General features: G+C 45.3%; 1 protein-coding gene and 1 long non-coding RNA gene across 2 annotated transcripts; both read right to left on the bottom strand.

The window, feature by feature from the left end:
• Nucleotides 1–55,120: 55,120 nt before the first annotated feature.
• On the bottom strand, nt 55,121–59,661 carry LOC125756239 (BEN domain-containing protein 5-like). The gene is made up of 4 exons (XM_049417377.1): nt 59,572–59,661; nt 57,385–57,480; nt 55,313–55,535; nt 55,121–55,230 (listed from the first exon to the last, which is right to left on the bottom strand). The coding sequence occupies exons 1-4, from the start codon at nt 59,659–59,661 to the stop codon at nt 55,121–55,123; spliced, it is 519 nt and encodes a 172-aa protein (XP_049273334.1).
• A 1,029-nt stretch (nt 59,662–60,690) lies between these two features.
• LOC119398648 (uncharacterized) lies at nt 60,691–68,998 on the bottom strand. Its single transcript, XR_007416853.1, has 5 exons — nt 68,715–68,998; nt 66,891–66,994; nt 63,799–64,047; nt 61,079–61,116; nt 60,691–60,798 (listed from the first exon to the last, which is right to left on the bottom strand). It is a non-coding gene; the product is annotated as an uncharacterized LOC119398648 (long non-coding RNA).
• Nucleotides 68,999–72,089: the final 3,091 nt, after the last annotated feature.

Genomic DNA, 72,089 nt, shown 5'->3' with positions numbered 1-72,089 from the left:
TCTTGAGATTAGCGCTGCTTCCAGTCACCGATGACGTTGCGGTAATGTCCCGAAGAGGATGTCGGCCACACGCGCGCGTGGCTTGTTAACTTTCGTGGTTGACTGTACGTCTCGCAAAGATTACTTCTTACATGATCAGAAACCATTGCTCTTAAGATCAGGGCGCATCTCGGTGGTGGCTCCGGGCCGTCTGTTTCAGTTCGCTGCTTTCGTCGACACGCTGACGCGCCGGCATCAGGATCGGACAAATAAAGAAGGTGAATGAGACGCGTAACTATGCAGCCCTTTGTCAACTTAAGAATGCCCTTGTATAACATAAGGAGCAAGACTCGCAAGTCGTGAACTACACGCCTGTCACTTAGGGACATTCGATCCTCTGGGAATCTATAATGTCAGCTTTGATGCCTTCCATGTGTCTCAAGTGGCAGCATCTGAGCATCTGGGTGACCTGGACACCTAACACTGGAATTCTCCAGAGGACAGCGCGAGGTTCTCATCAAATAAAGAACCCTCCAACAAAGAGGGGGCCTGTTGCCGACATCACGCATTTACGTATCCTGAGCCAGCATCAACTGCATCGCATGCTTTCGAACTTTGGCGGGCTCTCTTCTCAGTTTTGTAGTACTTACTGGCACCAGCACATAAGGAACGGTTGCGTGGCTTTTCAAGCAAGACTGCGTGCCCGATCGCATCCACGCCCCACTTGCGCCCTCTTATGCAACTAAAAAGTGTGGAATGACTTGGCTCAGTCCTCTTTATTAAGCATCTCTTCTATGCACATATACCCTCAGCATAGCTGTTAACTAAAAAAAAAAACATTTCGTTTCTTTCAAAAGGAAGTACACTCCATGACCACAAGTAATGGGAAAACGTTGTACTAATTTTCCTTGATCTAGCGTAAGTGTTCCTTATGTTGTTCGATGACCTAGCAGGTCAACTTATTTCCAGCGCTGCCACATGGCGTTGATCAGTCAGCACACAGAAAACCTTTCAAAATTGCCGAGAAAGTGACCAACGTGTTCACTGGCGCTTCTATGTTGCTAGATGTCTATTTTGTGATATTTACGCAGGGGCTAGCTAGGAAAGTTGCTCACTGTTGCGAAAAGCGTAGTCGTAGAAATGCTGATGAAGATGGGGTCCCCGCAAACAGCCTCTGTGTCGAACTTCAGTTCATCGCATGAGATGTCAATAAGGTGAGCGGACGCCTTTGGTAAGACGCTGCCCAACCTATTGCAGATTGCCACCAATGCAGGTAGTGCCACATCTGAAACAATGCATAGGGAATAAGAAAGCTCAGAATAAGCAACGTCCATGGCTAACAGCGAGCTTCTCATTTTCCCACGTTTTCTGATTCTGATACAGCACTAGAGAAAAGATTTTAACACGAAAGTGTTTTACGCCGGGGTCCACTAAGTACATTCGTCACGAATATGACGTTGATAAAATTGACGCCAACGGGTGAGAAAGAAAAAAACCAAGAAAGAGATCCCCCCTCTGGGAATCGAACCCACGACCTTGCGGCCGCGACAGCAAGCGCCCGACGCCCTACCGACTAAGCTAACTCGGCAAAAGCAGGACACGGCGCGAACGCGCATTATGTCTTTCACACATTCTCTTTCGCACGGTACTCTGTTGGCGATGTAGGTAGGCGGGGCGGTGCCGCCGTCTGTGAGAGGTGAAAAGAAGTAATGGTTCACGATCCACATTTACTAGCGCTTACTCCGAGGTTGCGCGCGATATCGGAGGTCATGTTTAAAACGTTTCGGTGTGCGTCGGCGCGCTGGCATCGCCGAGGCACCCTTGACGCAGTTCGTTCTTTGCCTTTTGCTTCGTGTTAGCGTGCGTCGGCTCATCGGAGTAGTACAACATCCACATGCACCAACCGGATTTCTTCGCCGCCGACTGCTTCCATTGCGAGAGCACCGACTAACAAAACTGCTGCAATACGCGTTGCAGAGAGGACGCGATTTCGACGGGCGAAAGACCAGCGCCTGCGAGACAGAGGCCAGCGGGACGCACGCGTTTGCGGCTCAGGCTACGAACCTCTACCTCCCGTATTGCTGAAGCGCAGTGTGTGGTAGTGTATGCATGAGCGCAGGCGTCAGTCACCCATTGCTAGAAAGCACACCCCGTGTCGTTTCTCTCCTTAATTGACGACGCTTCGAAGTGCATACCGGGTACCAGTGTTGATTATGAGATTGTTGATATCATCCTTACGCGGGATTCACGATTCGCTGTCCAAATATATGTTAACAACTTCAGCTACAACAGCCGTTTAATCATGATCATGGGCGTTAGTCGTCGCAATAGAGACATTCCGTCAACATGGGTGCATCCAAGTCAAACGGTAGCGGCCAAACACGAATAGACATTGTACAAGCTCTCATATATCACTACACAATAAGCACTACTTATGTGAAGACCCGTTTCACTTTTGTGTTATACCCATTCCTACGACGGATGGATCAACCATATTTTTTATGTGGTGTCTCACTTTCTCTTCTCTTATCCAAATTCAAAAACCATTGCCTGTACAGCCGAGTGTACTGTCGGCCGGAAAAGTTTGCGGGATCTGAAGCGCGTGGCGGAGCGACGGAAAACTGCTTTGCTGCGTCACCGGCCTTAACGATTAGCGACGGCGCGTTTAGACAACGTGCCGTTGCAGGATCTAATCGAGATGGCCGCGGCCGATAGCCTCAACACCTGCCGCATCACGGCAGGTGACGCAGCAAAGCAGTTTTCCGTCGCTCCGCCACGCGCTGCAGATCCCGCAAACTTTTGTGGCCGACAGCACTGTCCAGCGTTTGATTGTGAGCGGCGTCGCGCTGGGCACTGACAAAGCATACATGAACAAAGCGCAACACATATGGAGGCACTGGACGCTTGTGGCGCCAATCTCTAGACTTATAAAAACGGTGAGCATTTATATTCCAAAATAATATTGAACAGTCGAGATAATCCTTTAGTCTAATAGGAAATGAACAAAAATACTTTTGTAAAATAAAACTTCGCGTATTGACCTTCCCACCTCCTAATGCAAGTCCAGTAACATCCCACTAACCGACAACAGAATATGCTGCGTTGAGAATAACATGAAATGTCAATACACGCATAGCTTTAGATGTCATCGTTTGCTGCACACTGACAAAGCAGAAGCGTTTTGCTCCGCAAGGAATTCTTACGCCTCAATTGTACATAGCAAACGCTGCAGATATCGAGTGCGAAGATCCAGGCGCTGGCCATGCTGGTAATACATACTAATGAAAAAGTGCGCCATAAATCTAGGAACGCGAAAGCAACACGACAGAAGCGCGTGGTGCAATCCTCCAGCAACAATCGTGGTGCAATCGAATTTTGGATGACACTAACACCTTCTGCAATGAGTAGCCATGTATCACAACTGTAGCGCGATGTAAAATCTCAAAAGAAAGGAAAGTTATCCAAGCATTCACGATATCTCGCTCTGGCGTTGATACCTGTGTTACGCTCCTTCAGTATCATTAACAGACGAGGAGGTGTCATTCATTTAGAACGGGGAAGCTACTAGACCTCGAGTCATGCGGGCGTCAGATTGCGGATTGCGGATCTGTCGGTGTGTTTCTTGCGCAAGTGTGAATGTTTTTACCCGCCTTTTCCCTGTGTGTATCATTTCACCATGATTCTGTAAAATAAGCAGTTGTTAGTTCGCACTTTTGCTGTCCCCTGTGGTTACGTCTACGTCGTCTTTCGTGTCCTCGAAGTGCACTGATTATGAACCAAATGGCCCCTACCCGGGCTCTTGTAGTAAATACCAAATAAAATCTACAGACGTAGCAGATAATTCATAAAGGCATTAATGAATCATCGGGATTAACATATTAATAAACGCCGTTCCATACGTTTCAGCTTCGTTGGTCAGCCGTCTGTACAGAGTGCTTGGCGGTGATTTTGTTTATTGGGCCAGTGCTGAACAGCGGGGTCTGCCCTGTATGTGTGGCGAATACGTTTTTTGTCACCGGACGACAGAGATGGCCTAGCCGTAGACAGCTTTATTGTAAAAATTATGTATTTTAATGAAGAAGTGTCAGAATTAAGAGCACTGCCATTTTTTGCTATACAGTGATAATTTTGTTTAAAATCGTGGCAGAGACCAGCGCTTTGCGATAGGTGGCGAGACACTGGAAGTTGTAAAGGTGTACGTCTACTTAGGACAGGTAGTAAACGCGGAGCCGAACCATGAGAGTGGAATAACTAGAAGAATAAGGATGGGATGGGGCTCATTCGGCAAGCATTATCAAACCATGAATGGTAGCCTACCACTATCCTTCAAGAGAAAGGTATATAACAGCTGCATCTTACCGGTACTTACCTAAGGAGCAGAAACCTGGAGACTTACAAAGAGGGTTCAACTTAAATTGAGGACGGCGCAGCGAGCGATGGAAAGGAAAATGATAGGTGTAACCTTAAGAGACAGGAAGAGAGCAGAGTGGGTCAGGGAACAAACGGGGGCTAAGGATATCATAGTTGAAATCAAGAAGAAGAAATGGATATGGGCCGGCCACGTAGCACGTCGGCAGGATAACCGGTGGTCATTAAGGGTAACTGACTGGATTCTAAGAGATGGCAAACGCGTCAGGGTGGGTAGGCGAGATTAAGAAGTTTGTAGGTATAACGTGGCAGCAGAAAGCACAGGACCGGGTTGATTGGCGGAACATGGGAGAGGCCTGTGCCCTGCAGTGGGCGTAGACAGGCTTATGATGATGATGATGATGATAATTTTGTGTAGTCAAGACATAGGAACAGAAGCGAAGAACCTGTCGGGGCGACGAGACTGCGCGAGTGCCTCTGACACCGCTCATGTAAACGACCTAAGGCAACGCCTCCTCTAGAAACATGCCTGCGGCGTCGCTGCTCTCCCACTGTAGTCGTCGTACCTTCAGTTGTGGTCTGTTGTCAAGGCATGGCGCCAAGCGCCACTCGAATTAGTGTAATGCTTCCTCTAGGGAGCCGGTGTTGCGCCAACGCACACAATGTCATACTCAAGAGTTAGGCTGAAACGCCACACTCTGTCCACGTAAGAACCGCTCGCGAGGCACTTTTACAGAGGAGATGTAACGGGCACACCACCCTGATTTCGCGGTGTCCGTCCGCGTCCATGCTGTATCTGAAAGGCCCAGGTGAGCTTTTCCGAGCTAGCAATGACTTGAGATAATTACGCCGTGAATTGACACCATAGATATTTTGAAGCAACAAATCACTGGCGTCTTCTACGAAATGGCGGAAGGAACTAATGCATCACGAAAAGTGTACGGAGAATAAAGAAGCAATTCAATCACACGAATTTTATTTTTGGCGCCGCTGAATTGAACCAGGGTATTACGCTCCGATGGCGGGTGTCATAAACACTGGGATACACACCCATGCCTGAAGAAAGTGAATATATCTGAATTCGATAAATTCATATAATTCTCTTGTATGCTCGGTGCGAAACAAATTCAAATAAAGAAAAGTTTCTATGAAGCTTCATTTTGTAGAGACTATGCATATAGTGCCTCATTAAAGTTAGCTTTTGGTAAGACAACCCACAGGTCGAAAGGTAGTTGCGACGTTGTTGTTGTGCACGAGTACAGCGAACGCTAGCGCAGTTCAACGCGTTTGACAATTGAAACGCGGTGACTGCTCGTTTCGCTCTTTTCTTCGCTAAGCTTCATTTGTCAGCTCGTCTCTCCGCCTCTCCAAGTTCTAAGCAGGGAGCGCGTGCGCCTGCTAACCGAGAAACAAGCTCTTGTTCAACCACTCGGCAGTGTATTTTCCTCGTGACGTCAGCAATTTGGACAGGTCGCGCCACGATGGACGCTTGCCATAGCTGAAAAGCAGAAAGGGCAGGCGAGTGTTACCTTCGCTTAGTCACGCGGTACTGCCACGCCCAGGCTCCGAGTGAACGCAGCTGCGAAGCCTCTCCGCAACGGATCGCGTGGCGCAATGCCACGTCTGCCACACGCACTCCGGCGATCATTGTTGACACAGATGAATGACTTTGGGAGACATGGCATAGCAGACCCTACGCTCTAAAATGTAAGTGCAGCAGGTTTTTTAGGCGCAAGCGGAAGGCATATTTCCAAAGGTGGTTTTTCCCGAAGCCACCAACCGTGCGTTGCGGCTCGTACCAAGTTCAGTGATGGCCGCACGATTGTGAAACCCAGATATACCATAGTACAGTTCGCGCGCACGTAATGACGAAATGCAATGAATGTAGTTTTACTTACCGAAGTCATTCCTTGCCAATAGATACTTTAGAAACTCCTGAATCATGTAGATTTGCGTGCCCAAATCAAGTTTCCTTAATCCAAGGAATGTGCACTGTAAAGATGAATGCGCCTTGTAAATGACGTTCGTCTTAATATTTCTAACACAATGCAGACTACCGTGGAAAACGCATGACGTCGTAACCGATAAATGCGACGGCAGAAATACGCAGAAAACTCAATACGTCTCAATGTTTTTACACTCGTACATCGCGTGGCTTGGAAGCTCAGCGAGCGGAAGCGCCGTTTCAACGTTCGTTCATACTTCGTGCCTCATTACATTTATATACCCAGAATGAGCGCAAGATAGGTACCTGACAACATCAGTTTGACGGGCGGGTATATGGGCACAGGGAATATTGTATGGGCATGATATTCTGGCTAAGAAAAAGTCGCAGTTTCTTCTCATGGGCGAAGCAATGAATTCGATAGCAACAGATCTGAATGTGATGCGAAGTAAGGTCAGCAGCTGTATCGAATATATGAATTGTAGCAGGCATTAGATTGCTGAATAAGCTGCTTTGCTGCGACCGGGCTAAACCGACATGAAGTTAAAGAGAGTCGATTATCAAGACAAGCCGCGTGTTAATTGGTGGCTCTGATGACAAGCGGTCCCGTTCGTGAAACGAGTTTGGTCGTAAAGCATAGGATGGCTTGTAGATTATCCAAGACACGCACTTTGCTACCGTACTATAGCTCCAACATTATGGCTGTAGGATAATGTCAGTGTAGCATCTTCGGTACCAAGGATCGTTGTCGTCATGTGTACGACAACTTGCAGAAGAACCGTCGCTCCTGACAACAGACGCAAATTTCCGGGATTGCTGGTCCTCCAAGAAACGAGTACCAACATTCGCACTCGCTTGAACGCTTATTCGCGAGAGCGAGTCGTAGACGAATTTGTCAGCGCTCGTTGCTTCACAGATGGTTCTGAAGATAGGGCCCGCGAGGCTGCGCTCTGAAGCCGCTCCAGCGCGACCCCTGCCGCCTAGGTGGCTGGAAATGCACGGCGAGGCTTCACCGCGTCCTCGGCATTCGGTGGCATCTCGCGGGTGCTTAGTGAACAAGCCTGTGTGACGCCGAAGCACCTTAAGATGCTCAGGGGCGCGAGATCACGGACGTACATATCTATGAATATGTAAAGAAAAATGAAAGCACTTTCATTTCCTTCAAAAAAAAGATCTCAGAATCATACGTAAATACAGTCGCCGTATGCATATGAGCGCAATACATGCGCTTAAGAATGAATTGCCTAAGGCGTCTCGTCGCGGAGCGATATATAGATATCATGTGCCAAGGACGTACCCACACCTTTGATACAGTGTCAAATGCTTTGGCTAGTGGGCCAGCCTTTGTCAGTGTGACATGTAACAGAACTTACGTACCCATCATATACATTTCTAAAAGCTTTGTCAACATGCACAATAGCAATCGGCAATATGGGACGTCATTACACAATGACAATATATATACCCATTACGAAACTTGCACAATGCGCGTGCTAATAATGTGCTTAACATTCATGTTTTTTCGCCAACACAACATCAGCATGACTAAAGGGAAATTTAGATAAAAATGGCGCACGATATCGGAAAAAAAAACGCCTTGCAACAACCGTTCTCTCAAATGGCCAATAAAAAAAATAAATAAGTAAATAAATAAATAAATAACGTAGCCACGTGACTGCGTAGTATTCATGTTGGCTTCACCTCACACTTCTAACACCGAGCCAGCTTTCTTTCCCCCTTATTTCTTGGACAAATCGAGCGGCCTTCAGGGATGCTTGGCTTGCGGGCGTGTCGGAGAAATATCGGTAGCAGAAAGTTCCTGGAGCGGGATACCCTAACCGATACCGCAGCACCACGTCTTTTCATTCTCTCCCGTACTGAGGGGCTCGGATTCAAAAGGCGCGCTCTAAACGTCACCGAAGTTTGTACGCACGTGACCTTATGACGCTTCATTGCGGTAGGGCGCTGAAATCCCATAATATTTGGCGGTAATATTGAAAGACACAAAAAATTCGGCAGATCCCACGTACCGTGGAAGTCGATGTTATGCGAAGCATGCGGCGGGTAGGTGACTGTGGCGTAACTTTTTTTTACTGAGCGACACGTTACAAAATGACGCTAAAGATTTGTATAAATTTTATACGCACACATATATATGTTGAAGAGCTGCATATGTGTTAGATAACCAGCTGTTTACGGTTGGGTAACGCTGCCAATGGCAACGTGGCAGCGTTACCAACACCAGAAGCGGTAAGTTGATATGTAGTGGTTATACGTGTCCCGAGAACGCATGCACGTTTCACAAACCCGTCTGCATGTGTGCAAGAAGTTCTTGACAGTTCTTGAACAAGGGCACCATCACCGTGATCAGTGAGCACCAGCAGCTGGTCATGATCACCGTGATCAGTGAGCACCAGCAGCTGGTCATGACTTCTTATAGGATCCGGTCGTGATCGTGGTGACGAGGGGTCCATGTGTAGCGAAGTATATCGTATAGTAGAGCTGTTGGAATTCGTGGATACCTCGGTCATTTCGTCGACAAATTGTCTGTCGACAGAGCCGGCGAGATGTCGGAATCTGAAGTCACCCTTCGCGTTGGTGAAGTATAGGCCGTCGAGGCTGGTAGACCTGGATAGTGCTACATAGACCAATATCAGCGGATGGTGTTTGTCGTATTCGTAGACTACCTGGGCGTATGTAGCCTACGTAGCCTAGTCTACAAAGCGGCTGTCAATCAATCTGGCATCATTCTCGGTCAGCATGAGGCCATCGCTCAGGCTCGTAAGAAATGAAGAGGACACTGCGTCGTTCTGGTGGACGAAGTGCAGTTTACTGTGCGGTGATGTGGATATCATATGTAACTTAACTTTCGTTAATGTATTCCTCCGGGGTCGAGCAATGCTTCAATATAGCTTGCTGAATCATAGGAATACAAACGAATGTTTATTATACTGCTATAAAAGCGGAGTCAACACTGGAACTACAGACGTTAATCTCATATGACTCCTGTATCGTAGGAGTACACATCGTAGCAGTATCATGTAGTGTTTATTGCTTTCTTGTAAAATTACATAGCCAGCACCACAACCACAATTGACGTTGCACCGATATTACGCGTGCGTAGGCTGTTTTTCCAAACCAGTTTATAGACCTGGCGCGGCTCAGTGGTAGAATACCTGATTGCCATGCAGAATGCTTGGGTTCGATTCCTGCTGGGATCCTTATTTTCATTCTTTCCATTCGTTGAGTCAAAGCTGCCGATGTTGGTTTTCCTTAACGCTCTAGCATTTAAGTTACCAATGTCTGTCCTCACCGTTCCTGAGTAGATATAAACTGTCAATCACCTGTGGCGCATACCCGTACACGGCGCCCGTGGTAAACGGGTATGTGCCATACGTGTCTAGTGGAAAGGGTTTGACGACGTACGCGACAAGGTTTTAACGTTATTCATGTCATGACCCGGCAGTCATATTCGTCAAATCCTCTTACCCTCCCATGCAAATTTTGGTCTACACCAAGTTAAGGAGGCGATCATGAGAGCACCCAGACGTAGGCGGCTAGATAGATAGATAGATAGATAGATACGTAGATAGAAACGCTCAAAGTGCCAGAGGTTCGCTAAGAAATGCTTCGCATTTAAAATGACTAATTATCGGTGACGCTATAGCGATATTTATGCGATACGTTATAGTATTTACGACTCAACATCGGGATTATAAAACACAAAACATACATTCACAAAGGCTCTGAGCGGTAATATAAGGTCGATTCCACGAAAGATCGAAAAACGGTGTATATTTGATGTTTCCGATTTTACTCATAATTTTGTATGTTGTGCACATATGACTGCACAGCACGAAATCGCAGTTCGTTTTCAAATAAAAATTTTTTTCATCACAGGAAAATTCGACAAGTGTCGCCGGTTGACGACGACCAGTTTACGAAGAGTGCGTTTTCCTAAATTCGCGATCATGCTGGCAGCTACCAAAGCTATATATTACAAATATCTTTCTTTTATGGCGGAAGTAGAAGTAAAGAGGAAATAGCTGGTATGATTTCATGGAATTCTGAGCAAATTATGTATTTTTAAAAATTCACGAAAAACGCTGCGTTTTTGAAAATCAGTCAAATTTGGGACGCTATGACTACTTCTGTGAACATCTCAGCTTGTTCATATTTGCAGTATGAATAGGCCTTTATGTGAATAATGAACCTCTGCATTTGTATTTCTCTAATAAGTTTCAAAGTAGTAAATTTTTATGCTCGAAACACCAAAAAGAGAAAAGTGCTCCTCGATTAAAAAATCTATAATAAAAAAAACCCAATCTCAATTTTGTTCAAAGTCCCCCAAAATGTTCTCAAAGGACTGCAGAATGATATTATGAAAAAACATGTTGCATCATTTTTATTAGGACAAAAGCAGAAAATGTCAAACATTGTGTTTCCAGAGCGTTGTGGCTACTGCGTGAAGGACATCTCTAGTAACAAGAAAACACAGTAACACGTCTTTTTTTCTTCTCTGAGCTTCGCTAAACAACAGTAATGATCTATTGTCGAAAAGTGGGAACTGTTTGGTAAAGAAAAAAAGATTGTTCCAATTAAATGTATTTGCGTGGTTTGCGACTTCACGCCAGTGTTAGACATCCCTCAGTCCAGGCACTTTCAGTTGTAGCCTCCTTTTCTTTCATCTATTTCAGTTGAGTATAATTCATATCTTGAGTGCTAAAGAACGCATTCCCTCCATGCGTCTCTTATGATGATGTGCTGTGCCAGAATTGAGAGATTCGTATAAAAGCCAAGGTCTCTTCATGAATGGAAATGAATTTCTGGAGAGCGGTCGCCAAGACGTGTGGTTTTTGTTGGCCCAAATGTGTACGTTGTCAAACCTTATGTGATCAATGCAGAGTTTAAAAAGAATCGATTACGTGAAGATTGGTGACAGCAGTTTTGGCCACGGACAAAACACGTTTTGTTTGCATTGCATCTGCTTTGTTTTGCATCTCCTTGTATGTCTTGAAGCAGTGCTGGCAGATCTGGTCTCCCTCTTGGATTGAGCGCGCATCCTACTTCATGACCCTCCGCAAAAGAGACTCGATACGATATCTTCTACATAACGAAAATTCCGCTGCAGCGGAATTTTCTTTTTGTGCACCATGAGGCAGTCCGTACAAAATCTCGGTCATGGCTATAACGCCACCTTCAGAGCGTAGGACAGTGATCGCATCAAGGTGAAGCACAATTTGGATGCTTAACTTCTATCTCAGGTGGTGTTTGGCTGACTGGCACAGCCATGCTCGTTGCTGTCGTCTGCTCAGGCGGGCGTCTATCGCGCCGCCCTTTGCACCTGTCCGCCTAACGTATGCTACTCCGTTTACACGAGTGCTTGTAGCGCGGGCCACTCGATCCGCCACACGATCCGCACGGTGCGGATCCAGATACCGGGCGGGAGAGGGACGAGCGGCGAAAAATGTATCGTGTAACCAACGCAATCGACACCCCAGCATTTTCTCGTGCAGAGCGACAAAGCCTGGCAAACAATGTGTGGCTGCTGTGCTTAGGTTGCACCGCGGTACTCGCCGTTCACCACTGTCGCTATTTGCGATTTCTCACATTCTGACAATGCATGATCGACTCAGCTACACAAATTTCGCGTTTAGCTTCGTTGCTTTTATATAGGTAAGCGCATTTACTTAAAAAAAAATTATCCAGAGGAATGAAAATGTCCGTGCTGCCCGTCGACGAGGAATATAAGTGGTGTCGCAAATGCATTTAATTGGAACGATCTTTTTTTCTTTACAAAACAGTTCCCACTTTCCTACAATAGATCATTACTGTTGTTTAGCGAAGCACAGAGAAGAAAAAAGACGTGTTACTGTATTTTCTTGTTACTAGAGATGTCCTTCACGCAGTAGCCACAACGCTCTGGAAACACAATGTTTGACATTTTCTGCTTTTGTCCTAATAAAAATGATGCAACATGTTTTTTCATAATATCATTCTGCAGTCCTTTGAGAACATTTTGGGGGACTTTGAACAAAATTGAGATTGGGTTTTTTTTATTATAGATTTTTTAATCGAGGAGCACTTTTCTCTTTTTGGTGTTTCGAGCATGAAAATTTACTACTTCGAAAATTATTAGAGAAATACAAATGCAGAGGTTCATTATTCACATAGAGGCCTATTCATGCTGCAAATATGAACAAGCTAAGATGTTCACAGAAGTAGCCATAGCGTCCCAAATTTGACTAATTTTCAAAAACGCAGCGTTTTTCGTGAATTTTTAAAAATACATAATTTGCTCAGAATTCCATGAAATCATAAGAGCTATTTCCTCTTTACTTCTACTTCCGCCATAAAAAAAGATATTTGTAATATATAGCTTTGGTAGCTGCCAGCATGATCGCGAATTTAGGAAAACGCACTCTTCGTAAACTGGTCGTCGTCAACCGGCGACACTTGTCGAATTTTCCTGTTATGAAAAAAATTTTTATTTGAAAACGAACTGCGATTTCGTGCTGTGCAGTCATATGTGCACAACATACAAAATTATGAGGAAAATCGGAAACATCAAATATACACACTTTTTTGATCTTTCGTGGAATCGACCATAAATGAAGCAGCCCCTGTTCAGCTAGTTTTGAGGTGCAACGCAGAAAGAAACTTCATTTAAATTTTGGGATTTCTGCTTTATGAAACGTTTTATGAAACGTAAAATATAGCAACTGGCATCCAGAGCTGGCAGACAGATGACAAGGTCAGCATTTACCCGGTGACTGCTTCCAGTGCATTTCTTCTATACGCCGCTTGCCTATGCACTGCAGATAAGTCAGAGTTTACTGTTATGCTTAGTCCGAGTGGATAGCATTCTGCTTTGAAGGTTTACTTTTTTCGGTAGCTTTAATTGAGCAAGCGTATTCACGGTTTTTGTCCAAGCCTCGCTCAACGGCAATCAACACAAGCCTCACAGACACATATACCGTCATTCCCATTACGGCACAGCGCCTGTTGCGAAAATCGCATAGACGGTGGCGCCGGATTTCTTTTAGGTATTATTTTCACAAACCTCACGGCCAGCACATTCTACAGGGTGGAAGGGTCGCTGCCATCTGCGCATTCAGCTCGGTTCATTCACTGATGCCGTGTCACAACAGCAGGTGTCTTCTTGTGCTACGCTGTATAGCATATCATATATGTATTTTCCAGCACCTATGCAGCAGATAGTCAGCAGCGCACAGACGATAACTCAAGTTATGTAGGTGATGGTAATATTTACGTATTCTGCACGCTACATTGAGCAAGCCACTAAAAAGTATAAATGAATGTCGGAAGGACCTCACCTGTCCCAACTTGTACACGAACGTACCAATGTCGGTCTGGAATATGAAAAAAAAAAACGTGATGTGATACGTTTTTGTGCATCTTTTTTTTTGTGTGTGCATACGTACTGATTTTGTAGAGACCTAATATAACGTCCCAGTTTTCATTGCGCTTACATGCAAACATGTAAAACAAAACTGCCGTTTCGTGCGAACAATGACGACCCGATAACTCGGACCAAACGAAAACGTTTGTCTGTGTTCCATTTCCGGACAAATAGCGAGTTTTAGCACTTCGCCCGTTGAGTTCGAGTAGATGTTGCTTACGTAGGAACGCCACTTTTCTCACTGAGTACGTATGCAGAACTCTTGACAATGTGTGCTCTATGAAAAATGCGGCGTTTCAAAGTACTCAGAGCAGTTACACAAAGAACGCAGTCCTTAAACTCCCTAACGATGAGACGTAGAAAAAAAATGCTGCCTAGTTTGCTTCTTCAAGAACATCGCTATTCATGATAGGGGAGCAGAGTTATCTACAAGATAGACTTCTTAAATAATGCTAGTCACAGCCTTTGTACCTTATGAGTTGCAGTTGAAATCAATAAAGAACACTTTAACTTCACGTTTTTAGGGGCGAAGCTCCTTAAAGCGGCACCCGTTCGTCTCTCGTAGTTGTCGTAGTCGTAGTGCGTAACCAGTCGTAACGCTAGTACCAGATCTTGACCTCCGGGGTGGTGCCGGTGGGAGATTTTTCCTGTGCGTGGTTGAACAATAAAAAATTCGCAGCGTGCGCGTTAACTAAAAGCCGAATTCTTCTGTCTCTCATTCCCCATTAGCAGCCATTGGCATGTTCCAGTAGGAAACGTTAGTAGAAGTAGAAGTGTAAGTGTTAGCTAAAAGCCGACTTCTTCTGTCTCTCATTCCCATTAGCAGCCATTGTTTACCTCCAAGTTAGTGCCTGGTGAGATTTCTCCTGTGCGTGATTAAACAATAAAAATTTTGTTCAAAACGCCGTTGATTGATGAAATAAACCAACGAAAGACGCCAGATGTTATGTAAAAGCAAAACGAAAGAACGCCAGATGTTTCTAAAGCAAAACGAAAAGACGCCAGCTGCTTAACGAAAGACGCCAAATGTTTTCTAAAGCAATGGTTTTCTAAACAATGAAAATTCACAGCGCACATGTAAAATTAAAGTGAGCTGCAAGTCGTCATAACTCATCGAACCTTTAGTATAAACGCGCCCGATCTCACGTCGATGATGATGTACTGGGCAGAATTCACGGAAGATTCACGGTTTACCGATGAACCTCCGCAGCTTCGCCCACTCATCATCATTCACTCCGTGGATATGCTGTGATTTTTTATTCCTTGCGAGGAGTCTACTACTATCGGAAGTGATGCTTAACTGCGAGATTGGTGAACAAAATATGCACGCTGAAATATTGACCAGCGGGACGATTATTGTGTCACTGGTACCATCACTGCTTTGCTTTGTTACTTGCTATTGCCAAATGATATTTTCTTGAATGAAGGAAGGAAGATAATTTTGAGGGCTCGTTTCTTTGATTGACACGACCTTTTCATCCACTTTAGTTCCTTCCCATCTATATCACAATTACAACAACACGCTAAAATCAGTACCAATAACGTCCACTATAGCTTGCGTGGCTTCATTATCTCTTGGTTTTAATTATCGTTTCTTGAAAGAGCGTTCGGTATAAATTTCTTGACGCATGCTAGGGTTACAGCACCACCCAAATTTACGTTCTGCTGAATTGAGCACGAGAAAAAAGGAACCTCGCGGAAGAAAGCGAAATACTATACCTATGCTGAAAATCACGCGGTAGCGAAATTATCAGCCGGCTTGTAAACAGCACCAAAATGTCACGAATGCGTTACGTGCTTAGCGAACAAAACATCTCAGCATGACAGGGAAAGAAATAGTTATAGATGCGACGCCATGAAGCTTTACTGCAAGTGAACACGTTCTGGCACTTTATATTGTCCTAATTTTCCTAATGTGGTGCATGTATACACCCACGACATCACTTAAGGCCGCCGCGAATGGGACCTACAACCCCCCCCCCCCCCACAACGCAACTCTATAGCAAAGTGGTTTTCAAAAAAAGCACTCCTCACCCACACCTGGAGCGCGCGCACCAAAGATATAATAAAACAAAACAAAATAAATTTTCTCTCCGGGACGGGGGTTGGAACCGGTGTTCCCCGGCCCGAAGCAAAGCGACGCTCCTGCATGCGGAATGGGAACTTAACTGAAGCATACGAATGCACTCTACCGACGATGCGAAAAGCAGTTTGGAAGTAGTAGACTCGCTACGGGGGCTTCATTGAAATATTTTGTGTTCGCGGACTGAAAGCGATCTGCTGGCCAACGCGTAAGGTCAATGTCAGGAATCGCGCATTTAATGAATATTTCATCTGCGAGAAAATTGAATCCCTAACCCGTGTTTAATTATGACGTGGCGATCCTTTCGTGCAGCCGTTCTGTAGGCTCACGACCGCTGAAAAGAACATAATAGACGCCACGCCGATCCCTCCCGATATAGGCTTCCGGGGATGGCCGCTACATACAAAGAAAGAAAGAAAGAAAGAAAGAAGGAAAGAAAGAAAGAAAGAAAGAAGGAAAGGAAGAAGGAAAGAAAGAAAGAAAGAAAGAAAGAAAGAAGGAAAGCAAGAAAGAAAGGAAGGAAGAAAGAAAGAAAGAAAGAAAGAAAGAAAGAAAGAAAGAAAGAAAGAAAGAAAGAAAGAAAGAAAGAAAGAAAGAAAGAAAGAAAGAAAGAAAGAAAGAAAGAAATGTTGTACGTCAGGCACGCCCACGCCAAGCTTCGCTTGGACGCATTTCCACGATAGTGAAAGGGCTCCTGAATTTTTAGGAGCTGGCTCGCCAGGTTCTTAAAGGGGTACTGACACAAAAATTTTGGCCTCGCGTTTTTTTGGTGCAGTGTGTTGCTGGGGGCCTGTTAGTCATAACACGGCACGTCGTTTGCTGCAGCGCGCGACAGATATATAATTATAGGCTCTTCATTACCGACCAGTGTCAGTTTCGGTTTCAAAAACGACAAGCCTCCGGGTGCAGCTATCACCACCTAGCGGCTGCAGCGCTCGATCACGTCAGCACACAGAAGTGTGACGCACTTCCGCGCTGTTCGCATCGTCTTCTCGCATTCGCACGCTTGCCGCACGTGCTGCGCGATGTCGTCGCCATCATCGTCCTCGTTGTCGTCGTTCTCCTCATCGTCGTCTCTTGGCGACAATTTTCTTGAGACACCAACAGTGCAGCGGCGAGCGCGTCAAAACAGAAATGGCGTCTACGACGTCATCATAACTTGTTGTACCGGCTACAACGGTTACGTAGGGGAAGTAGAGGGGTCACCTCGGGTCACCTCCGAGGGTGTCAATGCAACAGGTGCGGCCTATAATGCTGGATCGCGCACGCGAACTTCAAAATTCACATAAAATACCTTCCAAGCTTTATTCGCTGTCGATATTTTGCAGATGGTACACGCACGTACACGGAAATCGATCCAGCAGGCTATCTCGGCCGCGAAATTTTGTGTCAGTACCCCTTTAAGCTAGGGCAGAGTCCCGCACCGTACGCGTAACCTTAGTTCCAGAGGCAACCGCTACAGGCGCAGCTCGCGCGAAAGAGAAGTCTTGTTCCTCTCGTTCTTCGAGAGGCTTGATGACGATAATAACGCAGGCAAAACCATATATAGCATAGCCAACTGTAGCATGCAGCGCTCTCTCCACTCGGGCAGTGCGCTTCGATACTAATAACATGAACGAAGAAGACACGGCGGTGGAGCGGAGGGCTCGCAAGGCAGCAGCATAGCGGCCTCACCGCCAAGACCCTGCGGTAAGAGCTCGCGAGGCGGCAGAGAGACGTCAGCGTCGTGCGGAACCCGAGATACAAGCCCGCGAAGGCGAAGCAGCGCGGAACCGGCGGCACGATAACCTCGAAGAGGTACGGGCGCAGGATGCAGCGGCCAAGCGCTGAAAGCAGTCGCTACCTGAAGTCGGTGGCGCCGACGCACGCTTCAAGCGCGATTTCCTCGGCCACAGCTGAAAGGTCTGCGACCGCTTGTGATTAGGCAACAACCTTACCACAATCGCTACTCTAACAATGTGTGACGTCTTTATATGAAAGGAGAGGGCCTGCACGGATCATTCATGGTTTACCCGATTATCTCCGAGCCAGCTCCTCAATCATCATTCACTTGGTGGATATGGCGTGGATTTCTTGAAGAGCAGGCTGCTGTCCTCAAATTTTTCATCGTTTGTCATTTTCTGCGAATTGAGCGAGGCTTCACCTTCTAAATTATATGTTTCCGCTGCTCCAAGCGAGTACGGGACATGAGCTACGTCACACAGAAGGCACCCATTAGGATAGTGCATTGCATCACTGCATCAAACGCATCAGACGTGCATGAAACGCACCAGGCCAGAAACTGAAAACGCAGGGAGATTGATAGAATAAACCGACTAACACTCGCACGTTAAAGTTCTTCCGAGTAAATGTTTACGCTTTATTTTCGTCCGTAGAACGCAATTGACAAAGGTCTGGTCCGCTAACAACTGTCGCACTCCTCTAATGTCCTCCATTCCTTTCAGGGACCGGCCATGCCATTACGAACAGTGCTGCCCGCTTGATTCAATCATACTCTAAACTTATCGTACCATTCCATGCAATACGCAGACTCTTAACATATATTTGTCATGTCGCTGTAAAGTGCAGCTCTCTTATCCTCTTCTATAAGAAGAACCACAGGAAAACTCGACCCGTGTACTTTTACTTCCCAGGCTGCCCAAATCATATATCTAAAGTTAACGTGCGCTCTTGTACAACTTCATAACTTCATTGTTTTTGTGCCTCGCCACTTCTGGAGGATTCTACGATGCCATTTCCGTCGCAGTCATTCTGGGCGCACTGTCATTCATGTGTTCCACTAACCACATGTTATCTTCAGCATCCTTGTTTAACATTTTCTTCTTGTGGGTCTTACGGCTATAACGGTACAGCATGCCAAATGGCATGCATCTGAGTAATAACAATCTACTTACGATTTCCGCACTGCACAAATCTCCAGATTTTTTCAGGCACTGGCGAGTGAAAAGCAGGCAGGCTTAAGTTTGTCAAAAAAATTAGAAATACCGTTTTAATATTTTTGAGAAATGGCATAGCAGTAAAAATATCGATACAAGGCTGTTTTGAATATCATGACTACAACCCGATATGGTATTCAATGCATTAAATAATTTAATATTTAATTAATTTATTTATTTGTTTAACCTGCAGCGACAGGGTGACATCAAACCGCACAATCTTAATACATAATGTTCAATTCACTGATGTCGCTAGGCATATCATTTTAATGTAAAAAAATGAGAACTAAGCATGTGTACATGAGTTGTGTGCTTCATTCGTATTTATTTCCATGAAATTAATTCTTGCTACACAACACACACGTTCTCCCCATACAGAGAATTGGCTCAGTGAGTTCCATATACCTGTAGAGAAACTACTGAAAATGCACATACACCTACAATGACGCACCAAGCGTTCTGCAAATTTTGCTCTTATCACACTCGTAATGTAATAGAAATAGCCATATAAGAAAGGAATTTAAATGATGTATTGTTCATTTTGGGCGTCATGATCACCCTTTGTAGTTTTGGGAGCTAACCACTCATATATAAGGATAGAAATTAATAGAAATCACCTAGTATCTACTTCAAAATTGTTCCTTTTTTCCCCTGCAGATGCTCACCTTTCCTAGGTTTAAAAAATCTGGAAGGCTGAAGTCTGCACATTGTGGTTCTGAAACAAAAAAAACACGAAATGCGTAGCTTGGCATAGAGTACCGAACGTCCTATGTAAAATAGGTCATGTTTGTTTTCTTCAATATAACCAAAAGCGCTATCATTTCGAATATAAACGAAGAAAAACGACAATATCAAAACTTGCAGCAATTTTCGCAGAACGTACTTGTTTGCTGCTAATCACTAAACGTCACCCAAATTGCTGTTGTTACACTGTCAGCACGTACGCAAAATCATCGACAGTTGAAATACGAACAACTTAAGTCAAGCTTGTCCTTTCGGTCTTTTACCCGACAGTGCGCGTAGTGTGAGCACGATTGTGGCTTTCACGCCTTCATTAGGGCGAAAATCGTCTTTGACAACCGCATACTTACAGCTTAAGATATTGCTCTTGAATTATTCTCGTAAGGCCTCTTGCATATTGTCATTTCTTGTTCGCATTTCATTTGCTCATGAGCCTACCTCAAAGAGCGCATGCGGGTCTTCATGCGAACAGACATGCGTATATCACACTGCGTTGACCGAGAACAAGTGAGACATTAGCAACAAAAGTACGCTTGATTTGCTCAATTCAATCAAATTTAGTGCGGTTAGTTTGTTCCATGATTCCAGTTCCTACAGCGAGAGCAGACCGACGCGCAGCCACGGGCGAGAAAGGACGGTGCACTAGCCTCTGATAACATTGTATTACACGCTGGACGATATTCTACGGCGGTCCATTACGGAACCCGGCAGTCAAGCAACAGACTATATTATGAGTGATGAGAAAGCCTTCAGCGGGAAAGCCGCTGTTGCCAGTGCTGTGACAAGAAGGCTTTTGTTCTCGAGAAATGCTCCCTCCGAAACGGTGGATTCAGCGAATTTCTACCCATTTCTGATTACTTCAGTACTTGATGTTCCGCAGAATTGCTGTCTTGTGATGAATCTATGCCCATATGTCATAAGGGCAACAATTATGTGTTTTCAAATTACTTTTTATTAAAGGGAAAGTATGCACACCTTCTTTCCCAATTTATCAGCCGGTGGGCTTCTTGATGAGTGTATATTATGGGCCGTTACCGTAGATAATATTGTATTTTGGGATCTTCAAGGGAGCATTTATCATTCTGCGTACTTGTGGTCGCTTGGAGTTGATTTAAACGTGATATGCTCAGTTGTACGTTGCTTTTTTATTGGTGCACTGTATCATGCCTTTATCGACAAAAATATTTGCAGTGGCTAAGCTCGGCTATGCCAGGATATGCGTAGCGTTAGCAAAGGGTCAGCTGATTATTCTTAGCTTTCCAGATTGTCTAGGATTATTAGCCTTCTTCTGTTCATTCTTCGTACGCTGAACCGCTAATTGCCAGGCAACTACTTCGGCATCCGATGAGATAAGCTTCTGGAATCTTCTGCACCGTCGAGCAGCATTTGCCCTCTCCTTCTCCATGGCGTTACCCACCGGCAAACGCCAGTCAGAGGCGCTATCAAGCGGCCCCGGCGCAGTGTCAGACGGCGACTGCACAGCGAAAGCGAATAGCTGCGCGCGCGCCGGCGCCACTGTGTCAACGACGTCACTCCTCTCGAATGCGGCGCAGACCAGCAGCGGCGAGCCGCGCGCAGCGGTGGCGGAGTCTGAGCGCGCGCCGGCGCCAGCGTGTCTGCCGCGCCTACAACGCCACTCCTCCCGAACGCGCAGACCAGCAGCGGCGAGCCGCGCGCGGCGGTGTCGGAGAGCACGTGAGATGCCAGCTCCGGTCACTAAGCTGTGTGACATCAATGATCCTCGCGCATGCGCAGCACGGATCATGACGCTCCACGCGAAATCGGCTCCTTCTAGGCAAGTGTAGCTAACGCTACAATAATAACTACACCGAACCGACGCGAAAGCCCTCAATGTCTACTGCGTTAAGGTGGCGTAGAAGGAGAATGGCAACACAGCGTAGCCGCCCACTTTCACCTTGTCGTTTATGGCTCAATAGAGCCGCTCGTATTGCCCAAGGTTTCAACGCGACCGCGTTAAAAATGCTCATTTCGAAAAAAATTCCAGTGTCGGCGTCGTCGGTTTTGAGCAAAAAATCAATTTGTCTGTGAGCGAAAAATTGAACAAGATGCAAATAAAAGAAATAATATAGAATCTTCGGTTAGATAGACAGTCGAAGCCAGGCATTCTGCGTGGTAAGCAGGTGTTCTACCTTAAAAAGATACCATCGCTTGCAACTGCTTTGGAAAAAAACACTATTTGAATATCACGTACTGGAAGCAGCTTCCTGAACTCATGTATAAATGTACTAACGAACTCAAGCGTACTAACGGCGAGCTATAGATATACACCATTTGCCGCGGGTGGCGCGCACCTCTCGGAGTTACTTCTGCGGCTTGACTATCAGCCGTGACACTTCGCAAAGAGGCCCACGGACGCGCTTTTAAATGGCATCGCCCCACTCTGTGGTCATGTTTCGTTGAACCGCATGCATGTAAATAGGAACCAGAGGGCGTCCACACTTTGACCTTCCCTGCGACACGATTTAGTTATCCTCCGAGAAGCGAAGCTAGGCTAGGACCGTGATAACACGGTCTGATAACGCAATCGCGTTCTACTCTTGAAGGTGAAGCTCAAGCGTCCTCCAAGTCTTTGTTCACAAGCACGAACAGGTTCTCCGTGCTGCGGCCACGGCGTCTAGGGTTGGGATGATCATTTTTTTACCAAAGAAGGGCAAGGTTTAACGACCTCATGGCGGAACCGATTTTCTGAGGAGTGGGGAGAATTTCCCTTTGAATCGCTTCAATCATGCACAGGTCGGACAATGGATACATGCCTCTTCGCAAGACGAAAAAAAAAAGAAGCAACGAACGGTCATTACTCGCTACTCGCTTCATTTGCGCTGTTTTTCTGCGCTTCTTGTCTTGAAAGTCGCGATATCCAAATGTGAGGCATGCGTACACACTATATTCAATGTCTACGACCATTAAACCCAAGGCATGCGTTCTTCATCATGCCAGGCTCGTGACAGCGTGTGTTCGTAGCTATCAGTGAAGCATGCTTTTGTTTTCCTGTGCACGCTTGACACTGCGCTTGGTAATTTATCAGGAATTGTATGCTTGCTGTGATTAGTAATGCTACCAACCTTGCCTAACTTTAGAAGAACTTGCTGGTGGGCTTCTTCGTATCTCGTTAAATAGCGCACTTTTCTCACACTCGCACACAAGCACATAACCACGCGCGCATACTTAGAGTACAATGATCAAATAAGTTGCTATATCTATGAATACATTGTCTTTTGTGCGACAATGTGAATTTCTCATGCTGAGATCTCAATAAAGACTATAAGAGGCAGAACAAGGTCCCAGGGACATAGACCGAACCGGCAATTCATCTGCATAGCAAACGCTAAAGTATTTAACACAACTCTTTGCAACAGCGACAGAACAATGAGCTAATAGATGTAAAATGCATAGAAATACACAAGTCGAATACACAATATAATAAAAGCTGAATGCAAGAAGAAGAGTGAAATAAAATAAATTAAAGTTTGTCTAAGTATTACGCAGAAACAGAATGGAAATACAATAATGCTAATTCACAGAAACGCAGAGTTTCAACGCATATTGACGTTGAAATTGTATTTGCCGTGAACGAAATGCAGCAAAGTAATGAGCAAATTATTTTGATGAACATATGCAAAAATACATTTCTTCATTGTTAAATTTGAGCAATAGCGGGTAGTGGCTTCGTCGTGTAGCAAAAGGGGTAATAAAAATATAACTGTGGGCTGGGGCGGAGCTCACACGGAGTTGCCGTTCCATCTGACTGCACCACTTATTGTCAGTGCGGTCCGGCGCGCAGTGGTGGTCCTGCGCGCGCTCCGTGCAGCACGGTTTCAAGCTTAGACATTTTATTTGCTGGTGCTTTTTCTTTTTACTTTTATGCAAACTGTCATCTTCGGAATTAAGCAGAGGATTGATAGGTTCCGGTGCGATCACGTGATCATAAAAATGGTGGCGATGCATTTTTGAACGGGCAGTGCATTTTTCTAATGCGAACGTAATTTGATATTCGAAGGTCATGGAGCGTTTTGTTACTATATTTGAAGCACTTGCAATTCCAGTTTGGAAACACGTTGTATTCTGCACAATACAGCTTCACCTCAGCGATGTACACCTTTCCTCCACTGTCTTGTTTCCATCTACTCCGATGTAGTAACACTATGACGCAAAAGCGTCAACATACCTAGCATAATTCAACGCAAATTGATATTTTACCTTTTCCAGCAAAAGCCACTCCCAAAAGTACTGCGATTTCAGCTAGAGTGATCGTGTGCACTCTCATCGCGGAATTAGTGGCCGTTGAGCAGGGGTGTGCTTACGTGTCTTGCAAAATAAGTTACCTGCTAGTCAGACCTTTTATGCTCGCGTATGGGCGTCGGTACAAACTGTGTCATGAACATGAAACGACGTGTTGGCCTGATAACCAAGGCCACGGACCGGCGGTATCTGCAGTTCCGTTCAACAAACATGTGCGCTACGCATGCTGAAAAGCGCCTGAAACCCACGCTTTGTGCATCACATTCTCTGTCAGCTGTTAGCCGCGCGCCATGAAATGAGGACGGCCGTGCACGACATGCTGCAGCCTTTTGGGCTAAGCTCCGGAAGCGTGCCTCTGTTTCATCCATAGGAAGAGCTTCTCCTCGTCGCAAAGCTCCACCGTTCGAGGTCGGGCACACAAACGTGTTCTCTGACACACATTTAAAATACCATGCGATGTTCTTTTGAACGATTTGGTGCCGTATGTGCACTGTTCGGCCTCCCAATATACTGTCGCCGATGTTTATTTAATCACCACTTATACATTCACACGCTTAAAGATTGGTTCGGAAGGTAAATGAGAAGCAAGATCTAAATCTAGAACAGTGACTTTAAAATATTTAGGCGCGGTTACTGTAGCTTAATAATGTATCTCCCACTGTCTCTGCAAACACATGCATTCAGTACCTTTGTGGTAATGATAAATATAAAAGGAACACAGAAAATAAACTTACAGCCTGGGACAAAAGTGTAAAGCGCTTCCGCCAAACAATAGCGTTAAGCTTGGTAGTGACTGCGGAATCACTGAGCTGAGAACTAACAAGTCGTGACACGGGTTTACATGCAACATGCATAATACGCTGTTAAAGACATCGTGGATACTACTGACCATGACTGAAATGGAGAAATAAAGGCGAAGCAACAAGAACGAGTATTGTAAAAGAATATCCTTGAAACTTCTTTAATATACTGGTGTTCCTAAACAGAAAACGTCCGGCTGGGCCCAGGCACAGGGTTAACGGATGTCATGCGATGCACACAGGGAAGAGCTCGCCATGGCGTATTAATCACATTTGGCAAAACTTTAGGTGGGGGATTACGGTGCGACATAACGACGGTATTCAAGTTGGGGTGCAGTCACCACTTTCGTCGATGAGAGATACAGGCTTCGGTGCGCTGACGTGCATAGAGGAGTCAAGAGCCGATAGACCACAAGTGGTCTGTATGTGGAAGTCATATTAGTGCATATTTTATGTATTTAATAATGTTTATTTATTTATTTATTCAAGAAATAATTATAATAATTAATCAACTAATTAATTATTAATTAATTACTTAATTAATTACAACATACTGCAGGCTCACATGGGCCCAGACAGAGCGGTCAAATTGGAAAACAATACACAGAATTCGAAAAGAGGAAAAATAAACACATAAACGCTTACATCTCAATCTCAATTTTAAGATATCAGAAATAAATCAGGTCAATCGACTCAGCTGAATCAATCAATGATAATGGCAGTGTGTTCCATCATGTAACATATCTTTCATAGATGGCCTGGCCGAAGTCAGACAGTACAAGCCAACAGTGTGCAAAACTAGCCGGAAATTACCTAGTGTTAAGTAGTGCTAACTATTATTAGCCAGTGTTAGAAAACACTGACAGTTCAGCAATGTTTTCAGAGCTGGGCAACAGTTAACCATAGCTAGCAAGCACCATCCAAAAGCAGTCCGGCGTGTGTCGACATTATCGAACAGTTAACCACCACCAACCAGCATTAGCAAGCATTATGCAGCAAGTAGTAATCACTAAACAACAAAACGGGAAACTGACATGTAAATTTTGATTTTCACTAGTTAATAGCACAAAGGTACACGGAAGTCCATGCGAATTTCTGAAAAGGGAATGACTTCTTACTTGACAAAAAAATCCACCAAATGCCACACACCGTGCGAATTGATTTCATGCGAAGGAGTTGGCGAGTGGCTGCTTATGCCGCGCTTTGAGCCGTGTCTTAAGACGTGGAGCGGCGCCTTTATATCATTGAAAAACTTGTGTGCGCATTGCGGGCGTACCAGGGACATCGACTGCATTGCCGTCCAAAGGCTATATCATCGTCTAGCGTAACGCAGGCACTCACATAGCAGCACAGACGTCAATTTTCTAAACTAAAAGTAGGCAGCGTTCGTTTACGTTTTCCTAGAGTATAGTTTGCTTAGTCGCAGAAGTACATAGGCAAGCGTTTGTGTGCTGCATTATTACCGACAACTGTAGTATACGCAATGTCTCTGTGTTGGTTATTCCTTGTGAAGTCTCGTTGCTTGTGCAGAGTTCTCCATATCTATTCTCTCTGTCATGTATTGATACAGGGCATGCTGGCCCGGTATGAGCTACACATAACTGTGGGAAAGGCTTTTATGAAGTACGCTACAGGCATGCCATGTTATTCATGTAATGACAAGTCAGTAATGTTTGTGCTATACTCATACCCTCCTATACCAACTTAGGTATATGCCATGTTTATGGGGGGACCACGACAACAACTGGACGTAGGCTGCCGTATACGCAGATATGCGGAGATGGTTAAAATGACTTTCGTTACCAAAGGAATCCTTCGCATTAATGATTTATTCCTAGTCCGGTGTGCGAAACTGCTACATACGCGTCGAGGTGGCTGACGTACCCACTACGCGTGCGTAACGCAGCACGTGCACCCGCGTAGCTGCGCACTTAGTCGATGCTGCGGTTGATAGTGGCGATTATTTATGCCCTTGCGAATTGAAATTGGTCGGCTTTTAAACCAGTCACTCGTTGCGCAATTCACATGTTTTGACGCCGAGGGCGATTCTACGTTTCTGCCACGCAACTTTACATGCCTTAAGGAAACTCCTCACACAGCATGACATTCGTATAGGGTTTCTTCCGTAACAGTTTCAAGCACTCGCGTGCTTCTGTGGTAAGACGTGTGCTTGCCACGCAGGAGTTCGTAGTTCCATTCCCGCTCGAGCCAAAGATTTTTATTGTTTATTTATTTCTTTGTATCTATTTCGAACTTTCACTCACGGAGAACACTTATTTTTCACTCAAAACCAACGGCGCCGACACTGACGCCGACAGAGGAATGTCTGTGAAACGGGCTCTTTAACCCTACCACGTTGAAAGTAAACTTAGGAATAAAGATTACCCTGCTGAAGACATGCATAATGGCCATTAGCCTGGCGAAAGCGAAAGTGCTCAAAATTGGAAACGAACAGTTAGAGTCTGTGCAAGAGTATGTATACCTAGGTCAAATACTGATATAGCACCCTACTAACAAAAAGGAAATGCACCGAAGAATAACGATGGGCTGAACCGTATACGGCAGGCACTCGCAACTAATGACCGGCAGTCTGCCGCTGGGCTCAAAGCGAAAAGTGTACAATCACCACGTACTGCTAGTTATAGCATACGGGGCTCAATCATGGAGGGTTATGAAGGAACTAAGAAAGTTAACGACCGCGCTGCGTGCGATGGAACGGGAAATGGTAGTGGTAATTGTTGTACCGGGAGACGGCCGCATAGATCAGGCAACGTACAGGCGTAGTGGATATTCTAGTTGATATCGATTGGAAGTAATGAATCTGGGAATGTCACGTAATGTACAGTACAGAAAACCGGTGGTCAGTTAGAACAGCAGAATGGCTACAAGGGGATGAGATACACACTCGTCGAAGGCAGCGAGTTGGATGCAGTGAAGAAATAAGAAAGTTCGCGGGGATAAAATGGAATCAGTTCGCTCGAAATAGGTTAAACTGGAGATCATTGCGAAAGGCCTTCGTCCAGCAGTGAACTCAAACAGGCTGAAAATAATGACGATGAACGGCGCATAGTGTTAGCTAACGCCTCCCAGTTGCCTCAATAGTTACGGTGCCCGTGTGTTCACCCGCAAGTCGCTGTTCCGATACCGGCCGTGGCGATCGTATTTCGATGTAGGTGAAAGGCTGGAGGCCCGTGTACGGTGGAATTTCAGCGCACGTTAAAGAGCCACTGGTGGACGAGATTTGTGGGGCCCTCTATTACGGCTTGGCTCATGATCATATCCTGGTTTTGTGATGAGGTAAAACACCTGATACTAACTATTAGGTGAAGCCTCATGAGTTACAGCTTTTTGTGGCGGTGGCGGAATAATGCGCCAAGTGCCAGGCGCTGTCCGGCATAAGGAAATGCGGTTGTACACAGATAGGCCCTCGAAGGTGCACCGTGCAGAACTCAGGAATGTGTTAACGGCCAGTACACAAGTACTTTTGACAGATCTAGAGCAGCACATACAAGAGAGCTTCGCGTCGTTTAATGCAGGAGCCCAAGACTGATTTCCGCTTTCCCCAAACACCAAGGGCCTGGCCAAACGACCACACCAGGGGTGTAGCCAGGGGGGGGGGTTGGGGGGGTTCAAACCCCCCCCCGAAATTTTTCAGTTTTGCTTGCGTATATATACACGCACACATACAAACGCACGCACGAACATACATAAAGCATGGTTGAACCCCCCCCGAAAAAAATTTCTGGCTACGCCCCTGGACCACACCCGTACATTCGCCCGCCACTCTTAACTCAGGACACGGTCCACAAGGAACAAGATGGACCCCCCTCAACGTCTTCGTCCAGCATTCACCATGTGGCAGATGAACTGCAGGAGATTCAGACGAAAGCAGAACTCCCTGCAACAGTACACTGCCACTTTCGCGCACACCCCGTGTATCGTGGCGTTTTCGGGAGACGCACAGCACAACTACCGTCTCGGGCTTCCATTGCTACACAGGTCACCAAACACCATCACTTGTCGCAATACTAGTATTCACGTGCTTGACAGCAATAGAAGACTCACTGTCGTCTTCCATTTCACATGTTTTTCTTGAAATCATTCCTCAGAAACGCAGCCAGCAGAGCTTATTTGTACTCAACACCTACAGTTCCCCTAAATCTAGGAGGGATGACTTCGGGTACCTTATAGTGGAAACATGCAAACTAGAAGAACAATTTGCAATGGTTTAAATTTAATGCCCCATACGCGTCATGGAGATTCCTATCAGCAACCCGTAAACCAAATTAGAACGCCTCATCTGCAATAACAGATTTACCCTACTCACAGATCTGCAAGAGCCAACCAGAATTGGAACCAGCGCAACAAAGAATAGGTGCCCTGACCTAACCTTTGTCAGGGCAGTTAGCAATTATGACTGGTCAAATCTACAAGAAACGTTAGGTAGTGATCATTCTACCCTTTCGACTGCACTGCAGGTCTCCAACCCCATGCTCCAAAGCGAAAGGTCAGTCCCACTAATTGAGACACACCGCTAAGTGAATAGCTACAATGTCTGCCCTCTGACCTTGATAAAAATCACAGCATATCCACGGAGTGAATGATGATGAGTGGGCGAAGCTGCGGAGGTTCATCGGTAAACCGTGAATCTTCCGTGAATTCTGCCCAGTACATCATCACCGACGTGAGATCGGGCGCGTTTATACTAAAGGTTCGATGAGTTATGACGACTTGCAGCTCACTTTAATTTTACATGTACGCTGTGAATTTTCATTGTTTAGAAAACCATTGCTTTAGAAAACACCTTGCGTCTTTCGTTAAGCAGCTGGCGTCTTTTTCGTTTTGCTTTAGAAACATCTGGCGTTCTTTCGTTTTGTTTTTACAAAACATCTGGCGTCTTTCGTTGGTTTATTTCACCAATCAACGGCGTTTTGAATAAAATTTTTATTGTTTAATCACGCACAGGAGAAATCTCACCAGGCACTACCTTGGAGGTAAACAATGGCTGCTAATGGGAATGAGAGACAGAAGAAGTCGGCTTTTAGCTAACACTTACACTTCTACAGAGACAGAAGAATTCGGCTTTTAGTTAACGCGCACGCTGCGAATTTTTTATTGTTCAACAACGCACAGAAGAAATCTCCCACCGGCACCACCTTGGAGGTCAAAGGGTAAGACTTGTTACTCACTACTACGAGCACGACGAGGGACGAACGGGTGCCGCCTTAAGGAGCTTCGCCCCTAAAAGCAACCAAGAAAATAACAACTACAACCGAAATTCCAGAGGTAGACACGCATCTTCTACGTCTGGGGCAAGCGCACCGAAGCCCCGTAAAATGCTGGCGAGGACAGAGACACAATCGCAAGCTTAGACTTCGCTTTTCTCAACTCAGGTTGCAAGCCGAACAATACGCCACAGAGCTTACTAGGAACAAGTGGCACAACTTCTGTAACTCACTTAATGGAACGCTAAGTACTGCGCGCACGTGAGCCATACTAAGGGCGCTTATTCATCCAAAAATACCAAGTCATACACGAGCAGTACCATCTAAATAATTGTTCGCAAGCAGGATGGGGATGACAGCAGCATCCCGCAGAAGCTTCAACGTAGGTACATCGCTGCAGGCCCTCAGTCAAACTATAAAAACTATCCGTACACAGAATCAACCCCGTTGGATGCGAATATAACCGTGCACGAAGTTCGAGCTGCTCTTCTGAATATCAAGCTCAACACAGCACCAGGAAAAGACAATATCGAATACTCGCTCATTCGAAACCTCATTGACGAAGACCTAAAACAGCTCACAGAATTCTATAACACTCGTTGGAAATCCTCAACCGTACAATACGAGTGGCGCCATGCAGAAATGACACTAATTCCTAAGCCCGAAAACAGCTAGAACTCGGGAAACTACGACCAATCTCGCCAACATCTTGCCTCGGTAATCAGTGGAGCTCGTTGTCCTGCAATGACTGCAATCATACCTTGAGACCCAGGGATTTATTGCAGACACACCGTATGGGTACCGGGCCCATCTATCCACGCAAGACATATTTTTCCAATTGAAAGAGGAAGTCATGGACAGGCCAAGTTCAGCGCAAACTAAATCGCTGCTTGCCCTGGGCATCCGCGGTGCGTTTGACAACGTCTCAGAAGACCTAATACTACAGAATCTCGCGTCGACGCGGTGCGAACGACGAGTGTGCGACTATCTGAATTCCTTTCTAAAAACACGACAGCAACCATAGGATTTGGCTCACTTCGTAGTGACATCATCACGCTAACGGGTAAAGGCACGCCACAACGTTCGGTGTTGTCCCCGACACTTTTTGACATTACCATGACTAAATTACCGTCTCTGCTGACCACCATTCCAAGCCTGCGACATGCTTTATACACGGATGACGTCACTATCTGGGTGACCAAAGGCTCCGACGGACATGTACAAGACGCGCTCCAAGAAGCAGTAAATACAGTTCAAAAATACGCAAGAGCAGGCGGTCTAACGTGCCCTGCAGAAAAGTCAGAACTCTTGCACATTCGTCGTCTCCAGCGAAATGCCGACAACAGCCCCGAAATCACAGTCATCTTACAGGACTATGTTTTTCCTTTGTACAGAAACTCCGCGTCCTTGGCCTCTATATTCAAGCTGACCTCAATGCAATGCACACCATGAAAATATTAGAACAAGTTTCTCAAATCACTCATATGATCCGCCTCATCACAAACAGAAGGCATGGACTTCAAGAGCAAGACATTCTAAGCACAGTGAACGCCTGCATAGTAAGCGCGTCACCTAACATGTCCCTAATCAAACCCTAACGCTTACACAAGAGAAAATACTAGGCATTCTTCTTCGCAGAGCCGTTGGCAGCGCTTGGACTGCCCACGTACGCATCCACCGAACGTCTCCTAGACATGGGAGTACACAACAACCTAAAGGAATTAACCGAAGCACAGCGTAATAGTCAGATACGAAGACTCCGCAACACCCAAGTAGGACAGTGGCTACTCAACAGGCTAGAGCATCCTACAAACCGATGCAGATAAAGCACACCAGAGAAACAGTGACCCAGTGACGTCCGAGCACGAATTACAATTGCGCCACTGCCGCGCAACATGGACCCTGAGCGCAACGCTGGGTGCAGGCGGGCAAGGGTGAAAAATCTCACACGTCTCATCAATCTGTCTCCTCCAAACACTCTTTTAAACTCCGACGCCGCTAGACACCACTCCCGCAGTTTCACAGTAGGCGCTGTGGTGAAGAATGATTACGACATAGTAGCCTGAATTACCGTACCTACAAGAAAATATATGTGGGCGCAGAGTTCGCCATGACACTGATTGCCCACGCTGCCGTAAACATTTCTCACACAGATGGTATTCTAATTTTTACAAATTCACAGGACGCCTGTCGAGCCTTCACACGTGGCATCGTCTCACAACACACACACCGCATTTTGAACACCGCATCCCACACCCCACGTTAGTTCCGACTTGTCTGGACCGCTGGATACGCCTCTCTCCCCGGTCATGACATCGTACATGCAGCTAACCGAGCACTCACTGACGGGAACCGGCACAAGAGCTCTCCAGCCCAGACGAGGAGAACATAAACACAGAACTCCTAGGATATCGAGCCACACTCGATTACTATAGACGAGAACGCCTTCGGTACGCTGACCCGCGGCTGTTAGATCTCTGAACCATGACCCACACGTAATTGCTCAATTCTAATAAAAAGTGTCTGTTCTCTCTCTCTTGGCAACGTGTAAATGTGCGAACGGAAGTAGAAATAATGCAGACAGTGAAACGAATAAAGCAGATATGTTATTTTGGTAACCCGTTACAAAAGATATACTGCAATGATCAGACCGTAAAAAAACAGTATAGAGACCTAGGTTATGTATTGGATGCAAAAGGCAGCTAAGAACGCACTTGTGCTAACATTCAAACTATGATTTCATAGATTCTTTGAATAAAGATAGCAGGAAGAAAAAAATGTGGGTAATCTGCACTAAGTCACGGAAAGCTTGGCACACCGAAGCACGGATTCGTCGCGGCTCATACTCCCCGTCTAGCTTCGGGATACGCTGCTTCCTCATCGGGACGATGCTGCCAGACTATGCACAATAGAGCGGAGATTCCGCGCGGTGTCTCCGTTGGCCGGCCTGGCTTAGCTACTGTGCATGCGCGGCTTGACCAGCTGGTAAGGTATCTGGTCGCTAAACGACGCGATACTTGCTTCTTCTTTCTTTCTATTTTCTCTCTCTACTTCTTTCGTTCTCTTTCGTTGATGTTCTCTCTATCTGCTTATTTTTATTTCTGCATTTCATTCCCTCTATTTCTGCTTTCTCATTATTTCTGTACTACGCAGCACTCGATCTCTCCCTTTTTCATTTCCCTTCTCCTCATCATCACATCTCTCCTCCTCACGCTCACTTTCCTTTCCCACCCCGTTGCTTCACTATATATACAAGGTTGTGCTGTGCTCTGCAAGCGTGCCTCGATACCCGAGTGGTAAGAGCGCTCGGCTTCGAATCGAGGGTACGCAGGTTTTAATCCCGCTTAGAGAACAATTTTTCTCTTTCTCTTTCGTTTCGTATCTCTGTTTCTCTCTTTCCTTCTTTCTCTCTGTACTCGTTTTCAGGCAGCCGCACAGTGGCACATACCCCTTAAAATGATCATAGTTTTCTGCGATCGGCTCAAGGAAAGATTTGCTAAACAGCTTCGCTGTAAAAATACGGTAGGCGAAGATATCTTCTGTTAGGTAAACGCTTTCTTTATTACATCTAGCACCAGTAGCCGTGGTGCTAAAATTGTTCGAATCTTATGCGCATATAAGTTAATTCACTGCATGTCGCTCGAGGTCTCACTCACCGAGCCGCGGCTGACTCCATCCCAGAGAGAGTAAGAACACAACAGCAACCGGAATGGTCGTGGGGCGATCGCCTGACCACATTCAGCGACATCACACAACATTACAGACTAAACAGACGCAAATACCCTCCACCACACGACAAATTAAACAAAAGACAGGCCGTAACTTGGAGATTACTACAAACAGACACTTACCCCAGCCCGGCGATCCTACGCATCTGTTATCCGAGCTTGTACCCGACGGACGCGTGTAAAGCGTGCGGGGAAAGAGCCACACTGCGGCACATGCTTTGGGAATGTGCCGGGAGAGTTAATGTCGCTGCCGCCGCTCACTTCGCGACGCATGTTAGACAGGGGCGAATTGCTACCACCGCGCGAGGGCAGGGGCCGACCGCCGCCGCGGCTGTGGTCACTGCTGAGGATCGGCTGCGTCGGCGTCGCTGCCGCTGGGAGGCGGCACTCACCAGCGACAAGCTGACCGACCAACTTTGGGCCGTCCGGCAAGCCGAGGATGCCGCCCGGGTGCAAGGGCTTCAAGCCGTCACCTGACGCCATCATCGACGGAGAGTGGGACGGGACAGGGGTTAATCCCCTCTTCCCCCCGCCTCGTCCGGACTTTTAATAAAGTTTATTCACTCACTCAATGAGTCGGCCTACATAGGTGCGCGAGGACTAGTAGACCGCTTAGCTACCGGAGGGCGCGGCGCTGAGGTTTATGAGAATCGGGACCCTCCCACCTCGTATAGCGAAATCACCGAACGTTATTACTGTACCGTCCACCACACAGAAAATTAAGCAGGCCACAGGCTCTGACACTGAGGCTACTTCAGGTCGGTGCGTACCCTAACCCCGCGCTATTGCACAAGATTTATCCAGAAATACAGCCAACTATTGTATGTTTATAACGCGCGGATATAGCGAATCTAGAACATAGGTTCTGGCGGTGCCCCGCGTTAACTGGTGGCGCAGTCATCACGCCGTCAAAATGGGAGGCTGCCAGTGCCAGTTCCGGGCTCGAAGAGGAGCTATGGACAGTCCAACGGGCCCGCGACACAGCGAGAAACTTGGGCTTTCTGTTCCGACGTGGGAGCGGCCCGCAACGTGCTAGGGCACGTTCCAAAGGACCAAAATAAAGTTTATTCATCCATCCATGCAAGTCAAACTAATTTCATTGACGAGGTCCTTCGAATCGCTTGTATGTAAAAGCCACGAGACGCAAAGAAATCCCATCCTTGTGTGCATCAAAGTTCAATACGAAGCAAGACCCAAGAGAATCTTCAATAACCACAATATAGCAGCATCAGAATTTGCGCGATAGACGCCACACGCATTGGAGTACGCGGCGTAGGGCACTGGTTCAGAGCAACTGTCATGGCACTTGCGCAAATAAAAAGAAAAAAAATCCAGAAAGGAAAAGGTACGTGACCTGGGCGTAGACGGCCGCACGCTTGTTCCTGTCGACACTGCGCGAGCGCTGCCACGTGACTCTACTCCACCAATAGGGACGCGCGCACCTAATCTTCCGCCTTTACTGGAGGGCCCTGGCGCAAAGATAAAATTTCATCACTGCCCTTAGTTTTATTCAGATGTCTTAGGGGCGCCTGTACCGGACTGAGGAGCGAAGTATGACCAGCGATTATTGTTTCGCACGGTTGTTTTGCGATAACAACATCTGGCATCTTACGATAGACGATACAATATCCGATGTATCGGATATACAGATAAAGATACTCGTCTTGCGAGACGTATCGGGATAGATACAAGATACCCAAAGAGTATCGAAGATAGTAGCTAAGATACATGTATCTTCGATACGGCCCAGAACTGGCTGTAGTACACTACAGAAGGCTACGTTTATGAGGGTGTTGAGGCGAGCTCGTTGGTACGGATCCATTAGAATGCAGCGCTTAAAGAACACAAACACTTAGAACGAAAACGAGGACGGGCGCTGTTTATGCTCTGCTAGTGTGCCTGTATAGGAGAGTGGTTAGGACGCTCACCAATTTGGATCGTGGGTACACGGGTTCGAATCCCGCCTCACCAAGAATTGCTTTCGCTAAGTATTTTTCTTTGTCTTTTTTTCTACCTCTTTCAATGTTTCTGTCTCTATCTCTTTTTTTTCTTTCTCTCTCTCTGTGCTTTTTCTATTGCCCTACATGGTTATTGCATTATGCCCCGGACAAAATGCCACACGTGTTCTGGGAGCGACGCAAAAGGTGAAGAATAGGACCAAGAGGAAAAAAAGGACAAAGATAGCACGTGCTGGTTCATAATGAGGATCATCAGCGTCCCTGAAAAAACGCTTCCACCGCTGCAAGTCATAGGCCTGCACAGAAAAACGAAGACATGTGGACTACAGGGAGAATTCGGCGCATTCATCGACACAGACTGCGTATGACAGCATGGAGCGCGCTTTAACTTGTAAGTGGTCGTCGATTCAAACGCGATGCACGGAGCAGGTGGCTGCTTGCTCAGAGGGTGTTTTGAGGTCGAAAGCGTTCGTGGCGCATGTTGACTGCATCGGTAAACAGTAAACAATCCTTCATGGCGCACGCTCGCCAGCTCCAGCCGAAACGCGCAGCCCGACATCTGACCGTAGTGGCTTGAAGCCCTAACAAACAGCGCGTCACCGGTGCCTCCAAGAACCACAGACTGAACAACTGTTTACCGCATACACTCACCATGCGCAGTGAACGGTGTCGCCCTCACTGTCACACTCGCTGCCAGCAGCTGTGAAACTCGCACTCCGAGTATTACGTTTCTGTCTCCAAGCACTGTAGAGCTTGCGACCATCGTACACTGCAGGCGTCAGTCTGAGTGGCGTGCTAATAATATTTTCGTACCAGGAGATTCTCACGTCTATGCCTTTAAACATAAATTGCGTCATTTCATGCTGCAGCCAATGCATTATCTGAAGGGAACTCATCGTTACTTTTTCGCTGCTCCAAGACCTGAAGCTTTGCAAAGAGGGTATGGAGTCGAACGGTCACCGACAAAAACAAAAAAAAATGCCCCCACCTCCCCTAAGGGAATCGGGAGGAAATGCGAATGCATTTCTTGCGCTGAGTTGTACACGGCGTAGTAATTTTAATCGCGTAAAGCTGGACACATCGACGTGCTCAAGTGTCTCTCTTTCGGGCGCCTCTTTCAACGAACGCTTCCTACGTGCATTCGTAATCACCTCAGGGATGTTGCCACCGCCTTCAATGCAGCACAAACGCGTTTAGAACGCGCTGTTTTCAGGCTGTGCCAAGGCAGCACAAACGCTACAAACGCGTTTCAAACGCACTGCATTGAGGCGGTGGCGCAGGAAGGAGGGAGAGCGAACGGCGAGAGAAAGAGCGGCGAAGCACTGCACCTACCCTCTCCACATACGCGGGAGCTCCGCCGAGCCAATGCCACCTAGAAAAAAATTTGCGCTGGCCGAGCTCCTGCGATGCGAGCGCCCTCACACGCCAGAGCGCGCTCCTCCTCTCCACTCACTCCGCTACTCCGTCCTCACCACCTGCTCCGGTTGCTAGGGGCGAGGATAAGCGCGCGCGCCCGCCGCTGTTGCTGTTGGAGAGGGAGTGATAGCGGAGAGGCGCGCGGACAACGCCGGATGCCTTACATAACCCGACTAAGAAATGCATTCGCATTTAAAAAAACGGGTCGCAGTTTCACCGGAAGGGCGACAGCAACAAATTGTAATGTTATCAGGAGTGAGGCTGGCAGCTAACTCTTTTGGATCCGATCTCGCGTAACTCTGCGAAACGCTGGTGTAAGAGAATATGGCCGCTACAGGGAGAGGTGCTCTTTCGTCGCACTTTAGAGGGGTATACGAGCCACCCGCGCATGGCTGACAAGATAGCGCGCGCCAGCAATCGCGACCGCACCCTTAGAATCAAAGTAGTAGTAGTAATAGTAGTAGTAGTAGTAGTAGTAGTAGTGGTAGTAGTAGTAGTAGTAGTAGTAGTAGTAGTAGTAGTAGTAGTGTTTATTGTTGAAAATGATGCTGGATTCTGCAGCCCAATAGGGAGCACGGACCAGCGTCAGGGGAAGGGGAAGTGGCAAATAAAGATCATAGCAGAAGAGAGAAAGAGAGAAGGAAGAACAGCCGGGGTCTCATCCATTTATGGGGGAGGCCGATGGGGAAGGGATTGTCCAGCAAGTTGCGGGCACTTAACGGTTGGCGGTGATTCCGGTCGCTCCCACAACTCCAAGAGTTTGGAGTTTGTGAAGGCGACCGGAACCACCGCCTCGGCTAAGTTGCTGCTCGAGCGACACCCCCAGTTCCCCACGCGTCTTTTCATGCATGTTCTAGACGGGCGAGGCGCTTCCTGTCTGCTTCGACGGCAGGCCTCCCGAGGGGAATTACGTTATCGCATGCGCCCTCCGAGCGACGGATATGGGCTGGCTTGCTTTATCTCTGCCCCGCCACGGTGGTGTAGTGGTTATGGCGTTCGACTGCAGACACAGAGGTCGCGGGATCTAATCCCGGTCGCGGCGGCTCCATTTTCAATGGAGGCGAAGAAGTTTGAGGTCTGTGTACTTAGATAGAGGTTCACGTTAAAGAACCCAGGTGGTCGAAATTTCCGGAGGCCTCCACGATGGCGTCCGTCATAATCACATCGTGGTTTTAAGACACTAAACCCCAGGTAATAATATTATCGTTTGATCTCTGCTTCAGCTGCGCTCGTCGCCCCCACTCGCGCGCTTTTACCCGCGTTGGGCATACGATGCGCGGGGGGGATGTTATCAATTTGGACGTTTACAGGGCATGACGGACAAAACTCGTCGAGAGTGTCCATATATGCTATCCCAATGAAACAAGTAACGATGTACAAAAGAGCTTCGTGCTCCTGCTCCTACAGCTGAAGTTCAGCCGTAGACGGAAACTTGAACAGATGGAAAATTATTGAACGTGCGGTGTCACTGAAGCCGACATTTCGACAAGTGACCTTGTCTTCTTCAATGCAGCAACTGTGCGGTGAAACTTGAGTGCGTGCACTGCAACCAAACATTGCATAACAAGTGTCCATTCATAAATGCCCTCCTAGTAGGTGCGTAATTGAACGAACTAGCAAAGCACAATCTCAAAAAGCGACATTGGCTGCTGCAAGGGAAATGTCACAAGTTTCTCAAGAATAAAACTGACACTGTTTGATAAATGGCCTTTATTAATGAAAAAAAATTACGCGATTATTCTGCATTCAGTGCAGAGTTCTTCTGTAGTTAGTCGTCATTCTCCTCCTTTGGTTGCCTACTTAAGAAGCACTCAATATATACGACCCGCTTCACTATGATTACAAATTTTGGCACGCTCCACCGCTTGCAGTCATTGCCGAAATTCCCGAATTGCATTTAAATTTCCTGCAAAGACGTCGTTTTGCAAGATCGCACAAAACAAATACGCGCTATTACCAAGGTTATAATCTTGCCACAGAAGAATAAATCTACTGCATGTTTCTCTTTTACCAGCTTATTTACCAGTGCTTACCCGCAATCAGAAACTTTAAAATAATCGTAACACTGACAGCATGTAACGTATCAACGTTGTGCAAATTGATGGTCTAGCAACTGATGCACTTGATATCTATCGCAGATTGAACTGCGCAGAGCAGCGGCTTCAGTCTTGAAGATCCAGCGCCACCAAGAAGACTGGTGAGGATTGCGATCAGGCCGCAACCGAGAGTTTTTTCACCGTAGTCGTAGCATTCTCGACAGTGTTAACCAACAGACACTGAAAGAAAACGAATCAGAATGTCATTCTCGTCATAATAAAGAAACCTAGAGAAGATGATTTTGCTAATTCTCTTTGAAATTCCTTTTTGCGCATTCGTCTTTGGTTTTCTTTTCGTCCACACAAAAATTTTATTTGCGAAATTCTTGAGAAATATCTGACTTGCATAGCAGCCACAAACATGAGCGGAATAAAGCTATTTCTACTAGATATAGTAAACATCCAATACGTGCCATCGATATGTTTAACTCCGAAGTAACACCCCGCGCAAACTGTTAACGTGGGCTGTCAGAGCCGATTTTAATATTAATGGTATCCATCCGATTTTAACGCGCCTACGGCCTATACGAGAGGATCGACGTTTTATTCTGCTCACGAGAAGAATATAATAAAATTGCGAATTTTAAGCGAGTCCTTACAGCATAAAGAAACATTATTTTCGTTAATGCAACACCAATACCCCCATAACTTTGGCTATAGTGGAAGATCGCATCACACGTCTTCACAAGAAGTCGAATGCCCACGGTGTCTAGCACCAATCGATTGTGGATTCGTTCATACAAGCTATTCCTTTCTGTTTCACAAAATGTGGGCTTTTTTCAAGCTTCCAACGGTTCGGGGGAAAAGTAGTGAGAAGATCGTCAGTTTCGTCAAAGTAAAGCATCTATACCTGTAGACGCATCATCATGTCTCTCCCGGAAATTTCGATGTCACACCTCCCCACCTTTACACCGTGGACATTGATCCTACTGAGTACCGTTTACCTCTCAAGGCTGAATGACCAGAACAGCAAATATTACAACAAGAATGCCAATAATCGTCATCCTCTTTTCTATCTACATTTCTTAAAACTATAGTTACCCGGAGCAGTTCTGCTTCCGCTTTGAAATACTTTTTTTTTCAAATTCCTTGCGTTCTCTTCAGTCAAGCGTATGCTGGCTGTATTCTTGAAAAAGACGCGTATAACTGAAGTCGAGGGAATGCTCCAGCAAGTGAAATACTTACCGCCAGAACGCGCAAGAATCCAACCGCTGCAGGCTCCTACAAAAATTAAAGAAAAAGACACAAACTGATAAGAACACTATTTAAAAAAAAACATAGTTGATCCGTCCGTCACAGGAATCGGTATAACAGGAAAGTAAAACGTGTCCTTGCAGAAGTAGTTAATGTTTACTGTACATTGTTATAAGAGAGCTTGCCAAAGTATATTGGTGTTTGGCAGCTTTAGCACTGTTTAACGCGGATGCACCCACGTTGACGCTTGATAGCAGATCTCCATCCCGATAACTACCGTCCATGATCAGTGATTAAACAAACCCTTGTCGTAGCTGTAGTAGTTAGTGGTTAGAGCGTAATAAGAGAAAGCGGTGGGAGAGCCAGAAGAGCATCGCTGATTGGACGCAGAACTTAAGCTACGGTCGCCATTCCGCGGCACGTTACAGAATTACTGAACACCACGGCTGAACTAGAGGGTACTGTAACGCGCGTCCTGTAGCCTGGCCGCGATTTTTCTAAGGCCAAGCGTAAGCGGAGAGCGCGGTGTTACCAAATCCTCCTTGGGTGTTACAGGCAGGCGCGCATCGCACAGCTATTTTTTATATGGATGGACGCTACGAGGGAGGTTGGTACTTGGGCTAAGAGCGGCACCTTGCGGTGTGTTAAGGCATTGACAAAATTCACACTAGCACACTTGCACTGTCATGCTACTCTGAAAAGTTGCAGTTTTACTTACACAGCCGCAGAGATTATGGCAAGAGATTCATAAAATGTCCACTGCCAGCCTAAAACGACCGTGTACTAAATGATGATGTCTATTATTAACCATTCTTTTGAGGACTCCTGGTTTTATCCGCGCAGTGTTCTGCGTAATGGCTCTCTGTACACCCTTTGAGGGCAAGGATAGTGTTCGTATATTTTGCATAAAACGCACGTCTGCTGGACTTATTGCAAAACGTCCTGGTCTTGCACTGTGATATCACGGGTTGAACTTTCATCTGGTTCCAAATTATGAAAACTTATTTAGCTTAGGGTGTTACTTAGGTAGTTTATGCGCACACAATATTTTACAAACGCCCCCCTCTCAGGTCAGTAGACTGAGAGGGGTTGCATTTTTGAAGTAAAGTGTATGCGTGGTGTGCACCATTGTGATATTCGCTAAATGAGATCGCCGCGGGCTTCTGTACGAACTAGCGAGTTTATGAAACCGGTAAGCGCACGAAGACAGGAAGAAGAAGACGACACACAGGGCTTTTGTTTGTGAGGCGTGAGTCCCCATATATTGTTATTATTATTGTGAGGCGTCAAAATTCAACCAGCACCGCTTCGCGTACACCGATTAAACGGCGAAGCTGATGGCGTTCCCTTTGCCAGGCCAGCACATTTATATGTTTGCAAGTCTTTCAGATATGTTGGAACTCTGATCTTCATTAAACACTCTTTGTGTAGCTTTAATGTGGTTGTGTAGTTTTACTGCATCTTCACCATACCATTCTTATATATAGGTTTACAAAGAAGCCATCGATTAAGATGCTCAGATATGTTGTATCACTGTTCTTTATCAAGGACTCTTTGTGAAGCTTTGAGTTGATAGTATAGCTACCACCTTTTGTGACCACACAGTACCACTTCACAGTGTTTTGACTGCGGTAAAGCGCACGGTATTTGATGGGTTAACTGTCGCCTTCTGCCTTTTTAGCAGTAGTTGTGTATAGTGAGATTTATCCAAGTTCTCTATCATACACGCGTTTATGACGATGGCGGTTTTTGGATAGGCCTCTTAGATTTCTGTGGCACATACCCACTTGTTGGGCTAACTGTTGCCTTCAGTTTTAGTGGACCAATGGTGAGTAGTGGCATTTACGCAATATCGGTGGCGCATTCTCACAAGCGTTACCATGGATGCCGGGCATGAAAGGCTAGACGAAGAACAGCTTTGGTGTTAAAACGTCCGGGCCTGTTTACTGGCCTCTTAGGTTTACTACGGCACTAAGCAGTCATGTCATCACACTCCATCAACGAGGTTCTATAGAAAATTCTTACCGTTGTATATTAATGAGATATTTGATATAGGAATATGAAGAGTTCGATAATTCGCTGGAGTGGTGCAGGGTAATATCTTAGAAGGCACAAGGCCCCGATTTGCTTTATAAGAAAATTCGCATTGTAGGCTCCTTATGCAGAAAGTCTTCAAGCGCTATATCTGCTGCCATATTTTCTTCAAGGTTAGCTTAGAGTTTGATTTCCGCTTCAGTTCACGTATACTGAAACAAAAATCTTGCAGACGCAGCTATTTTTCAGGGTCCCATATCGAAAGTAGCTCATAAATTATACAAAATCTTGAGCAAGGTTGGCAGCTGTAGCACAAAATAGGAGCAGTTTTCACTGCGATACATTCAGTGAGCAATTCATATTTCAATCAATTGTTTATTGTTACCAAAACACGAACATAACGCTAGCTTGGTGCTTCCCATTTTTGGCAAAATTAGTTGTACTGATATAGGTGCATTTCTAGATTGCGAGAAAGATAATATTTTTTTAATTATCAGAAGTTCAACAGAGAGCACGAAACAAACAAAACAGTGGAACAACGTGAGATGCGTGGTGATTAGAATTTGTCAACGCGTGTTGGTGTGCATTGAAAATGAGGAAGATAAGTGACTATTGTTGGAGCTAAAGAGTTGTCGATGCTTTAGCTTAGCCCTTCAAGAGCTGATGGGCAACATTCCCTCTGAATATTTTAGCATATTGTGCTGAACAGAATGGTGAGAGATGCGTTATTGATATCATTAGAAATCCCCAGCACACCGTGAAACGTTTTTGTTGTTCTTGTTGTAAATGTCACAAACAACTGTTTGCTGGAATGAACTTCACGTACCAGAAACTGGGGTTTGCTCTGAGTTTCGTTGGAAAATATTTACCATTTATCCCACAGTCTGTTATCTGCGCTTACACTGCAACTAGACTGTTTTGATGGTTAACTGAGAAAAGTACTCACATCCACGGGAGTATCACCAACACAGGTAAGGCCGGTATCATTTAGGCACTGTGAAAAAATTGAGTCGTTAGACGAAGTAACCATTTAAAGTAACAGCACAAATGGGCATATTGTTCCGATTGTCATACTGTTAATTTTGAGGCCGCACACATCTTAATATATTCTCCAAGCATGAATACCGGTTTATTACCACTTATCATTACGCATAGCGCCCGTCCACAGCGCACTCTAGAAAATCAGCAGATGAGACGTCTAGCAGGCTTTGGCCCCTCAGGACAACCGGGTAATTCGAACTATTGAAATAGTTTTGATGAAGCTGATAAGCACTGCTGATTTTTCGTGGCACTTTGTTCAAGACGACCAATAGGGACAACAAATTTGCATGAAAGCTTGCCTTTGTGGTTAACACTCATATTAACAGAGCCGTGATGCAACTTTAAGGCTCACGTAGCCCATATAAAAGAGCACATTTGCCGAAAATGGCAACTGCTCATTGAACGCCAAAGAGAAGCAAAGGCTCGAGTAGGTGCATCTGTGATGCAAACGTCGGTGCTCTGAGTGAATCTTTGAACTATAACTAGCGGAATAAGAGCACGTAACCTCGGCCAGGCTGGCTGTACCACAGCAAGACTGGAGGGTGCCTCACGCAGACGTTACTTCAATCACATTTATATGTTCCTGTTCGCATGGTCGGTGTGGTTCTTGGTATAGGCACCGCGCCTTCTCTTCTCTTTGCTGTTTTCATCAGCATTCTCAGATGTCAGTGTGCTTTGCTTCAGAATTGAACAAATAAAGGAAGCAGATGAGAGGCATAATAATGCCGTCGTCGGGCATGTTAACACTGCCCACGCATGACCTAAGGCGCAAGTCGGGCAAGTCGCGGTCTCCGGACCGGTCTTGCAGGTAGATCTGATTATGGGGCAATGTAGAGCCAGCATCGGTTGCTGCCACCTATCTCAAGCGGCCGAATCGGGTTCTTGGACGCGGCTTGGACCAAGGTACACTCTAGCCCCATTGTCAACATCTTTGCACGCACTGATGTGCCCAGCCTAAACAACAGCCACATATCACGTCTTGAAACTTTTACAAGCTCTTATCTCAGTTCACCGAGACCTACCTGTAATACCAGTAAGCGACCGATTTCGTGGTGTCTCCAATCTAGATGGCACCACATAAGGTGCACGCCGCCTCCAAGACCAATAAAAAACATGGATATAGTTGACCCTGTTCCATACTCATGGTCTATACAATTTCCTTTCATGTCATATAATATTGCACCCTCACAAAAAAAAAGAAAGATTAGCTTTTTTCAAGACTCCATGCATAACACATAGTTTGGCACGTGCAGCTTTTCACAAAAATTGTTACGCTACCAACAGTTTAGATGTTCTTTCTGGTTGTTATCACTACATATGTTGTGTGCCCATAGTAAAATTTCAGTTCAAGTCGGCGATCATGTGTACATATTTATTCTTACCTGTCTTCTTTTCTCTGATAAAATGTGTTTAAGTCAGAACAAACAAGCCCGACATCCAGCTTTACATGTAATAATTTCATTGGTTTATAAGAGAACTGTTCATCATGGCCTTAAATAACAAAGAACAACCTGTCAAATTTTCAATGATGTCGAATATCTCTGGCACGTAACGTTCAATGACGTAGCTGTTGACGTCCCTCTCCTCGTGATGTCAAACTCCGTTGATCAGACAGCACTGGAGAACACTGATACAAGCAGCCCAGGTTATCATTTACAATATTTAGGCAGAATAAGGTGTGCGCAGGCGCTTCTACAACAATTCACGTTTTTTTCTGCATTACAAAATTTGCGGGGTGGTTAGGTTGGAAAGTTGCTTACTGTTGCAAAAGGTGTGGTCGTAGAAATACTGATGATGATGGGGTCTCCGCAGACAGCCTCGGTGTCGAACGTAAGTTCTTCGCAATTAATATCAATAAGACTGGCTGTCGCCGCTGACAAGACGCTGCTCAATCTATCACAGATCTCCATAAATGCAGGTAGGGCCACCTCTGCAACAATATACAGTGAAATTGAATGCTTAGGAGAAGTTGCATTTTCTCTTGACGTCTACCAGTGATCGCCTCATTTTACGAAATTTTCTGATCACATATTCAAAACTGGAGCGAACGTTTTGATAAGGTGCATTTGTGTCTCTTTCCCTTTTTAATGGCAAAAACCAGCACCAGTAAGACAGAGTACCCAGTCTCGTGGCTTATTATTCGTCTGTCGTGCCGCTTGGAGAAATAAGCGCAACGCGGCATAGTAGAAGCGGCGGGAACACTGGCGAACTAGGTCTAGAGTTATTAAAATGTGCATGGTAATAATAAAGCTTTTATAAGAAGGTCTAGATAAAAATAAAGAAAGGTCTGTCAGAAAATCACCGACCAAGAGTTTTGTACTTCTCAACCTCACATGCGTAGCATACCACTCATCCACACCGGAATATGCTGGGTTGAGCATAACGTCAAATGTCATTACAACGAGAGCTAGTTCCACTTTTCTTTGACATGCATCGAACTGACTAGGAAGACGCGTTTTCTGTCCAGAGTTAAATTTTGCGCCAATTTTAGACAGAATAAAAGGCTCTTGATTCGAATGAGCAAAACCGAGTGCTGGGCGGGTTGGTAATTCATGCTGACAATAAAAAGAAGTTGGACAGAAACGACGTTACGAGAAAGGGACACAGACAAGCGTCGTGTGGTCCAGAGCCGACAAGAGCGACCTCAGGTAGACTGCTGTACCGTCGCACTCTATAGGCTGTCCTTAAAGATGTTTCTGGCGCTTTGACCGCCTTCAGATTGATCCGCAATAAATAAAAGCTTGGACCATGCTTGAGCTTCGGCTTCACGGGTGGAATGCGATTGCGTAGTGGGGCTCCCTTCGCATCGCCTTCCCAATCGCTAGCCTGGCGTCACTTCTCGGTGGACAACCAAGCCGTGCCGCGCAGAAAGTAAAGTCTGTGGGCCTCCAGATCGCCCTTTCAATCTATCCCAGAATGCGTACAAGTACAGTTGGTAAGTGCCCACCACGCGATAATTCATCATTTTGCGAATTTTTGAAGTACCCACTGAGCGTCCTTAGAGCAATAAGCGCACCCACGCAGACGCGCACTTCTCTTGTGCTCTGGGTCCTGATAACGATGAGTCCTGCCTGAGTGCTTGCAATCGATCGGCCTTTAAAATCCTACTCGTTGCGCAATTCGCATTCACATGTGTTAACGCGACTCCTTGTACTACATCACATCTGTAAAGGGTGTTTTTACGAAGCAATCTCAAGTACAGGCGTGGCTCTGTGGTAAAACACCTGAGTGCGAGCAGAATTCCTCTGTTTGATTTCGCTTGGAACCATTGATTTTCATTATTGGCATATATCAAGATGTACTTTTGGGCTAGTTGGTTCATAATCGTAGTAGAACAGCGCCGGCGAAAACAACAGACCAGACGAGGAGAAGGACACGATGAGACGAGGAGAAAAATGGTGTTTACCGCACCCGACAAGCTGGCAAAAATGTGCCGGGCGGTTAACGCAGAAAGTAAGACACCTGTGTGCACTATGAAGCATCGTGACAGGTTTGTACAGTGCACCGATAATGTGGTTTACACAATCCCTTTGTCTTGCGGTGCGTCATACATAGGCCAAACAGGAAGATGCCTAAATGATAGAATAAAGGAGCACAAGTACAACACAACGAAAGTGGTATCCGGGCATCTAGGTATCCATTGCAGAGACTGCGGTTGCGCACCTCGATTTGAAAGCACTGGCGTCATGTATAAGTCATCTGACAGGTTAACAAGGGAGGTTGTTGAAGCCCTAGAGATTAAAAAGCTCGGAGAATCTTGTGTCAGCATGCCTTCTGTTTTGCTTTCAGAGAAGGATGTCAGATTTCTTTCAGGAACCGTTTTGCACACACAGTAGGAGTGACCACGTGATACAGTGTCATAGCTTTTGTAACCTTCTTTCTTCTGTTTATTCATGTGAAGGCAGTATTTATTCTGTGCTGATACCGAATAAACTTCCAGTTGTTAGCGCGCCTTGTGTTACGTGTCCTTCTCCTCGTCTGGTCTGTTGTTTTCGCCGGCGCTGTTCTACTACCATAAATCAAGATTTTTGACAGTGAAGCTGTTTAAACCGGCCCTCAAAATGTTTTGTACATTGTCCTAAAAAATTATCATCATCATGAATGGGCACGCGCTATCTTCATTCTCTTTACAGCGGAGCTTTTTAAGCTATCGGTAAGTTGCGCACATGACCATATACTGTACGTAATGTAGCATGGCGACGCCGCCAGCGGTTATTATGCGTGATTCCTCTCTCGAGCAGTGGGAGGCCCTGTTGACCAGCTCAGACCCAGTCGTCCAGACAAGGGTCGCGGAGTGGGCCACGCAAGTCGACGTCAGTCTTTGGTTGATGGCCATCTAACACGGAATCGTCCGCAGCTGCTTTCTGACTAAAATGAAGTTTTTACATTGATGCATCCATGGCAAGCCCCACTACCGAGTACAGCAGGTGCGAGCTTTAAAGAAAACTCTGCTGGTCGAAGCGGAGCTCCTGAAACACGTGAAAGTGAGAGAAAGAAAGAGAACGAGTAGCTAGAGGAACGAGGAAGAAAGCGACAGAATAAAAGAGAGAGAAAAAAAATGGCGAAGCTTGCACTAAGTCGTGCAGGGCTTGAGACAGCGAAGCAAAACGATTCTGAAGTCTAATAAAATAGCCAATAACCTAACAAGAACTACTATCTAAAGACCAGCAATGACCTACAGGCAATCTAAAAAACAACATAGCTAAGAGCCTAGCAGCTACCTAGAAGCAACCTAGCATCACCTAGCTAAAAGCCTAGGGGCCACAACCTAGCCGTAACCTAGAAACAACTTAGCGTCACCTTGCTAACGCCTGTAAACAACCTAAAATCAACCTAGAAACAACCTAGCATCACCTAACTAAAACCTAACAACAACCTAGAAGCAACCTAGAAACAACGTAGCATCACCTAACCAAAGCCTAGGAAAAACCCACGAGCAATCAGGTTAGACTTCATAATCCTCCAGCCTAGCTGTTTCAAGCCTTGCGCGACCTAATGCAAGCTTCGCCATTTTTTTTTCTCACGGACAACGCACATTATTTGTTCACAACCAACACCGCCGACTCCAACGCCGACACCGGAATTTCTGCCACACGCGCTCTTTAACGCTCTCATTTGCACAGGTGAGCACGAGGCGCCTGCTTCGTGCTCGCGTGTGCAGTTTGCAGGTGACAGCACCGATGTCAATGCAACTGCTGTGCTTGTATACTGACGTGCAGCTTTGTCGGAGCGAACATCTCCGCTTGCCAAAAGACCAGTGTCATGCTCTAAAATGATTCAGCGCCATCCGAGTCTGATAAGGTGCGTTAATTATCACGTCTGTTAAGTCATCTGTAAGTTGATAAAGTACATGCGGGTGCGACAGGCAGTCCGCGCAGCCGCCCGTGCACTACAGGTGTACAGTCATCATTCTTTCAGAAGCCACGGATGTGGCTATTTCGCGCAGAGAAAACACAAGGGGAGGGTTAAGGGAAGCGCAAACTTTCGACTGTTTATTCAAATTTACTGCAGTAGTATATATATATGCAAACGCATGCGCAGAAAGCGAGACAAACATCGAACAGATAACGTTTTGTGCAATGCAATACATAGGTACAGACATGCGCAAAAGGGGAGGCTCACAACAATCGGATACCATCTTAATCACAACCTGCGATGCAAGAACGTGCTCTCTGCCTGCGAAAGGAACAATGAAGTGTCACTAATGCATAATAAACATCGTGCTTTTATATGAAAAGCTTCCAACAGCTCCCGAGCAGTGGTGTCCCTGCTTCTCCCAAGAATCTGAATTTCATGCAGATTCGGCTCACACTTGTGGGAATTGCAGTGGGCCGGCAAATGTGCCCCATCTTTACCTTTTAGTGACAGCTCGTGTTCCCGCGCACGCTCATTCACGCACCTTCCCGTCTGGCCCACATATGTCTTGCCGCAGGAGAGCGGAAATTCGTAAACAACACCGGTGGCACATTTTGTGTATGAGTTTGCGTGCTTCTTGCCACAGCCACTTTTCTTGTTCCCGCCATTTAGAATACGCGGGCAAAGCTGAGATAGCTTCCGTGGCGCGGAAAAAACAATTGGCACGCCGTGCCTGTTTGCAACCTTCTTAAGGTTGTGTGAAATCCGGTGCATATACGGGACGACCTCAGGTCTCACCGTTCCTCGCTCTTGCTCATTTGGCTATGTCCCTTGAAAAGGGTCATAGCCAAACACTGTCTGGAGTCTGCACTAACCAGGTCGTGTCCACACATCATGCAGAAGGGCTTTCAAAACCAATTGGAACGCTTGACCTCGGCTGGTTTCCCTCGCACGCTCATTAACGCCGTCGCCGAGTCGCTCCTCCTGAAGTTCAAATGTGAACGCCGCCGTGCTGGGGTTGAGCAAGAGCGAGGAACGCTGAGACCTGAGGTCGTCCCGTATATGCACCGGATTTCACACAACCTCAAGAAGGTTGCAAACATGCACGGCGTGCCAATTGTTTTTTCCGCGCCACGGAAGCTATCTCAGCTTTGCCCGCGCATTCTAAATGGCGGGAACAAGAAAATTGGCTGTGGCAAGAAGCACGCAAACTCATACACAAAATGTGCCACCGGTGTTGTTTACGAATTTCCGCTCTCCTGCGGCAAGACATATGTGGGCCAGACGGGAAGGTGCGTGAATGAGCGTGCGCGGGAACACGAGCTGTCACTAAAAGGTAAAGATGGGGCACATTTGCCGGCCCACTGCAATTCCCACAAGTGTGAGCCGAATCTGCATGAAATGCAGATTCTTGGGAGAAGCAGGGACACCACTGCTCGGGAGCTGTTCGAAGCTTTTCATATAAAAGCACGATGTTTATTATGCATTAGTGACACTTCATTGTTCCTTTCGCAGGCAAAGAGCACGTTCTTGCATCGCAGGTTGTGATTAAGATGGTATCCGATTGTTGTGAGCCTCCCCTTTTGCGCATGTCTGTACCTATGTATTGTATTGCACAAAACGTTATCTGTTCGATGTTCGTCTCGCTTTCTGCGCATGCGTTTGTATATATATATATATATATATATATATATATATATATATATATATATATATATATATATATATATATATATATATATATATATATATATATACTACTGCAGTAAATTGGAATAAACAGTCGAAATATTGTGCTCCCTTTAACCCTCCCCTTGTGTTTTCTTTGCGCGAAATAGCCAGTCGGTTCATCTTCTGAAAGAACATGAACCGACTAGCCCAACAACGTGTGCTTGTGTGCAGTCATCAGCACGCTTAAGACGAATGCTCCGCAGCGTCGCCTGAAACAGTTTTATTGACGCCAGCGCCGCGTTGCATAGGGTTCTGTTGCCGAGGTGTTCCCAATATATGTCGACGTACTATCCAAGCATAGCGATGTATCTCGTACAGCGCCCAGCACTTCGTTGATGGTATCAGTCAAGCCAGTCCATGCTACGTTGCGGAACGTCGGCGCCTCAGATTCACGTTTCTTGAATGCTCAATTCATGAAAATTCACCGCTCATTGTGCGGACAATGTACACGAGTAAAAGAATGCTTGTCTTAGGTAACCGGCGCCAAACCTAAACTGTGCCGTCATTTTTGTTAGAATTCTCTGTCGTCAAGGTCAAGAAGTGCTGATTACCTCTGGACTGTGTCGTCCTGCACACTAGGCCCAAACTGCTGTAGAAGCAACCGATATTGGCGCCGATGGCTAGCGAACGTTAATGGTTGTGCATTTTAATTTCGGCAGCTTTTTGCTATGCAGTTTTAATGCATTTCAGGCACGTGAGCATGTATGTTGCCCGACATCCATTTTTGGTATGGTGATATTGATCTATACGCCGAGCTCCCCATTAGGGTTCGTTCTATTGCGAACAGCTAATTTCGTATGCGTGACCTGCGCACCATAGTGACAACTCACAGTCGCTGCATAGACTTTCAATTTTCTAACACTAAGGGCAGTAATGCAGGAACAAAATAGGTATGCGGCATTCCCAGTGAGCATGAAAAGCACCTGGAGTTTCTACGAAGGCAAGCGTTGCAAGTGTGTAACAACATCCGTAGTGAAATAAAATAGTTGGTCTGCGGGACACATTCTGTGAGTGGTGATAGCAGTCCGTCGATGGGTTATGCATAGTAATCAGTCTCTAATTAACCGTTATATGTCAACCACATTTTTAGCTGGTAAGTTCGTCTCGCTCGTCATAAACTGAAAATTGAAGGTGACTTTGTAGAAACAATATTGCCACGCCCAGCTCTTGTTTTACTTTGATGTATTTGCTTTTGACCAGCAAGGACGGTTATCTACGCTCGACGCTGTCCACGCCGCAGTGTTGGAGAAGCTTCGCGATTGTAGTAGATTGTTTTGTTAAGATTGCGCGCAGGACGCGAATAGTCTAGATTATTCTAGAGCTTGCGCGACCACCGATGCGTGATATATAAAAGACGACGCGTCCCAGCCATAAGTTTTATCGACGGCCGACGCTCTGTTCGCCGCTACCAGTGTACAGCGTGTATTGCTGTAGTTTGAGTTTTCATATCCCGGCCACAAGTTCGGCCAAATAAACAGTTTCATCTTGAACACGCCGGCCGATGTCATCGTGGACGTCACGACCACGTGACAATATCGGTTTTTGTATAGAGAATGCAACGGCGGTTTTGCAGTAGGGTATGTTGTTACGAAAAGAACGTGATTCTTGGCACCCTCCTAAATAAGTGTGTATGTAGGTCTAATGAGCACCAGGCTCATATGATGTATTGGAAGACCATAGTTATCGAAGTGCAAGTCGTGACAATAATAATTCTTCGTAGAGGCTCAAAGTGAAGTGGCACAAAAGCTCACTTCAGTAGTCCCGAGGGCTTGAAAAGGAGATACATTCTACCCATGCATAACAGAACTTGAAGTTACAAGCAAAGCGCAGAGGCGAAACGCCATATTTCCAAATCGAGCAGCTCTTTGACGTCATTGAGTAGAGTATTTGCGACAGCTATATTTGGCCACGGCAGATTTAGTTTGCAGCGAAACTTTTGGAACCACTGCGCTCCTTTCAACTGTTGTGTGCTACTCATGTTGTGACATAGTTAACTGGCTGAATCAGTAGTCTAGAGCTTGTTGCCCCTGAACTATTGGGTAAGGAGGGTTTAGGGCACTGCCGCGAAAATGCGCAGAGCAATCGAAGCGCCACTGTCGCATTTATACACTCGCGAGTTCATGGCTATGCACTATGCAGCACCACACTGTTGAATCAACGCCCCAACGATGATTCAGGTTGCCAGCAGTCAGTGTTAGTCGAGGAACGTGAATGGTGGAACCCAATCACTGAAGATAGAGGTTTTGCACGTAAATCACTCGTTAGTAGACGTCCCAGTCGCTCGCACTATGGCTTCCACGGCAAAGGTAGAGAGTGATGGCCGCGTTGTTGCATCCCTCGACGCAACACGTTCACCGAAGGTGGATGCGGCGCCTTAGTTGACGGTACTTTAGCAGCACAATGACTGTTAAAGTAACGGTGATGATAGTATGCTGCGCGCTACGAAACGCGATGAGCCTTCTGCTCGGGAAGCTGAATTCAAGCGACAGGCCCTAAAGAACCCACAGTTTCCCGCCCGAAAAGCAAAGTGTACGTGAAGAGACGTTCGGGGCGACTAGAGTACGCGGGTTCATGTACTAGTGGTTGTAGGAGCGGCTCACAGAACGCAACCACGCGGTGGTGGGGATAGCGCTTGCATGCGTCCTTACAGCAAACTTGTCGAGGTGCTCTGGTCGCTCAACGAGTCGCAATGTATCACATAGACCACTAGGTTATCATGAATACAATTATTCGAAAACTTCCATCAATAAATATACTGAATCAGCAATATTGCGGTGTTCCTTATGTAACGGCAGCTGTGGCAGTGGTGGTCGTCTAACACGAATGGCTGGCGGTGGTGCTTGTATGACAACTTCTTGTACATCCACTTTAACAGGGTGTACGTGGGTTAAGTTTCGTTCCTCTCATAAAAGTCATATATAACTACATTATACATTCAGTCGATGCAATGACAAACGAGATTAGAATAATATCACTTACCGAAATCATTCCTTTCCAAGAGATACTTTAGGAACTCCTGGACCATGTATAATTGTGTTCCCGCATCAAGTTTTCTTAATCCAAGGAATGTGCACTGAAACGATGAAAATTCCTCGCAAAATGCATTACTTTTAAATATGTAACACGATGAGAACTACGGTTGAAAACACATTGCGTCGTGACTGAGGAATGCGGCTCCAGAAATGCGCAGAAAGCTCAATACTAGACGTGTGCAAATAGTGAATCCTAAAACCGACTAGAATACGAATCGAATACGAACAAGAATCGTATCATTCCGATAATTTTCTATTGTCAAATGGGTGCTGCAGCACTTTTCTAAGTAATTATCGAATGGCTTCAATAAAGGAGTTTATAGCTTCACGAATCGACTGCCGCAAAAACTTTTAAAATCCATGAAGCACGAACGGAGTTACAGGAATATGTCGCACGCTTTAAGCGCTTTCTCTCTCACATCGCGCCAGCGAGCGCACTGAAAGCTACGCAGGGGGGTTGGAGGTGTGTGAGATGATCAAGGGACAAGAAGCAACGTCCGTTCGTCAGCACGTGTCATGACCTTGACCGCTTCCTTTTATTTTTTATGTGAACGCGCGGCTAACATGCAGCGTGATCGCGAGCGCTCGCGGGAGCTCGTGGCAGCCTCTCGCGGCGGTCGCGACAACTATGCAGCTCACGATGCCGAAATCTGCCAATGGCAGTGGACTTTGGGTTTCTGGCGCGGTCACTGGGGTTTACGACATCATTTGTCGAGGGAACAGCGAATGATTCCTAGTGGACTCTGACAATTAATTGTGATTTCCCGGCTCCGTGCTGCGCTTTAATGTTTGGCTCGCGTCATCTCAGGAGCCTCCACCATCGATCGGCAGCGTTTTGAAAAAGCATCGCAAGGCCCGATTTAGGGAACCATTTCCAAAACAGCTCTAAATTTCCACAGCAATTTATTTAAAAGAAATATTCACCAGTTATAACAAAGGAATATTACGATTGCTTTTACCCGACAAAACCCTATCGAAAAATCTCGTACATACGAGTAATACGTGGTGCGTATATACGAGATTATTGGATACGCAGCTCGTATACCTCGTATTCAGATACGAGCTCGTATACCGCATACGCAGATGCGGGGCTGTAAACCTCGTATGAAGGTACGAGCCTCGTGCACCCTCGTATGCAGATACGAGCCTCGTGCGCCCTCGTATGCAGATACGAGCCTCGTGCGCCCTCGTATGCAGATACGAGCCTCGTGCCCCTCCCCACCCCCCTTCTTATGCAGATACGTAGGCTGCACTGCTACACAGTAGGCCAGTGCATACAATGCCCCTAAGCTAGGGCTTCATATGCCCTCTAGAACCTACAGATCAGGTCCTGTTCCAAGGTGTGCCCTGTAGTAATTTTGACAATGAAATAATTTCTGTGGTTTTATGAGCCCAAACCACTGTTCGATTACAAGGTATGCTCAGTGTGGGGCTCCAGATTAATTTTGACTGCTTGGGGATGTTTATTTTTCACCTAAATCCCCCTACGCAGCTGTTCGTGCATTCGCCACCATCTAAATGTGGCCGCCATGGCCTTAATTGCGACTTTGTTAAGCTCTTTATTGTGCAGATATACAAGCACATTTGTAAAAATCATTTGCTGCATTCAACTGTCATACAATGGGCAGCACGTACCTGCCATGGCCTCTAAAGCTAGTCATATATTAGATGCAAAACAGGAGAATGGGTGCTTGAATTGAAAAGAATGCGCAGAGATGGTGTGTATGGTGTTGAAAACATGCACTTTATTTACATAAAATGTGCAGCTTCTGAATTTATTTAATATCTCTGAGCATATCAGCAAGATATCTGTTTAGTTTTCCACGTCTTGGCTTCAGCTCTTCTTTTGAGGCCCCATTTTTTGATAGGTAAGCATCAAATGCATCTGGAAGATTATTTGTCAGTGTGATACATCAATTGCTAGAAACATCAAAAAGCAAACATGAATGAATGTGAAAGATACTTACTACCTACAGCTTCCAATTTATGAGGGCTCAATGCCGGCTTCTCGATGGCGTTGCCCTCCTTGAGGTACCGCCGACAAGGAGCCCCTGTGACGCTCCGACCTCTAAGTGCCGGGACTCCCCACACCAGCTTTGCAAGCTCCTTGCAGAAGAGGGAGTCCCGGTCACGCCCCAGCAGCAGCTCCCACCTCTCTTTTTCTACCCAGACGCCATTGCCCAGGTGTACCTGCAATAAAACAAGTATGTCTTAAGTATCAAACTGTACAGGAACTGTACATACAGCAGAAGCAGTTGCACAACTACTGAGCCATTCACCAAGGTTCGTGCTTGTTTCGTAAATTTAAGGCCATATATATTTTGAGCTGTGTGTGCCTAATGAACAGTGTAGACAACAATGTTTTAGCTAAGGCTGGCAAGCAAAAAAAAAACGGAGGTTATTGCTGCACAAATAATAGAAGTGGTTTTGCCTGAGGCGCATGTGCTCTAATTGACTTAACTATAATCAAATAAATGAAAGCAAGTACAGTAGAACCCAGTTGTTACGTTCCCGGGGACTGCGTCTGCCTGGTTGTTACGTCATCTTCAGCCAGTCCCAGCATTACTCCCATAGGATCCCTTGCATTGGGAACCCCGCGTCGCAACTGTGTGACCACTCCCAGATTGCACGTTGCGCATCGGCCCTCAAGACAGCCTAGGATACCATGCTGACTTTTCACGTGGCTTGGTTCGGTCCGCTTGGTGGCTTGATGATCGAATTCTCCGCTAGAAATGGTGAGGGCAACATCTATGATGCATTGTTAAGTTCCGCCACCAGAAAAGCGACCTCCGAGATCTGTATTTTTCAAATAAACATGGCGTCTATGACGTGTTTGCGTGCTAAAATTGGTTTTGATGCATTGAACAAAAGTACGGACTTCGAGATTAGTTTTTATCGCCTAGAGTCATCCTGTTTTTGGAGCCAACGTCTCCATCAGCCGTAACAGCACTGGATTTGTTGCGGAGATTTGTGCGCAGTGAAGACGCCAAAAGCCACATGGCACTGCAGGTGCTTGAGACGCCTTGTACTGATAGGGCGTTAAAAAATTCCCAGGCGACGCTGCACGATTTCTTCAAGCGAAAGGTATGAAATAAAATTGTGTGCTTCTCATCGCTACTTTAATTTCACATTTTTTCCCGTTTCTTGGCTCTTGCGTTTCCTGGCTATTACATTTTATTTTTCATGGTGCCATGAAAAATGTATCACCGGGTTCTACTGTAATCAATTTACTTCCAAAACATGTTCCGAGTGTGTTTACCATTTTAAATGCATACGATCTTCAAAAATGAGTGTACTTATGTTGTGCCTGCACAAGTCACTTTCTTTTGCGTCTTAACGTGCCTGTGTTCTCTCTTAGAACCCAATAGCAACTAGCCATACCTGCACAAAGCAAGCAGTATAGTATACGCTTGTGTGCTTCTCTTAGAAACATTAAATTTTTCTCAAAATCAGAAGCACTAACAATAACAATGAACCTAACAGTTATAGTTTTATCAGTCCCACATATTGCAGTACACATACATTCACAACAGTGTCAGTACACACAGGCCAACATGCACACATTTCCCTTGAGTGCAACACTAGCTATTGTGATGAACAGTGCAGAAGAGAAGTGAGCGAATGCATCAAGCGGCTTCTTGCTTCTTTGAAAGATGCAAGCGGAAACAGCGACATGAAGTTAAGAACCATCTCAGCTAGCACGAACTCCAGAAACATTGCAGATGTTACTTGCAGGATAAGTTGTGTGTGCTACCCTTTTGTAGTTGCAGCAAAGAGAAATAGCTTGACTGCCACAGGATGAGCTGACTAGACGGACATGCTTCACATGTAACCCTTTTTTACTGCCTGGGCAGCCTCACCCCACTTCCGAAACATATAGACAACACATACTCGCATAGGTAAGATTCATTTCACAGAATATCACACGTGGAATGCGATAGAATTTGTCGCATTTGGACCTAGTACAGACCCCCACACAGGAAATTTTCACTTTGAGTGTGACTACAGTAGCTCTTGTAATACAATAAGAACAGCTCACCTTGCCATGAACGTCTGCTAGTAGTTCTGCTTGTGGTGCTGCTGCTGGTTCTGGTGGTGCTGCTGCTGGTTCTGGTGGTGCTGCGATTTCAGGCTCCTGTAAATGTCAACAATACCATTGTCATCAAGTTCTGTAGCAGACAAAACATTCTAGCTCAGAACAATATATGTTTGCAACATAAGCTTATTAATTATTCACTCGATCCCAGCTGTTAAACATACTAGAAAAAGGAGCACAAACAACCGGAACAAATGATGCAGGAGCAATCTGTCCATCCACAGCACAAAGTGTAGCTGTATACTTTCTGCTTTTCAAGATACATGGCTTCCACGCCAGTACAGAGACCCAACATCGGGAGTGCTTTCAGAAACTTTTGCCATGATGTGTAAAAGTGCAGCCTGCATCAGCACTCCTCCAATCAGCCTTGAAATAATGTTTAGTTATTCCCATTGCTAATGTATTAGTGCATGGTTCATATGCACTTAGATTCATGGTTACCATTTTTTTTCTTTCCTTCACTTGATTGATGCACGAAGTCAGAAGTTTACAATTACTCTCTCAACCATTCCAAATATTTTTAAACAGTATATATGCACACAAGCACAATAAAACAATGTTGCTGGCAGCTAGACAGCTTCTGTCCTATCCTCCCTTTATCTATGCTTATTTTGTGTAGTTTTTTACCAATAATAAATCCCACTCAAGGCCTAATTTTCTAGTGTTGGTACCATGAGGTTGTAAATATTCCGTACTCAATATTACATCAATAATCAAGCAGGCTAATAACTGTTACTGTTTCACAACAGCAAATGTGATCAATCATTATAGCCTGTGCTTTATGCAGGCCTTGAGGAAAAAATGTGTACATACGACGCCACAACCACATACATACTCAACGTAAGCTGCAAGGATCGGGAAAATAAAATATAAGCCAATTATATTTCATGCAGTTCAATGCCTTGTTGCACCAAGTAAATAAGCACAGACCAAAACAAAGTTTTCACCCTTGTATCGAGTGCCCATCTAGGAGCTTCTGGACCAGCCTAGTCTAGATCCTATTGCTTATAAGGACAAGACCCAAAGTTCCTGGATGAAACAAACACAAGTACATACCACACCTAAACCACATGCAAAAAGCGAACTACCGCTGCAAGCCATAGGTGCACTACCGCTGCAAGCCATAGGTGCTCTACAAAAACAATGAGTCATCACATGTTTCAACTACTGTACAAGACCGCAGCATCAGCACTGCAAATTTGTAGCACCAGCCATTTTTTTGATTAACACAGCATGACCATGTGGGCTGTATGTTTACGGCTTAAGGACAATTTACAGAAATTTAGCAATGGTGCACCTTCTACCAGTGTGATAAATCTCCAAAGACCATCTCCAATGGGGATGCAGCTTTGGCCTCAACTAAGAGATGTGCTAGCCGAGCAGACAGTAAATAACTGCGCTCCCTTCATTGTTATCATTCGTTAGCGTCCCGAAGGTCACATCTGCAAGAGCTAGAAACAGAAAAAAATCGGCAACAGGTTGCTTGAATGCATCAGACGTCTGTGCAGCCAGATCACACATCACCTACTTCTAGTAGGTCACTTGTTGCAAATGGAAGTAGAAATACGAGAAGCATTATCTACTAATATGCTGGAAATATGGACCTTATCTTTGCCCATGGACATATTGTTACAGGCACAAGAGACAGCTGGGAGTCCACGTTTCTCCTGAAACCAAACCAGATAAAATGCTCTGTTCTTCCACCCCCAAGCGTGTACATGGCACAGCAAATGGCTCACACATGACGGCATAACTCATCTTCTAAAGAAGCATTGTCCTAATGTTGCATACACGTGAAAAAAAAAATTAAAGACGCAACTATATAAACAAAAGAAATGTTCAGTAACACAATATAACTAAATCTGCTGCTGTAAAAGGAATAAAAGGTAAGCAAAAAAAACAACGAAAAAGATCCGGAGTAGTGAATGCAGTAAAAGTCACTCGACAGTCGAGTCATGGTGCGAGAAATATGGTTCATTTTGAGACATGACAGACATCAGTGTGGGAAAGTCGATGGGAGTGTATTGAGGTGCTTTTTGGGTGCTACATGCCATCATATCTACGAGTCATCTGTTGAGGCAATATATACTGCTGAGCAAATAGAAGTTGGAAAAAAATTGAGGGCCCTACTTGAATGCACACAGCCTGGCATGGTTCCTCAGCAGGTCCATGCACGATGGGGTCACTCTGAAAGAAAGTAACCTGATAAGCAACTAGCATGTTTATATGTACTAGTAGAAGACAGATTTCAACCTGTGCACAGAGCACTATCACCTGTGCATTTTTCATGGTGGTGCCATTCTACACTCCTGTGACACAATATTACATCCGTTAACCCAACTTATCACCTCACACGATGCCTCAAACAGGCTTAAAGGATTTTCAAGCACTGATGTGTCAGTGTGGTAGCAAAACTGACTGCCATGCAGAATGCCCGAGTTTGATTACAGTTCAAACACGTGGTTTTTATTCTTTGCATCAATTGCTATTTTTCACCCACAATAAGCGTTGCCAATGCCGACAAAGAAACCTCTACAAAATATGCTCTTTAACGTGATCAGATTAAAACTGTACAAATGTCTTAAGGCATGACCAAACAGACAGCAATAGTTACTGCCATAATAGCAAGTAATTGCATCTCTTTTCGAGAGCGACTTATAAGAAAGGTGTAGTTTCTCTCGTCATTTGCTTTCGTGCTAACGAATGAATGTTGGTCATACTAACAGCTGCATTAACCAGGGACTAAAGAAACATCAATGTATTGTCGCTAGAGTAATCTTCGATATTTAGGGCATTTATAGCCAAAATTATGGCTACATCCCCGTATCTGTAGACACATTCTGTTTTAGGCGCATAGCAGGATAACGAGAAATTTTGCAGGCCTATGAAATCGCAAAGTAAGCCAACCTTTAGTGTCACTATATAAAAAGCAATAAACGCTTCGTTTCATTGCCATAACTATTGCAGTGTTTGTTTCAGTCATGCCTTAATACATGTCTACGGATCATTGCGTTTTATTTAACAATTTTTACAAAAATAAATTTATGGATGAAAGTGCAGCTCTTTCTACATCGTTGTTCAGTTGTGCTTGCACAGCTTATCATGAATGAACAAATTACATTGAGTCATAAACCAACCATCTACAATGATACTAAAACACAAGGACAAAAACAACTCAGCGCATTTCATGATTTACACATACACCACATCACCCAATGTTAATGTTCTTAGATGGTCTTGTACCTCAGATTGATCTGGTCCGACTGATGTGATGCGTGGACTGATGTGGCCCATTCTGAAGCTGTCCTCCCTTGGAGCACTATCTTTACGTACAAAGCTTGTAGGCACAGTGTTCTCCTGAAAAGGACAGCATAGACATGAAATAAGCATAATGAAATAAGCATATGGCCTCATAGCAAACGGTCTTGGACCAGAGTACAGATTTAGCTTTTCTAGCTATGCAAATAAAGAGTCTGTATTTTACTGCATGACATATATATGGCCTTAAAAATTAGAACTGCAAGGCACTCAAATGAATTACGTATCCCTTCGACCTCTTGTCAAACATGCACCGCAATAATGTTAGCAAAGGGTGATAAAAGCACTCAAGTTATTTACGTAAAAAAGACTGACATACCTTGCAACACTGACGGCAATTTGTTGTAAGCAAGGATTCTGAAAACAAGTGCAAAGACTTATTATACAACAGACATGTTATTTTTTTTCGCTTATTTGCTATTCATTTTTGAACAAGACCACTAACACAGGGAAACCATTTAACAAATGAATATAACAGCAACCAGTTATGTATTCATGAGCAAATCAAACATTTAATTCTTGGTTGTTACATGCCAAAATTACATTAGTACTGTAGAACCCCCCCCCCCCCGATATGCTTTCGAAGAGACAGTAGGGAAAAAACATAAGAGCCAGGAAACGCAACAGCCGAGAATGAGGAGAAACGAAAAAAAAATCTTTAGTGGTACAGAATTTCCTGTCATTCTTACACATCAAAAAACTGCAGTGTTGCCTAGAGCGTTTACTTACACCCAGTCAGCACGAAAAGCTTTGAGCACCTGCAGTGTCATATCCTTTTAAAAATCTAGTGCCACTACGGCAAACACCTGGCAAGCGATCACCTTTGGTGATATCTTTACAATGTTGTCACCCAATGCGTCGCTTTTCAGAGTGATAACGTATTACTGAGGCATAGTGTCGGACCACCGTGGCTCATAGTAGACTGTCAAATGCCTCACAAAAGTGAAAGTACTCCCAAAAGCGATCATCGAAGGCAATGACTCCTGCTCCACCAACTCCAAAACTTTGTCCCTGGTGCATGTGTTGGCGCACTCAGCCATGGTCTAGCCCATGGACAGAACTGCAGAGTTGAGAATGGCACGATTTATAGAAATGAAATCAATGTATGGGATTCTTTTGGCACCAACAGTTCTACGTGAGAAAGAACTAAGCACACTCAACACGACCAACGCGATGAGTCCGATCTCGAACTGCATGAACTCCTCCGATAATGATGACAAGTCCACGCCAACGTAGTGGCGGAAACATACCCAATCTCGAGGGCCTTACTTTCGAACGCTAAAAACAAGTTTAAAACCTACTGCGTCATCAACGCCATCTTTACAGTACGAATCTCAAAGGCTGCGTTTTTGTTAGCAACAACAGAAAGTATGTTATGTGTGGTAATATGCGTCGTAATATTAGCCACTCATTCGGCTAATATTACGGTCAAGCCAGGCCAAACTTAGTGAAAAGTCAACATCGCTGCTCTCTTGTGGCCGCTAGGCTGGCTCGGAGCACACTTCGCGACGCATCATATGGAAACGGTCCCACAGTTGCGACGTAACAGCAGGGCTATGACAGCTATTTCAGTAAAACTTCTTTTGGGCATAGTTGGTTTATAATCCTAGGAGTACATTTACAGCGCAAACGCAAAGACGCACCACAAAGAACGAAATGACACACACAAGCGCTGTGTGTTTCGTTTCTTTCTTTGTGGTGCGTCTTTCAGTTTGCGCTGTAAATGTACTTCTAGGATTATGGCAGCTATGCTGGGACCGGTGGAAAACAAATGAACAGCCGGGAAAACAGTAGTGAGGAACATAACAACAGGGTTCTGCTATATAAAGCTTAGTGGGAGTGATAAGAATTAATCTCGGCTACCCAAGTCTGAACGCGTGCCTAAATCCCAAGTACACAGGCATTTTTGCATTTCTCCCCATTTAAAACACACTTACCATAGCCTGCAATTGAGCCTGCATCCTCATGAGAAGCAGTGAAACGCCTTAGCCACTAAGCCGCTATCGCAAACAATCCCGAATGATTTACACATTTTCCCCAGTAGAAGACAAGCACGGCTTCAGAGACAGCCATTGTTCTCTTGCAGGAGATACACATCTGCCCACATGCACTTACACTAATTTCCCCACGTTATTATAATCATTACAATTCACCATCATCTCTAGCTTTTCTAAGGCAGTGGCATGACAGCCCACAGTGTGTTATTTGTCATTCCTTTATCCTTGATACAAGAAGAGAAATTTCGTTTTGACTGCATTCTGTGTAACGAAGTTTGCAGTGATTTACAAAGTTGATTGGATGCATGGTGGACACCAGGAAATTCTAGTTCTGCAGAAGAGCGTGAAGGTGAGCACCTATGCCAACAAGCTGTGCAAACGTTAATTTGCAAGCCACCACGGAACACTAAACGGCTTGAAGTTTGCAGAAAAATTGAACACCACAGAGTAAACATAGGTCCGTGCAGTCTCCCTTTGAATTCTACATTACAATGGCTGCTGCAGAACAATTAAGATGGCAAAGCTAGATTTCAAGGACATGATAGCTGAAGAGCAGTTTATCCAACTAGCCTTTATGGAGAGTCTACAAATTTATTCCTGCCATGGTGTATAAAAAACACAGTGTGAAGCAAATATCAATACCATTAAAAACGTTTTACAAGTCAGGCCATCAGACTCCTACTATTCAAAGCAAGATTGCACAGTATGCTTCCATATTGCTAGCAAACATGCACAAAGGACGACATAGAAAGAGACAGGACAACCACTAGCGCCTCTTTCTATGTCGTCCTTTGTGCTTGTTTGCTAGCAATATAGAAGCATACAATCAATACCAACTAGCCCAGCTTAATGCATTAACAAGATTGCACAAAATAAAATATGACTAATAAGCTGTGTGCTTTTTTTTCTTTGAAAACCAACTAGGTAAAAAGCAAGCTGCAATCTTCAGGTTCGCATGCCTATACACTTTTTTTTATTTTACACTTATGAGTAGTGATGCACGCCATTCAACACATATCAAAAATTATAACCTAACACTCACCGAGTCTGTTGAGAAGGTTATCCTCTAGGCGATCATGCCGTGCCTGCAGCTCGTCTTTCTCTCTTCTTAGAATTGCCAGTTTGCGGCAGAGTGTTGCATTTTTTTTTGCTCTTCAATGAGCAATTTTTTCGGCACAACGTCGTCATCGGCATCGTCATCGGAGCTGGTGGCCCGGTCCGAAAGCATCCCTGCCATTTTGCGCTGATGCGCAGCCTTCGTATATTGCGCAGTCTTTTTCGCCGATGGCACCTGTGATAAAAAGACCCCTCAATCTTGTGAAATATAAAAAATAAAGATGCCGTATTTGTATTTTTCTTTCGCAAGTTCTGAACATAAATCTCCATAGGAAAAGATACTATAAAGCACAATTAAGTATTTTCACTTAGTGGCACTTAGACGTGAACAGTGCCGGAGAAGAGACAACTTGCAACGTGGAGAGCAAGGAAGAGCAGTTGGCAGCTATCAGAATGACAACATAGGCATGCCTGTAACTGTTTTATGGTTGGTAAGACTTGTACAATAATATTTTGCTAGATGTCGAGATTTAAGACCAAGTCTGCAGTTCACATGCGAAAACCAGCGGCACCCACTCAGCCAGGGGCCTTAACACCCTTATAGATTGAAGCAAGAAATTGAGCTAGGTAACTGTTTTTTTTTATTCTAAGGTCTGCCATGTGAAGCTGATTATAAATCCGTGACAAGAATGAGCATATAAAACAAGGGCAGAAAGCACTATTTCTACCTGCTCTGTTCTTTTGTGTCAAATTCGTACCAAGTTCTTAGTCAGCAGAGACACTCTCCTGCTTTTCCTCAACGAGTGTCAGCAAGCAGCATGCTTTCCTTTCATTCTACCATATGCAAAGCCAAGAGAGCGCATCAGATTCACAAGATGAGGGCCGCCTATTTTTTACAGCGAAGCTATTATGCTTTTCGTTATGTTGTTATGCATTCAAAAACTACCATCATCATGAATGGCCTGTACCTTTCCAGCACGTGCCATGCAATAACTCAGCAGGCACCCACTTTTTTCATCCTCTTCTGCTTCACTCTCTACACTGCTAGGCCTACCGATGCAATGCCCAGCCGCCAATGTGGTCCGACTTTACTTGGGCGGATGACGCAACAACATGAGCACTGGCAGCGAGTTGACGATGCAAGATGCTCTAAAAGACAAATTATTCCCTGTTTCACGAGTCCACTGCTCTTCTCCAATGTGATACACCAGGACGTTGGAAAGCAAACATCAACTATAGATGGGCACAACTGGTAAAAGTCTACAGTATTTCCTCCTCAAAGGCAAATGCACACAAGCCTGTACAAATGGGAGTGTACTCCAGACTGGCATCAGTCAGATGGCTGGTGACCGTGCGTTTGGAGAACATTGCCGAGTGCATGAGCACGACTATTTCACGAGTCGCTGAGGCAATCCGCTGCCACGCCTTGGTCTAAAAGGGGCCCTGCAACACTCAGCCAAGTAATTATCGAATGACTTCTTTAAGAGAGCCCACTGCACAAATATTTTTACAGTTGATCAAGTACGAGCAGGGTTACCGGGATTTCTCACACACTTTAAGCGCTTTCTCTCTCTCCTTTCACCAGTGAGCAGGCTGAAAGCCCCCACCCCCTGTATCCATCGACCTCGATTTTTCGAGGTCGATGGATACAGGGGGTGGGGGATGACAAGGGGCCAGCGCACATCATGACCTTGAGCACTCTTTTTTTCTTAGGCCACGCAGCTCGCTTTCAGTCTGACCCCGAGTAGGTGTGCGGGCATGTCGCGAAATTCCTGAGCAGCCGCAATAACTGTCCAGCTCAATGCTAAAATCAGCCAATGGCTATGGACTATGTGTTTACAGCGCAGTCATTTGGGATTATGGCATCATTTGTAGAGGAAAGAACGAGATATTTCTGGCCAACTTCGAGCTTTCTTTAATTGGAATTCCAGACCGCACACATCGCTAGAATGTTTGGATACATGTTCTCAGGAGCCTCAACTACCAATCAGCAGAGTTTTCTTACCATGCTAAAAAAGTCTTGCAGGGACCCTTTAAACTGAAAGACTTTAGATGCAACACAGATGATATAACACGGGTGAATATCTCTCGAAGGATGTTTGCTCTTTACTTTAGGCAAAAGAGGCTCAAAGCACTGCTGAAAAAGCATTTGTCACATCAATGCGCCAGGAGAACATAAAAGCGATGCTGAGTGGATGATGTGGCATAGATAGACACATAATGAGAAGCTTTCAGGCTTTCTGTTCACTAAAGAATATAGTGATGTGCAGCATTGCAAGAAACCACTGTGACAGAGTACTAGTGCACAGAGGGTGGAAAAAGTTATCACAAGCTTCAATTACTCACTACATTAACACTTATAACGTTCACTCACTCATAGTATACATAGTATGACTTATGCAAAATGTGCATTGCCGTTCGAATACTTCATAAACACGAAACGTTCACTTAGACTATGATGCACTTACACATGTGCTTTGAGAACTTATTAGTACGGAACTTATTCAAATACAGAAATGCACCATTATTGAAAAGAAGTTCCTGGTATTTCTTGGGAGAAATTCATCAAGAATGCACACTTCTCTAGACTTTCAATGCACACAAATGGCACTCTTAAAGTTCAGAACCATTCAAAGATCAATATTCAGTATCATATTACGGCAGGTATAACACAGTATAGAACGGCCTTGGTTCACTAGAGCTATCAATGATAACCTAAATGAGAGCCCATATTTTATAATTTCTCAGTGCCATTTAAGCAAGTCCGTGCCTCAATGTTGTAAACAAGCAGTGTGAAACAGCAAATGCAGTGAACACATACACTGCCAACAATGTTTATTTGGAGAATTTACTCTCAGAGTGCTGCTGCTGAATTCAAATGAACTGACGAATAACTTTAAATGATAAGTTATACTGATAGAAAATTTTTACAACTTCATCCACTGGTTCATAAAATATTGCAAGAAACATTGTTGGATGCCAGGTTTAAAACTGTGCTCTTGCAAGTTTACCCACAATGGCATGCGCATCATAACTATCATGACTTACACAAACACTGGATTTTGTTATTGTACGTACATGTGTCACCAAACGAGGTGCTTCAGATGTGTCGCCATCAAAAATAAAATCCGGAATTGCGATTTTTCTCCTCACGAGCCTTCGAATGAGGTCTCCTTTTGTCACTGCAGCACAATAAAGAGAACAAAAAACAGGATCAAGAACGAAAGCATGACGAACTTATGAAAAATATCGGACATATGCATGCTGGCACAGCAGTTGAATAATTTATAATAATTTAAGCTAAACATTTATTTGCACCTGTTGTATTTGTAGGTGCGTTCAAACTATCAAAAGTGATATGGAGTAAGCTTCGACAATCTACACTCCATAATTGCTTCTTTGAAACTACCAATTCAGAGTCAAGGCAATCATGCATTCTGTATCCGCAACAAGAACGCTCCAACTTGACGACACGTACAACAGCAGCTTCTTTGTGAACTGAAAGTCCCTACGGCTAATGGCAGCTTCATTTCACAAAGCCAAGATTTTTTTGCTACGACTGGCATGGCAGGTTTCTTGCTGCTGTTCTACGCTGCAGAGATTGCAAGGGGCAATGGAAAAACCTGTGTGTAATGATAACGTGAACATGAGCAAAGAGCATGCGTGTTTAGTAGATTAACGAGACCTTTCAATATAAATACATTTTGGAGTGCTCGACAGCAGTTCCCGCAGTTAACCCTTTCAGGCGTGATTTATGAAAAAAAACAGCCTGTAAATGTTTTCAAGGCACTCGATAATTCTATGGCAACAAAAATAATGTCGTGATACGTTGATTTGTGTTTTATAATAATTAATCTAAATTAATTGGAAATAACTATCTATATATCCGGAAGAGAAATTCGTAAACAGAGGGTGTGTGCTGGAGCCTACGTTTCGACAAGTGGCTGCAAAAAGACAAGTAGACATGTTGAAACGTCGGCTCCAGCACACACCCTCCGTTTACGAATTTGTCATTGGTGATAGTACTATCAACAATGTGATCACATGCAACAGTACACTACAAAATGCAGTTCAGTGACACATTTATTACGCAGGAAGTTCAATTCATCCAAACATTCTTTCTTAGCCACTAGTCGACATAACTAGCAATAACAAATTGTGTACGCCAATGAGTGCACAAGGCACCTGAAATGGTTAAGCGTGAGGAGACAGCAACGACAAACCACTAGAACTGTTCGCGTACGCTGCAAACCTATACTACGTGTAAAGAACGCAACAATTCTAAAGGTTGTGGCAACATCCGAAGGTCACGTTTTTTCAGGAAATTCACCTCGTACTAATGCTATTTACAACTCGCAACATCCGTAAGAGCGCACAACAAGCACATCTGCCGGCACGCAAATCTAACACAAGAAAATAAAAAAAAGCGTCTGCACTACAAAGAAAATCGCACGCATCCGATGGTCATTTCGCCAAGCATTGGCAACTTGCAGTGCGTGCGAATAAAGATCGCGTAAAGTTATACATGCACAATCGACTATTGTTCAACAGCTTGCAATGCGTTCGCGTGTGGGAGCTGCTGAGCGAGATGCAAACGCGCATCATTTGTCAAGTGGCCAACAACGCAAACGAATGGAGGAATGTAATGAAAGCGCGAGCTATTTTCTCTATTCGCGTTCCGTAACTGACACATGGATAGAGAAACATACCAGATTCAGTAATCCGCGGCTCCGCACACGTTTCACCGTGACAACCAAAACAAAGCGGGTAATTTCGTCGGGTGGGCGCAGTTTCGACGGGTACGCAGCAATTTCGACGGATACGGAGCATAATCGCAATAAAATTTCAGCACGCACAAAACATTGAAATAAGAATAGTACAACCTGTATGAAAATTACTTACGGCCAAGCTCCACAACGTCAGCCATGTAAAAATCCTCGTCGCTGTGCTTCGCCTCCTGGCTTGATGTGCTGCACCAATACACCATCTTTTTTTTGGCCAAGTCGTCCACCGAAGACGGGGAGTACTTCTTTATTAGCGATACATGGACTATCGCCTTCGCACCGTCGTGGTACTTGACGTAGGCATAGGTCGGCGTACTCGATGTGGTCATTTTGATTCGCACTACACGGGTTCAATGACACGAGCGCACTGCACAAAGGCACAAACTACAGGGCCTACGAGAGGTAGCCATCTTATAAAGAGATGTACCACGTGTTTTCTTTTTTTTTCTGTTGAAGCATATAGAGGTGCTGCATGTGTTCCCCCTTGTAACTGTAGTAGTTTAGTGGTAGGGTGGCCACCTGGTGGCTACCAGACGACTATATATTCATCACCCAATTTTGCTTATTTCTTTTTTGTTTCCGCGTCTGTTTCGCTGTTCACATTATTTGCGGCTTTCAGACACTCGCCTCGTTCGATATATCCTACACTACTACAAGAATCCTCTCTACGAGTAGAGGCGATCGAGCGAGCCTGTGCAAGCAGCAGCTGTATGCTGCGAGTGATCGCGTTTTGGATGTTGACGTACTTCCACAAACGAAATTTGCGATACTGCTTGTAGAAAATCTTACAGTAAATTATTTAGGGCATCCTGAGACTTGTCGGCATTCTTTTTATGATTTTGAGGGGCCTCAGATTCACTTGACACAGAAAATGTGGAGGGAGCAAAGCTTCACCGCATCAACAGAACATGCCCGACTGATTAAAATATTGGGTGAACAACCCCCCCCCCCCCCGCCCCCACTGTGCGCACGCCTATGGTTACCGCAGTGACTTCTTCATGAGAGGAACGTGTGATTGGAAAACTGTAAGGAGTGCATAAATAAGAAGTAATGGCTCAGTGTAGGGGTAGTCTTACAAAGTAAAGACTGATATAATTTCCTATGGTTCCGACATAGCACGCTCATGAAAGTTCAATTTTTTATACAAAGCGAAGTGAACAAGCACAAGAAAATGTGTAACAGGGACAATGAAGCACTACAGGTGGTATAAAGGGCATGCACACACATATGCTATATATATATATATATATATAAACTGTTGGGAAACAAATATTTATATCACTGTTGACAACGCTTCCGTTGTGTTATACCCACTACTCGAGAAGAACTGGCCCATTGAACCATTAATATATATACGTGTGTGTGTGAGCAATCGATGTGTAGTACCCATGCCTCGATCGTGTTGCACATCGAGCCACGTGCGAGCTCATATAGCTCACGTGGCTCGATCTTGCAACACGAGGCATGGGTATCTCACACACACGCGTATATATGCATACATGCGTATATCTGTGTGTATATATGTATGCGTGTTTATGTGAGCAATCAATGCGTAGTGCCCATGCCTAGATCGTGTTGCAAGATCGAGCCACGTGCGAGCTCATACGTGGCTCGCGCGTGGAATATCGACGGCTCGCACGTGCGCGCACAGTCGTTTTGTAATTGGGTTTTGAGGCCCAGAGGTTTTAAATGCGAAGCATTTCTTAGCAAACCTAAGGCACAATATATGAGTGAATGCTGACGTACGTTACGTCAGGCGGTAAGTTACTCTTTAAACGTCAGTGCAATCGGCGTGCCTGGTAAGCGCACGATGTGTACACATAATTACTCCATTTACAAAAACACGTCGATCAACCTCGTAACGCTTGATTCAAAGCCAGAAAGATACAGCACAGACAGCTACTCGCTGACTGCTTCGCATGAAACCGATTCCCGCAATACGTCGGATCTGCTGAACTTTTTTTTTTTACGTCTTGCAAGATTCATGAAAGCTCGGAGGGAGGGGCGCTCATAGGGCGGCGACATGTGTATATTGGTACGGTCACAGTGTAGAGAAGCAGAGTGTCCCGAGAATTGAACAAATGCTTATGAATGTTACAGAAATAAATATATCATTCAGAGTGTACTCCGGTTATTTGCTAAAAGGGCCGATCCAGTCAAGCACAAAAAAGGGGCATTTTGGAAATAAATTATCAAAAATAAGATATGCAAACTCAAACGAAATAAGTCCAGCTGTAACGCAGAACATTACTTCACCCACTGCGCACTGAGAGTGTGCTAAGTTATATGGACATAGTGCCTATTATGAATTTGGTTTGCGAGCACATACCACCATACCGACCCTTATACTGATTTCTGTAGTGACACAACTACCATTTTCAATGAATTTCAAACATGCATTAAAAAAAAAACTCGTTACTGGCGCTTTGTTTGCTTTCTTACAGCCCAGTAGCCGCCTTGTCGCTACGCTGGCAACAATGTTATTAGATTATCTATCTAAAAACGTTGCCAGTCAACGTTTTTAGTAATCTAAAAACGTTGGCTGGCAACCTGCTCCGACTCGAGTTAATCAATCACAACAGTTGCATAACTGCGTTCCAAAACAAAAACATGCCCATGACAAAATTTGCTAAAACTTAAAAAATGTCGCGCCATCTAAAAGCAGCAATAAGAAACACTAAGTTGCCGCAGCACAACCCCCAGCGCTGCCGTATTTGAGCGTTAATTTGTTTAATTTTTCGCCAACAGATAACGAGACAGTCAGCAAGTTCACAGTTTTGGCTGACTGGTTTAGATTTTGATACATGGGGATTTTTGCGGTTTCGCAACTCATATGACTGAACTACTCTGCCGCCCTGCCAGTGGTATATATACATGTATATATATGCGGTGACATTTTTTCTTTCCTCCATGTGCGGTGACTTGCTCAACTTTCTCGCTGCTCGCAGTTTGTTCGTGTCGTCGTGTATGAATGTTTGTGACGAATTTCAGTTAGGCTACTGAGCCATAGTCTACTAGTCGCTTTTGACTCATTACTTCACGATGAACCAGCAGAAAGAGCCGAAGCGCCGTAAGCTGTATTTGGTGGATGCGGACAAGCCCTTTGTTGCTCCACGCTCGACGGTTTGGTACAATCAACAACGTACCTCTATGCCAAGCACCTCTACGGCACAGCCTTCGACAGACTTCCTGCCTGACGACGCTGCAGGCACCACAGACACGGCAGAGTTGGACGCAGATGCCCAGCAGGAGGTAAGCGCTGAAGCTTCTAGCGCTGTTAGTGATGACAATGGCCTACCACACCACTTCGACGCCCCGGATGCCGCGAGTGAAGCTGGCGACAGCATTGGCGACTTATTTGCTGGTGAGCAGTCGTTATACCTGGACTCCGATAGCGAAAGTGCCTGCAGCAGTGAGGACAGTGACTGTGCCGATGAAGAAGAAAGTGCCAGCGCCAGTGAGCCTGTGCCGCATTTTGATGACACGGAGTTGC

This window comes from Rhipicephalus sanguineus, chromosome 7, assembly GCF_013339695.2.
Source record: "Rhipicephalus sanguineus isolate Rsan-2018 chromosome 7, BIME_Rsan_1.4, whole genome shotgun sequence".
Taxonomy (NCBI): Eukaryota; Metazoa; Arthropoda; class Arachnida; order Ixodida; family Ixodidae; genus Rhipicephalus; species Rhipicephalus sanguineus.
The sequence above is the reverse complement of the archived record's forward strand: the minus strand, read 5'-3'. Positions and strand labels throughout refer to the sequence as shown.

What these genes read in the sequence shown, in the direction of transcription:
- LOC125756239 (XM_049417377.1), bottom strand. Translation starts at nt 59,661, where the DNA reads ATGCTAGTTGCTTATCAGGTTACTTTCTTTCAGAGTGACCCCATCGTG. An exon ending in GCCAGGCTGTGTGCATTCAA is followed by an intron (nt 57,481 to 59,571) that starts GTAGGGCCCTCA and finishes TGACATTTACAG; the next exon opens with GAGCCTGAAATCGCAGCACC. An exon ending in TAGCAGACGTTCATGGCAAG is followed by an intron (nt 55,536 to 57,384) that starts GTGAGCTGTTCT and finishes GTTTTATTGCAG; the next exon opens with GTACACCTGGGCAATGGCGT.